This window comes from Amborella trichopoda, chromosome 11, assembly GCF_054954075.1.
Source record: "Amborella trichopoda isolate Santa Cruz 75 chromosome 11, AtrichopodaSantaCruz75HAP2 v2.0, whole genome shotgun sequence".
Lineage (NCBI taxonomy): Eukaryota > Viridiplantae > Streptophyta > Magnoliopsida > Amborellales > Amborellaceae > Amborella > Amborella trichopoda.
The window spans coordinates 12,459,957-12,532,045 of NC_142346.1; the positions used below are offsets into that span (position 1 = coordinate 12,459,957).

Consider the following 72,089-nt stretch of genomic DNA (forward strand, 5'->3'; position numbering starts at 1 on the left):
TTCCTCTGAGTTGCTGTCTGCGGACACATGTTAAGACTTATAATATGCCCTTTCTCAACTAGAGTATTGCATACGAAACCGCTCAAGAATCCTTTGGATATATGTTTCTTATGACATAGTAAGAAACCTTTGAGAGAGATTTCGATGTATCTTAACACCGAGTATGTAACTCGCCTCACCCATGTCCTTCATCTCAAATTTAGAGGACAATCACTCCTTTGTGAAAACAACTTACTCTAGGTCATTCCCAGTTAATAGAATATCGTCAACATACAAAGACAATATCTAGATGCTTTTCTTATACTTCTTAATGTATACACAATGGTCTTCTTGAAGCATTTTAAAACCATAAGTTATTATTGACCTATGAAATTTGATATACCATTGTCTTGATGACTATTTGAGACCGTATATAGACTTCTTGAGCTTGTACACTTTGCGCTCAAGGCCAAAGGCTATAAAACCTTTATGTTTGCTTCATATAGATATCTTCCATCAAGTCACCATTTAGAAAAACAATCTTTACATCCATTTGGAAGAGTTTCAGGTATATATGTGTGACGATTGTTAGGATTAAGTGAATCGATGTCATTCTCACAACCGGAGAGAATGTTTCATCGTAGTACACTCCCTCAACTTGGGTGAACCATTTCGCTACTAAACGGGCTTTATACTTATCTATAGTTCCATCTGCCTTCCTCTTGATTTTCAAGACCCACTTGTTTCCAATTGATCTTCTATTAGGCGACAGATCCACAAGTTCCCAGACTTGATTCTGCTCTATAGAACTAAACTCATCTTTCATAGCAGACATCCACTAGTCCACGTTGAATAGGTGTTTCTAGCATGGTTGGTGACTCAATATGGGTCATATGCTCATTCTCAACCAATGGCTCACTCCCACTATCATTGACAATCATGGGAAGATTCCCAGTATTACCCTCAAGTGAAAGAATTATCTCAATGTCTGTATGAGATTCAGGTCCTTCATAGAGCTCTTCAGACATACGAGACCACTTTCTGTTAGGGAATTTCGTCTCTACAAAATCTACATCGCGAGATTCTATTACTTTCATCCCACCAATTCTTGACAGAACACATATCCCTTCGAGTGCTCATAATATCTGATAAAAATGCATTCGAGAGACCGCCTGTCTAGTTTCCCTATCAATTGAGAAGGGATGTGAACATGTGCAGCTGACCCCCAAGGATGTAAATGAGAAAGATCTGATTTTCTACCTATCCATAACTCATAAGGGGTATTAGGAACGGATTTTGATGGCACTCTGTTTAAGACATATATCGCAGTGATGAGTTCATCTCCTAAAAATGATATTGGGAGGTTGGCATGAGTCATCATAGACCTCATCATGTCCAACAGAGTACGATTCCTTCTTTCTGCAGCACTATCTTAATGCGGATTGTAGGACATCGTCTCTTGTCTTCGGATTCCCTTATTCTCACAAAGCTTCTTAAATTGATCAGATAAGTATTCTCGCCCTCGATCAGTACGAAGAACCTTAATTTTTCTAATCAACTGACTTTCAACCTCTAGCCTAAAGTGTGATAAAATAACGGAAACCGTCACGGGCCATCTCATTAAATGGACCACAAATGTCAGAATGTATTATGTTTAGAAGATCGATTGCTCTTTTTGCTTTAGAAAATGACTTTTTAGTTGATTTTTCAGCTATACATGATTCACAGATAGGTAGCTCTATTTTGGATAAATGCAACAATCCTTCTTTGGCTAACCAGATCATCATATCTTTTCCTATATGAGCAAGCTTAACATGCCACATTATGGAGTTGTATGTAATATAAGGGGTGAAAAAGGATGACGATGTCATATAAGTAGAAGAAAGGGAAAAATTAATATTATTATTATCGAAAATAAATAAGTCATTAAATATCTGGCCATAACAGTGAAAACCATATGGAAATGTAAAAGTAATATAATTAAGCATGAAACTGATTAAGCAACCATCTCTAATTAGATATAGAACTGAAATCAAACTTTTTCTCATTCCGAGAGCATAGAGGACATCATGGAGAAGAAGGGTCCATCCACTTTGGAATCGGAGTTGATAAGTTCTAACCCCTAGTACATCCTCTAATACGTAATGCCCTATGAAGATATTCTGATTTCCAACAGGCAAAGTTTGGAGCTCAACGAACCACCCTTCTTGATCCCTTGCTATATGCCTTGTCACTCCTGAATCCACAATCCACCTAGTAAATTGTGAATAAGCAACAAGCACATGAGTGCAAACATTTTCAGAGCTAGGGAAATCAGTTTGTGTCTTTCTAGGTTCAGGACATTTGCGTGCATAGTGGCCAATCTTCTTACAATTGTAGCAAGTCATATCAGATTTGTCCCTTGTGTGCCTTCCGCGTCTATGAATGGTCTTTTTCTTTTCCTCAGCCTCTTGCTTAAGTTGCTCCTTCTTTTGAGGTGCCACATTTCTAAACTTACCTCGAGGTTTACGACCTCGAGGCCTGCTGGATTGGGCAATTAGAGCGGTTCCAACTCCAAAAAATGAGCGAAACTCATCCTCTATCTCAAGGTGATGAGAAAGTTGAGAAAAAGTTGTTACACCTTCATTATGCAGCATCAATGACTTTATGTTTTCCCAAGATTCTGGAAGAGACCTAAGCAATCCGAGCATCTATTGCTCATGGCTGAGTTTATTTCCAGCTGCCTCTAAGTCATGTATCATTTGAGACATTTTTTGCACATAGTCTGTCATCGTCAAAGTTAGAGGCATTTTGTATGTCTCAAAAGTCATAGATAAGGCTCGCAATCGAGCAGCAGAAGTGCCAGCATACTTTTGTTGAAGCGCATCCCACATTGCCTTTGCAGTGGTGAATCCCCCGAATTCACAAATGAGGTCATCAACCATAACACTTATCAAGGTAAAGCGAGTGTTACGGTCAGCATTGTCCCATGCCTCTTATTCACGGACAAGTTCTTCAGTGACACCTTGTTCAGGTTTTTGCTTAATGGTAGTTATGTGTTCAAGTGTACATTGCTCATTTAGAAGGTATTGCATTTTCCTATGCCATATAGGAAAATTGCTCCCATTCAACTTTTCACCTTTAATGAGATCCGCAATCACATTTTAGAGCCATTCTAAGTCAAAACAACAAAATTGCACTAATTAATATGGATGTCACATGGTTTGTTTGATACATGATGGCACTTAGATTATTATTTTTACGCTTGTTAATTGTCTAGCTACTTGAAAAAACTTGACCTTTAAAAGTCTTGGTATGAAAATTTCACATGGCTACATTGAACTCTTGCTTGTAATCAATATTTTCTTGGATCTAGTATCTCAAATACCTCACAATTTGTAAGCGATACACTTTTCTAGATGTACCACTAAAAAAAAATGCCCTTTTATGCGGCCTTGACATACCAAAAAAAAGAGTAAAGCCCACCATGCACGGCTTAACATATGAGGCCTATCAAGATTAGTTAGCCATGATCCTCATGGTCTAGGATGCCTCAACTTGCATAACCCATGCATAAAGCCAATACGACTATGAAGATGACATAATGCATATGCTTATGGTTTTAAGATAACCATTTTGTGCACTTTGCAACATCATAGGCCAACCACATCCAAGGCTTCACAATTAAGGCGGGAATGGTTATGCGAGCACAATCGGGAACCCAGCTTCATGATGACTCTGATACCAATGCTGGAAAAAATACAGTCCAACGACCCAAGCGGAAGCAAAATAAAATAATTGGAAATCGGGTATCATACTTGAGTGTTCGCACAATAATTTTGGTGAATAAATGTGGAGATGAATGATCAACTCACGTAGGCAAATTCGACAACTACTAGAGTTGCCGAGAGTTGTCGAAATCAATTCCACACCGTAAATCCCGAGCGAGGTAGAAACTCACGAACACTCCAACAGATATGATAGGAGCAGTCCAGACTCGACTCTCACACACAACTCTTTATCACTCAGGGCCGGATCTCTACTTAGATCTCAAATGAGAGGGGATTGTACTCTCTCTCACATTTTTCTATCTCTCAAGAGGAGCTCTTACACCTTTTTTATGTGTGTTGTGTTGTATATGGAGACCTCCACCCCTCCCCCTTTTATAATGAGATAAAGCGCCCTCTCATGAAGAGGTGTAACCTCATATAGAGGTGTAAGCCCCTCATGAAGAGGTGTAACCCCTGCATGAAGAGGTATAACCTTTCTCCACCCCCCTTCATGTTGTAAGTCAAATATGAAGGGAGTGTGGTTCACTTGAGTATTTCCTTACACTAAGGATGCACCCTCATGTCTATAGCTATAGATGAGACATGTGACAAGGTTGCTGCTAGAGTGGACAAAGAGAAAGCTTCCACAAAACAAGCCTCTCTTACCCTTGGTAGCCCTACGTCTTTAGGTACACCTACCCTTTGTGTGGATCCCATCCTCTCCGTGGCTTCCAACCCATATGTGACTATAAAGGCTCCAACTTGTGTAAAGCCGAAAGGACGACCACCTACCCATTTGAGAATCAAACCTCGGTATGAAGAGAGAACAAGCAAGAGAAAGTATGGTGGTTGTGGAGTCATAGGTCATGATAAGCGTAATTGTGCAAGGTACGCTCAATCATATTTCATAGTTGCGAGTTTAGGTTTTCAAAGCTAATTGAAGTATTATTTATTGTCTAGTTAATGCTTTGACGACTCAAGTTTAATGACTGTGAACGATTTGTGTTAGTTAGTTACTTAGCTCCAACTTGTGAAATATTGTTTAAAAAATAATCTTAATAATAGAATCTATTACACGAAAATTGCTTTCTCAGATGCTCCAAATATTATTGAGTTGTTTTCCTTTTATGTTTTGATACAGGAGCATCATTGTCGAGGGCCCAAGTAACTCCCCAAGGAGTATGGGTAACACTCAAAGCGCCATGGTTGAGGAGCAACAATGATTGGCTTTTAATTTGATATCTAATTGATTTTAATTACACACTTTTTTGGATCTCTACTGACATATTTTTTTTGGTAGTTTTGATGTTGGTTACCTTACAAGGTATGGCGTTTGTGGAAGAAGAAAGTGTGTATTTGAGAGTGATAATTTTCTATGGATTACTGTAGAAACAGAGGTATTAAATTTGAGCCCTTATGATATGCATGGAAAAGTGTGGAAGATGACGTTTTGTGGAAACATAGCCTTTCTTCAAAATAGGATATTGATAATGTTCATAGTAATTTGTCATTATTTATGCTAAGAAGATGTGAAGTATTGGACCTACTACTGCATAATTTGATATATTGGACCTACTGATACGTAATTGACAATGCAACCTTCAACTTCCCTATTGCATTTCTTAATCAAGAACGCTTGAATATTTTGTCCAAACTTTTTCTTAATCAGAGGCAAGTTTATCCAACCATTAACCTTTTCTTATATATATAAATGAGCATATTAGTGGGTCTAATGTACTGGGTTGATGTGTCTACTCAGTTTTAATCTATTTTGTCTTGTTCATTTTTTTTTACAAATGAGCATATTTTAGGTCCCAACTTATATAACAAATTTGTTGGGATGTGGGATGTACAGTAGTCGATCCTCCCACACACACACACACTCTCTCTCATCACGATTGATACCAAATGCTCCCACTCTTTCATCACGATAGATACCAAATGTGCCCTCTCTATCCTAAGTTATGTAACCAAAAAAACGAAACGAATGAAAGAAGTGAAACATTAAACATATAAGAATAATAAAGTTCACAAAACAAAAGATGCACTCTTATTCAACCCCTTGGGGATTATAAATCAAAATTTTACCCTATAGACAACCAAATGAAAATAACATGAGCTACAGAGCCTTGAATGATTAAACATATACTTAAGAATACAAATGAATATCCTAACGTGACATCGATCGATTAACTTTTACCACAAACTACTTAAGGAGACACTTCATGCTAGATTTGTGCTTGTCACTTGCATATTGAGATCTTTCCCAAATCATGGTCAAGTAAGGCAAAGACGTGCTTGCTTTGGTTAGAGTAGCCATCGATGCTAATGGGTGGTAGTGATTGGCTAAGTTGGCAGGTAGCAATAAGCCTTCCACCACCGTCTGAAAAATTTTGAAAAATCCTCAAGGCTCATGCCACCATACATATTTAGGCTATTTGTTAGGCTCAAAAGGTAATGCTGATGAGGGGCCTGAGATTAGTGGCTTTAGCTTCGGATTCTTATCCTCTGGAATGAATCTCCACAAAGGCCTGATAAACACAACATAAAGGATCAAAATAAAATGACTTAGTTTTTTTGATTTCGTAAAATTAAAAGTGTCTCTAGTTCATATTGTCAACAAAATGTTTTGCACATCCATGTGAATAAATGAATTACCAACATATTGTTGATAAATATATAACAACTTGAAATTAAGAACAAAAATTTGCTTTTGTAATAATTATTTGAATGGCTTCCAAAAGGAAAGAAACACATTGCTAGAATTAAAATGAGTGAGTATCTAAATAACTAGTTACAGGCACACCAAGAAACATATAGTTGTTTAAAGCTTGTAAACACAAAGAAGAAGTACAAAATATTGGAAATACTTCACAATACCAACCACAACAACTTAACAAATGCATATAACTTGATTGTGAATAGTTGCATTATTTATATGAAAAGACCAAAATGTAGCAAACCCATCTTAATTAATGAATTATTTGAAATTTATAGCAAATGTCTTCTTGAATAAGAATTACTTGAATTACTATTAAAATAAAATAAATAGAATTACTTGAACAAGAATTTGGGAATAAATAAGCATTTAAATAACCATTTACATGCCCATTAGGAATCACATTTGAATTCCTTGATATCAAAATTGGAAAAAGCATTATCACTTACCAGCCTCGCCCAAATTCCCATTCCCATTGTGTTCAAATATATTACAAAATGTAGCAAGAAAAGAAAGATAAACCAAATAGTTTTTACCCCATCATGAATACTCATAGCTAGCAATACAATCTCTTTCAAAGTCACTAACAAACCAACCCTTCACAGTAAGTGAAATAAATTGTTCCCCATTTCATTTGGATCAAATTTACTTCAACATTTATCATGTAACAATAACTAGTCATTTTTCACTTCAATAAGAAAAGAATAAGAAGGAAAATCAAAATAAAAAGGTCATATATCACCTTCTTCTATAAAGATATATTGCTCTAAAGGGTCCTTTTCTTAATATGGGGGATGTATAGCCATACATCCCTTTGCTCAACCAAGTCAAAGAAGTGAAAAAAGTCATACGGTGGAAAAAACCCTCGGCAAGGGTGAAAATTTGTCATTTTCCCCCCTAAGAAAGGGGGAAAAAGGGTTTAAGGGCATATTTTAAACCCATAAAACCAAATATGTAACTTTTAGAGAGAGAAACTCTCCCAAAACATCTCTTTTGTGATTTATCGACTTCTAGTAGTTGATTTTGTGGACTTTTGGCTACCCATAGATGATGTTTGCACCGATATTGATTTGATTTTGATTTTTTAAAAGTATTATCATATTTGAATAAGGGTTTTGTTTTAATTTTGCTATAATGTATTATATTGTGAATCATTTGTTTTTTCTTTTACTTTTTTTATTCGTTTACAATATATTTACATGTTTGTTGTTGAGAGATTGAATTTTTTTGTGATTTATTGAATTTTTCCTCATTTGGACAATGAAATCGGGCTTTTGTGAATAGTCATAAACTTTGGATGAAATTAATATTTTGTGAATATTTGATATCCAAAACCAAATCTTATGGATATTAATCAATAAATAATAATTATAATATAACTTTCATCTTAATTAATAATCCACCCATAGGCGGGCGCCCCGCCGCCTAGGCCACCCCGCCGCCTAGGCCACTGAAACGCCTAGGTGGGCGCCTAGACCTTTTTGTACATTGGTGCGCCCAACCAGCACCTTATGAATTTGCAAATCAATTTGACATGAGTTTGGGTTGCTAACAATCCCCTTTAGTTTTACTTTTTATTTTTCTATTTTTTTTTCCTTAATATGAAAACTGTTTTATGTGTTTTGTGTCTTTTTATTGTGCATCCCTAATATTGATGTGTGTTGTATACTATTACATTGTGTATTCACGATTCTTGAGTTGGAGATTTGAATGACTAAAAATATAGAAAATTGAAACTTGCATAAACTTGAAAGTTGAACTTCAAACAGCATAACAATTAGTCATACAACACAATGTTTTAAAAAGCTTTGGGTGGCACCTAGGCGGTCGGGGTCCAGGCCGCCTAGAATCGGGACGGCTTAGTAGAATATTTTATTTTGGGGTTTTCTATCTCTAAAATAACCTTTAATAGGTTTTAGATTTCAAATGAACCTAAAACCCATCATTTTGACCATTTAGTATTAAAAAAATGATCCAAAAATACCCTCAACGAGTCGCATCTTCCTTTAGACGGCCGCCTAGGCGGGTTCAACGGGCGTCTAGGCGGGTTCAACGGGCGTCTAGGTGAGTTCCCGGGCACCTAGGGGGGAGCCCAGGGATATCCGCATAGTTTGGGCGGCATGCTGGGCAGTCCGCTTTTTAAAACCATGATACAACATTAAGCATATGGACTATAGGTTATGGACTAAACATAAAACAAACACAGGTTTCATAAGACCTTTGAGTTCACTCCTAGTCCCAACAGGATTGAACAAACTAGAAAAAATATAAAATTTCAGATTACCAACTGAGATTCATTGTTCAGGTCCACTGCCTAATCAGAGCATCACCACCATCTCTATAATCACTATCTCCTGGATTTGATGCTAAGCCATCATTTGTAAGAGTCATCTGCTTCATCTACGTAGTGCTTTTCCTCTTTTGTCTTCTCCAAGTTCTCCTCCTGCTATATTGTCGTTGATTTCTTTGGGCATTTAGTAGCCTGCATAAAACTCAATGAGCTATAGCTTCATGTACTTGGCTCCAGCTCAAAGTCTCTATAGGGAACACCTGATCGGCTGATCCTATCCAGCATTGACCAGCCACTTATCCATGTCTCTCACAGCACTGGGGTCGATAATCGATATGAAAGCACTTCTGTTAGCGTTCCTTCTTTGATTATACCAAACATATACTTCAACAACTATTTGAGTCTCTAATGCAGTAGGTTTCTATTCTTTTCAATTTTGCAAGATTTCTAAAGGACCCAAAACAATATCAATATTGAAAAAGAATTTCAAGTCTTGTTTTCAGCGGAGTTTTCTCACGCTAAACAACCCCAGAGACGCCAACCACAAGAGGGTTTTTGGTTGGGCCAACCCGCCTCTGCAAGGTCGGGTGCCTGGGGCCATGGCCTACCTCAAGGTGCCTAGGTGGGTTGACTTTTAAACACTGGTCTTGGTAATGGTAGTTGAACATTCAGTGTCAGTTTGTGGGACTTTTGGTCAAACAGGTTTTAGGTTTATGGTTGGTTAAATAGCGTTGAAGCCATGGTTCAGGGCACCCTATGCCTGCTAAAGGGGGGGGGGGTTTAGTTTATTAAATTGCTGGATGTGTTGGGGAATGATGTTAATGCAAAATGCATCTCAGTTGAACATAAGAGGGGGCATTTTTAAGTGGGGAAGAGAAGGAAATTATTAATAAGGTTAAAGGGATGCTGATTGAGAGATAATGGATGGATGGTGCTAAATGGATGGGGTGGCTGGCATTTTAAAAATCTTTCTGCTTTGTGAGGCCTTCCTATTAGACGTTTTCTTGAAAATGGCTTTATTAGAAGTTCTTCAGAATACCCTGCGAGTTTGGGTCCTGAAAGAGCTTGTCAGGGCAAGGTGTATTTGGGATAGGCATCTATCCTTACCACTGGTGCGGCTGCTATGGATGGAGAAAAGGGTGAATCTGAAACCAGAAGAAAGCATGGGAGCATTGCATAGATTAGAGACCTTGAATTCTAAATAGGATGTGGAAGGAACCTATAAAAGGGGAGCAACATTCTGATTATGCGGTTTTTAGTATAGTGGGAGAAGGGGTAGAAACTTGAAATGGAGGGAGTGTAGGTATGCTCGTTGATTAAGGAGATGCCATATTGTTGGGCTTGGTTTTATTGTCTTGAGAGGATTCAAGCTCTCATTGGCTAGAATATAATGAATATATTGTTGACATTTATGGTGCTTCTCTTTCTGCCATAGTCAACTCGGAGGAGCTTAGGCAGTTTTGGTGGTTTTATTGATATAGGGCCCTTCTTAAGCTTAATTCCAGAAATGTAAAGGATTGGCAGTTCTTTTGTCCTCTGCCCCACACCCCCCACCCCTCCTCCCTCTCTCTCTTTCTCATAGCTTTGGTTTCTTCTTCCAAAGGTTCTGAGTTCTGACTCTTGGCCGTTTGGCTCCCACACAATGGGAACTACACTGACAAGGGAGGGGCATTTGGTCAAAGCTGAGATGTTGGTCTAGCTGAATCATTTCGTGGGAGCTCTCTAGTTGTTTCTTTTTTATATATGTAGCTTTAACATGGGTGAGACACGTCAGCTTCCTTGTAAGTTCTGGTTTTATCAGTTTAGGCTGCCGTGTTTAACCAACAGAAGGGGCACATTATAGATGGCAGAAGGGGCATGCTATAGATGGGGGCTCGTGTGGGGTTGTTTGCTGATGGAGAAATTTGGCTTCCTCATTCAATGGAAGATAAGGGCTTTGAAAAAATTACTGATATGGATTTGCTAATCTCCCATCTAGAGCAGATTGGGATGGTTACCAGGCTGATTCCCTCCTGGAATCCCGAATATGTGCAGAGCCTCCCTAATTTATGATTTATGAGGGATGTTTGTATCAAAAGTTATTCTTTTGATGATTTCGATGGTAGAAACTTTGATCTATATCTCTAGCTGTTTTTTCTATCCTTCCTTTGTGCTTCCTCTCCCCCCCCCCTCTCCTGATACAGTGGGTGGATGATTCAGAACCTGATTCCAGGTTTTAGGGCATTGGGAAAATGAATGGTAAAGAACCTAAATTTTTGGTTTTTACCACAAACTAGGAACTTCCAAAGAGGAAAGGCAACCTAAGATCAGAAAAACATAGGGCAACATATCATTGGCCCTTGATGTAAGTCCACCAGTGATTGCAAAAATGTTAGTGGCTCATTCTATGCTGGCATCTTGTTGTAGGTCATTGTCTTCAGAAATACCTATGGAATTTCTCCTATAGCATGAGCTGCAACATGCATATAATGAAACATGCTACCATAAGATTGAGGTTCATTTCATGCCCTTCCATTATACATGTGATTTTTGCCATGGTATCGTAGTTATGGTTGGTTATATTATGGTAGTTATGGTTGGTTATACTTTCCTTTTTTATTTTTTTATTTTTTGCCAACCGTCCCACCAGCTCTATATCCTCTCTCTCTGTAAAAGATTCTGATGGGAGCTGGTGATGGTGGCTAAACTGACCGGTTTTGACCTATAATAGGCCCTTGCCTTCTTTTTTCTTGGTGGAGAGACAGAGATCAACCATTGGCATCCACTAATCTATTAAACAATGTACCTTGATCCATATTGTGGTATGTTTATAAGTAGCTCTCGTGCTTACATCCTACATATTGTTTTCTATCCGATAATTCCTCACATCAGGCGAAGGTTCTCAACTCTCTCTCCTCACAGGGCTTGGCCCTTCTCTTTGTCATGCCCATGAAATTGCATTTGGACATAAAAAGTGCCCCCTTCTCATTGTTGCTAAGTCGACTGTCTCCTGACTTTCTTGCTGTTTAAAGAGCCAGCACCAACACATCAAAAATGGCCATTTTCATACTGTATCATGGGAGCAAATGTTTCTCTCATCTCCGATTCCTGGCAGCTCACCTCAAAAAACTTATAGGAAAGAAGAAAACCAACAGGACTGGCTATGGTTCCCATGGTAATCAAAAGGAACAATGTGAAGAAGAGAGAGAAGAGGAAGAAGAATTCTTTGAGATAGACTTGAATGTCTTTCCTATGAGGGTTTGGGAGCCCAATGATTCCTGGATTTGTCCAAGCGATGAGTCAAGAGATTATATACCTGCACTTTTGGCCAACTGCTTGATCACTGCAAAAGATTTGACAAGTGCAGTTCCAGTGAGAGAGAGTGAACCACAGTTTTTGTGATGAGTTTTCTCACTTGGTTGTTGAGAGATGGAATTTCCTAGATGATGAGCAGGGTTCATTTCCTAGAAGAGATGAGAGAAATTCATGTCCTTTTAATTTCCCTAAGATTTTGTCCACTAGTGGTTGTCGTCTCCGTAAGGTTTTCTCGACTAGCTCCTTCCAGAGCTGGGCGAAATAGATGGTCTAAACTTTTAGTTGTTGTGTTGCAACATGTCAATGGAGTGTCAAATGTCATTGCTGAGTTTTTCATAAGCTTGAGCTCCAGAGCTTCCATTTGAGAGAGAGAGAGAGAGGAGAGAGAGAGAGAGAGAGAGAGAGAGAGAGAGAGAGAGAGAGAGATTGATTGGAAACTGAGGATCGAGTTTAGCAGTGGCTGACTTGGTATCCAGTCTCATGAAAATAGTGAGTATTAAGCCTTTTTATGGTAGTTAAAATTTGAGAGCTCTTCATCTTTTAATTACATTTTTGAAAGTGCATTCTCTCTCTCTATATGTAGAAATCAAATTTTTCGCAAACAGTTTGTACCGTTTTTCAAGCCATTGTCTTTCCTCTATGAACTTTCTTTATCTTGACCGAAGGACATTGCTAGAGCTCTAGATCTCTATAGATAGATTTCAAATTTTTCGTTGACAGTTTTTTAAACCGTTTCTCTCCTTCGTGAACTTTCTTTATCTAAACTAGAGGAAAATGCTAGTGCTCTAGATCTCGCTAGTCGAATGCATTTGAATTGGAAAACTATTAGATCTTCCATTTCTATTGTGTCTTGAGAACTAATTTTCCTGGAGAGCCTTTATATGCATCGGTTCGTATATGTCGGAATTGAAATTGTCTCGAGAAAGTGATGGCATGTGCCCATAAATAAAAGCGTGTCCATAATTGTTTGACATATTGATTCGTAAATATTTACAGCCAAATCTGGGAAGATCTTAGATGAAATCCTATCTAATTTATGTTTTCAACTGAATTGCTTAAGACTAGGTAGAAAAGAGTGTGGCCGATCTAATTGCAATATATGGGAAGATAGGTATGTAGAAATAGAACTTCTCATACACTGTCGATTAAAGCATTAAGAAACTCGGAAAAATAGAAAAGAACATAAAAAGAAAGAAAATGAACTGAAAATTAAAGGGGAAAATATGAAAAATTACTTTGAAATCAGTCACCCAAGCCTGGCGCCTCGAGTTGATGGCCCGAATAGATTAGCAGTTGGAAGCATCTTTATCCTCAACCTTAAAGATTTGCTTGAATTTCAGCAATACCTTGGGCATATTTCTTCCTAGAGTTTTGATTGCTAAGGGCATATCCATACTAAAGCGTTTTACTTTAGGATTGCTTAAGGCATGTCTTCCTAAGGCTTATTGTATAGTTTCATGGCTGGTTGAATTGCAGGGAATTAGGCATGATGCCCTACGATTTCTAAGGTTTGAACGTCTAAGGCTTGGGGATGATCCAAATTCTAAGGCTCTTAGGGTTTCTCTAGCCAAATGTTTTTAAGTTATGAGGTTATAGGTTATGTTCTAAAGGATACTAGGGGAGGGTTAATATAGGCTTTAATTTGGTTCCAACTGTACTAGGATAAGGAATTACATGATTTATCTCTAGGTTTGACTTTTGACTACAAATTGGGAACTCTAGGGCTACGAGGACTCCTAAAACTCTTTGGAAATATACCCCCCTTGAAAACAAACCAGATTAGAATATTTATCAGCATAACCCGACCAACACAAGAATTGGAACTATCCAGAACTATTATGAGTCCAAAGGGGATAACCACACGAGGAGCATTGATAAGCCCCTGGAGGTCAACAATGAGCCTCACATTGTTGAGCCTTCTCATGCTGACTTTTCTACGACTGGTATTGACGCAATGTTGAATCCAACAGTGGTGGTCCAATTCAAATCTGATGTCTTCAAGTGTCCGAATTAGAGTTTTTTGGATCTTTAGAGTCTCTCTTGCTATTCCTGGTAAGTTTGGATTAATCAGGTCACTCTTGATATATTTTGGCAGATTTGGTAGTTTGGGTAAATATAACTAGATTTAGGTAGATTTACATAGATTCTAAGGGTTCTATAGGGACTATGGCGAGTGAACAAGGGTTCACTAGGCTACTACGGCCCCTAAGGTTTATTAAACTATTTTTGGGGTATTTTCCGAAGGTTGTAGAAATTTAGAAACTTAGCCAATTTTAAAATAATAATTAAGCTGAAAGAATGGAGTCCTCATTGACTTCCATCAGGGTTATGGACTAGGACTTTGCTAGAGTTGACGCCTCGCTGTTCATCTTATAACTTCGGGGAATATGAATCAAATGTCATCCAAACCTCTCAAAATTTGGATGATCGGGTTCTTAAACCATCTTTAACTGCCTCACCAAGTTTTAGCTTATTCTTAACTGATTTGATGAGATCTTGAATTGACTTCCCGTCTAACATAAAGGCATGTTTGGTACGTGTTCAAGTAAAAGTATTTTCATATAAAAAAACTCTTTCATTTGATTAGATGTGAGTTTTTTCACCCCAATTGCTCCCAACATATTTTTTGCACCAATTGATAGCCAATTGTTTTGAAAAAACTCTCGGATCTAATCACACGAGGGAGTTTTTCATGTGACAAAATACTTTCACAGAAGTATTTTCACATGTAACATTGTTCTTAGTATAACTAGATCACAATGTGTTTCAATGTACCCTAAAATGATACCCAACCCATATGAAACTAAAGACAATTATCTTCTAAGAAATTTCTAAATGATCCGATTAGTTTCTCATCAAATTGAGTTGCGTTTATAGGGTTTTAAGTTGATTGCCGGTCGCATTGATAGAGTCTTCATAGACCGCTTCGAATTTAGATGTTCCTTCAAATGGAATCCAAATACTATGAAGTTTGGATAATTATCTTTCAACGAATTTTCAAATCAATTCACCAAGTTTTAGATAAAACTGAGTTGAAAATGGGTTATGGCAAAACATATTAACAGTCAGGATATCTCTTATTAGGAGCAGCCTAGAGGATGGAGGAAGAGGAAGCGAGAGGGATGGTGGTGTGTCTTCTACATCGTCTTTCCCTTTGTTTTCTATGGATCCTTCGTTGGTGGGAGGTTTGATATCTCTGACTAAGCTATGTGTGGTAGGTTCCTTCTCCGCCCCATCGAATGCTTTTGGTCTGAGTGATTGGGCTAAACGGGGTTGAGATTTGACATATGCTCTGAATGTGAAAGTTTTAGGATGTAATAAGGTCGCTTTTATGCTATGGTCGAAGGATGACGTTGCTAAAGCTTTAGTAGAGTAAGAGGTAAACTTATATCCTTAGATTTGTGGAAGCTTACTGTTCATGAGTCTTTCATGCAATGAGATATTTTTTTAATAAGGATGTAGGGTATCCCTTTTCATGCTTGGAATTTAAAAATTATCCAGAAAGTGGCAAGACTAAGTCGAGATTATTGTGATGTTGATTAGGACTCCCTCATAGGGACAAATTGCAGATTTGTTAGAGTGAAAATTTGGAGATTGCAGGGCAACGAGATTCCCAAAAAAATTCGATTGCAGGTAGATAAGGAGTCTTTTGGGCTTTCCACTATGGTGGAAGGAGAGATTATGAATAATTCAGATTGAGTTCTAGCAGACAAAGGAAAAGGTCTCTTGATCATGGAAATGGAAGATGTTTGGCAAAAGGTTTCATTTGTCCATGGCGCTAGTGGAGATGCATTTCCCGATAGGAGTCACCGAAAACAAGAATACCGAAAGAATTAGAGAAACAATTTGCCATCAAAATTTCAGAATTTTAAAAATTCAATAATGGAGGATCTCTATTGGTAGGTTTTTGAATTCATCGTTGGTCTTGCCAAATGTAGTAGAATCTGATTCGTTAGGGCGACAAGGACTTCCATTGAAAGATACTTTGGCTGACCATTTGATTGGAAATCATATCTATTGTAGGAAAGTTCTTATTCCCCTTATGTGTCGTCTGATGTAGTAGAGGGGCAGCTTAAAGTTGATACACCACCGAGCCTACCAAATCTTATTGATAATAAATTTTTTGACATCTTTGAGAGGACATTTGGAATGATAGTTCTACAGGAGGATAATGATGTTTTCCCCTTGGAAAAGGAAACTGAGGCATACATGGCGTTCTTCCCCTCTTTCCAAGATTTTTTTAATATCTTTTCCACCAAGGACGGTAGAAAGGGGTGGATAGTTGAGCTTATCTCCATAATCATCTAGTTTGTCTCTCTCAAGAAAGGTGGTGGTTGCCATTGTCGGCATTTTGAGCAAGCTTTGAGGTTTTTGTTGGCTTTCACCCTTTAACTAAAGATGTACCCATTGTCTTTACGTCTTGTTGCTTTGAAGGGTCAAGCTAGCAAAAACAGGGTTCGTTTTGACCCTCTAAATGTTCTTGTTGCTTTGAAGGGTCAAGCTAGCAGAAACATGGTTCGTTTTGACCCTCTAAATGTTGATCCATTGGTAATTGTGGTCGTCGAGCATGCTTAGGAGAATCATTTTCAGGTAATGCAAAACACACCTCGAAGAAGATGAATTTTTTGATCTTGAGCTGGCCCTTATTGAGGCTAAAGGCACCTTGCCTTTGGATGCCATTCCTCAGCCTGTGCTGTCTATAATGCCTCCTATTGCTGAAGATGTAGCTGAAGGATGAAAGCTACAGAAGAAGCTGAAAAAGCAAGGGTCAATAATATGATGGGGCCATGGGCATAGATTACAATGTGCCTTTGGCTGTGATTTTTGACGAGATTAAAGCAAGAAAGAAAGAAAGGGTACTTTTTGATGAAACTAATTTAGTAAAAGGCCTAGTTGAAGGCAACATTGTGAACCACGTATTGCTAAAATCTGACCATGATGCATCTTTCTTGGCTCTAGTTCCCTTCTCATTCCTCAGCAGTTCCCTAAATTCCATGAGAACCTCCTGACCTACACAATTTGTACAGAAAATAAGTCAAACATGCAAAAATGCTTCAAAAGCAATACATAAAGACTGCAGGTTGAGTCCCAATGCACATTACAAGCTCGGGGAAAAAAAAATTGAGTAAAATGTTCATGAGGAAATGGAGACAGCTAAAAATGGCAACAGCACAGATCAATAGTTCACTCACATCTTTGTATATGGACTTCAGCGAGCATCCCAAGTGGCAGATCTGGTGAATCATGTCCCATCTCCATCATACAATACCTGAAACGCAAACTCTAATATATGAGAGGGAGGGAGGGAGGAGGGGAGGGAGGAGGGACCTACTGGTAAATCTTTCGACTACACAAAACCTTCATAAGATTAGCAACAAGAGGGTCGAGTTGGCAGTGGGTGACTGCAACTCCAAGCTGCCTAGGATCCAATCCCCCATACCTCACATCTACTCCATCATCCTGCACAAAATCACTTAATTTTTCCACAATGCAAAACGCTAGAAGTATGAAGCTTGAATAATGCACTAATCTCAAATAAAAAAGTGAAAAAACTATTGGACCCTTGGTTTAGAACATGTGAGGCATGCATGATGCACATGGAAATAGCTAGCACAGCCATGTCACAAATAAATCAGGCTTGTGCAAAAGTAGGAATGTGCATTACATTGAGCCTGAACTTGAATCAAGTCCCAGCACATGCTATGACACCTTTTATGAACATTTCTTTATACCAATACTATTGTGCAATTCTTCGGATTATATTCTCCCTTTCCAACAAAAGGATCATAACATCCATAAAAATCACTTCTCCTTCTCCGCTTACCATATCAATGGGATAGACTTTCTTGGGCTTCTTCTGGAACTTCTCTCTTTCCCATGGCTCAAACTCATTACCTGTGATCTTCTCAAAGAGCTGTACAAACTCCTATATTTCTTCTTCCACATTCTTCTTTTCTTCTGTTTTCTCAAGTTATACTATCATCCTCAATTCTGCACCTCTTGAAATAAAGATATATGCTGTCTTCTGGCACCTCATCAGTTGCATTATGCATTAACTGCCAAATCCAAACCAATTTCCACCAATCACCAATTATCAGATAAAAGTCCAATGTACCAACAAAATAAAGTTTACCAAATCCAAACCAATTTCCACCAATCACCAATTATCAGATTAAAGTCCAATGTAGCAACAAAATAAAATTCCCAATTATGATTTTTCTCTCAAGCCGTAAGAAATAAAGTTCCCAATTATGATTCTTCTCTCAAGCCAAAAGGAAGAGACATTAACTGGCAGAAATGAGTCGGGTAAAACCAGTTTGAGGTGTGTTTTTTTTTGGTGGTAGATACTGACTCATTTATTTCTCTTGCTTCATCACATTCAGCAAATGCACATTTGTACAAGATTCCATCTCTCTCTAAGATCACTCCACCTTGTTCTCGCAACTTAAGCGTCCTTATAGACACACCTCTTACCTAGAGCTTGACCTGAAATCAATACAAAAACAAATGAGCAACTAGAAGTAGAAAATTGTAGTACGGGTGTCCACATTCTTTTAAATTAAAGAGAAAGTAGAGCAATTGGCTGTTTTGGAGAAAAATGAGAGCAATTGGCTATGTCTCTACTCATATTCACAACATGCATAGGCCATACACCAGCCTAGCCAAACAAATCTGTTATATACGAGGGCCGGAGGGAGGGAGGGAGGGAGGGAGAGTGAGAGAGAGACCTCAGCTGAAATGGTCTCAAGGGCCTCGTCACTTATATCTTGTTTGTCCAAAGCTATACTACACCCATCAGGTGAAAGGTCAGACAAAACATCGTATGCATCCAGAAGTTGGGCAGACTGTTTCCCAATGCTGTCCTTCAGCCACCCCTCGCTCACCACTGGGATGTTCTTCTCCTGCCACATAAAACTCATTTTTGGGACTCATTAAATTGCGCACGTGTGCCGCTAAGATCAAGTGTGGTGTTAAGATCAAATGTTCCCCTAAATGAGCAAAAGTTCCAAAAAACAGAACGTCTGAATCATGCAAAACCCGACATTTCCCTCCCAAGGTCACGTTCAACTCGAACTTCCATTGGCTGAGAATGAATTTCAAACTTCAACCATCTGAAGGTACATTAATCGCCAAAGAGTTGCTACAAGAGAGGAAGTGAGTATACACCATCCATTAGTGACTTGCTATAGTGCATGGCTAAGTTTGGTTTCAAATCCCATGCTGAGCGCATATACTAAATAGGGCTAAGTTTGATTTCAAATCCCTGAATGCATATATTAAATATACATAGAGAAAATGAAGAAAGTAGAGAAAGGAAGTTATTACACTACATCCATTAATCTGGCAGGGCTGAGTTTGGTTTCAAATCCCATGCTGAGCACATATATTAAATATACATAGAGAAAATGAAGAAAGTAGAGAAAGGAAGTTATTATACTACATCCATTAATCTGGCAGGGCTGAGTTTGGTTTCAAATCCCATGCTGAACACATACTAAATAGACAGAAAATGAAGAAAGTAGAACCATACATGGCGTCAGCCACTTTGGATGCTCCCCCACGCTCACGTTCAGCTGGGGACACAATTAGGCAGGTAATACCCAAAAACATTAAGGCAAAAGAACAAAAATCCCTGTCAGCTATATAATTTCCATAGAATAAAATCAAAATTACGAGTGATATACAATTTTACTACGTACTCAATTGAAAGACTTCCCACAAATTAAAACCCTTCTTGCATCTAACATTCAAGTGCAAGGCCTTACCTGCTACAGAGTTGGCTACCTTTCCCCCATGATCCTCAATTTTTTGTCGCCAATATTCCTATTAAAAGAAAAAGGAAAGTTACTAATACTTAGAACTGATATCACCACTGAGGTCAGGATATTCAACATCTCAGAAAATGAAGAGCCGATAAGCATCATAACGGAAAATCAACAGCCTATATGCTGAGATCCATGTGGGTTCCTCGTTTGGATCCAAAAGTTTATTTGCATCCAGTTCATTAAACATAGTCCAGTTCACTAAACATATAAAACATGAAGAAAAGATAGTTCCATGATACAACCTAACTGTACAACTTAGCATGCATTGAGAATGGGTTATAGGCAGAGGTGACCGGGGTGGCGGGTGCTACATGACTGGAGTTCTAATTTGGCAAGCTCCCAAACTTGAAATTCACAAGAAACAAATGAAAAAATCTAAAAACAGAGAAAACACAAACGACTTTTGCACCATGGCATGGATTATTATATCCATCATCAAAACCTGAATAAATACATGGAGAGAGTAAATAACGGCTCATTCGGATTCTCCAATAGTCAACCAACCCAACTGTCCAATCCAACTCAAGATAAGACTCGTAAACCAGCTTAAAGTACTCACATGAGTGCAAGAAAGCCGACCGGACAAAGAGAACATCATCCCTACTAACGGCCTAACCAATGACATCAACTCTCGATGTGGTCTTCTGCCAAGGTCTTGCTTCCTGGACCACTGTAAAAGCCACAAGAACCTTCAGTTACTTGCACTCAATCTCTATTGACATTTGTCAAACAACACTCCTTTCAAGAACTTCCACTTGCTAAAATTCAATTAACAGACATAAAATGCAATCGCTCTCGATGTTACAATGTCAAGAAAATTATGGACTAGCTACCATTCCCCAAAAATATAGAGGCGCCTTAAAATTGGTACCCAAATTCTCTAACACGGATCTTCTTTGAAACCTTAAAAATTTCTCTTAATTCACCAAGCTCCCATTGACAATACTATACAAACTGTAGCTATACAACTAATATGAGACTCACTTCTGCAATCTTGTTGTTCTTTAATTCATCAGGGAATTTAAGAGGGTAGTCCCTTCTACGTTCCTCCGTTGTATTGAAATTGCACGTTGTCCACACCGAGTAGGTGCCCATGCATTTGTAATTGATCCCTGTACACTCCATGAAGTTGCCGCACACTGGGCACCTTTGTACAGGCCCATAAAATATCAGATCATGGCTGTTCAACCCAAAAATTGATAAAGAATCAGAACAGCAACAGGTAAATACGGGGCTGTGGGCAGTTCCATCAACATAAAATACATAATCCCATGAAACAAGAGGAAATATCTCAAATGCTAGAGCAAAACGCATAAGCAACACAAGCATTAGAAGAGAAAAACCCGCAGTGAGGTCAGTTGGAGAAGTCGTTTATTTATTTACTTTTAGATGAGAGAGTCAACATCTTGCATGCCAGAATATCCGGTATGCAACAGCTCTGTAACATGCTGGACCACAATAATCTGATGCTGGAGCACGCTAAGTGAATATTACATCACTATACTCTCAAGGGCAATTAAAAAACATGCATTTGCCTATGAAAACAGGTAAGACAGCCCACGGGATGACACATGCATGCACCATATACATAAGTGAGAAGCAATCATACACATGTAGTTCAAGAAGACAAAGGTACTTATACCCACATTTAACGATAAGATTGTCTACAAAGAGATCGTTTATCTTTGGGTGCAGTTGGCATATGGGTGCATCGTTTATCTTTGGGTGCAGTTGGCATATGGATGCATCCATAGGTGTAGAGATAAGGTGCACCTTCAAATTTTATCATGGTATATAATTTTGAGGTAAAATGTTCTAAAGATCATCTCAAAATCTATTTTTATATCTAATTATAAAATTTTAAATATTAAAAATAGACGGTGTAGATAAACCCCAAATAGTTGAGATAAAGCCTCAGAAAGATGGTGATGATGATACACAAGGGCACTTGTAATCTCCATCTTTCATAACAGTATGAGCCGTCCGTCCATTGTGACTCGCTCATCTCGATCACTATTGTCCAATGCAGGTTGTCACGATGAGTTTGTCATGAAGTATATAACATTATATGTAACAAACGTACCATCTTGGAACAACCGCATATGGGAACCCGAACAATCCTGGTCGTTGCTTTCTAGTATCATACGCATCTCCTCTATTCTTAGGTTCTCTTTGGCGGCCTTACAACACTGGTCGAACTCTCGTCCCACGTCAGCCAATGACTTCCCGTTAACAACGCCGTCACATGCTTGTTTTGATAAATGTAAAATATCGTTATTATGGATGTTATGACGGCAAGGTGAAGGGAATTCATAACGGGAGATTAACGGAACGTTATGCTAGGATCGTATCACAACAGGCCCGTTATAATGAAGTCATGCCTGATGCCTTGGATTGTTTTTGTCTTTGTGGGGCCGCTTGGTCGGGGTCCAATTTATACTTTTTCGTTCCCATTTTGCCCTCATCTTCAGGGCACGTGACCTCCTTTCTGGAACCTGGATCCACAGTCCAATGCTCAAGTTTCGGCCTTCACGAAATATTGACGGAGCATTGAATAGTTCGGTAACGCAAAGATTTCAGAACATTTTCAAGAGTCCGAAAAAAATTTGTTATTCCACTCGGAAAGCTGATGAAATTTCAATTTTGAAATGCCGAATAAGGGCGGAATGCCAGAAAAAAATAGTACGATCATGAAATAAATGCCCAAAATTTTTCTTTGAAAGAGAACTCATCACCCCATATTATCCAAAGTTCCAAACTTTCGACTTCCACAAGGCTGGAGCCTTAGCGGAACGACAAGATTTTCGCACTGCTTCTGTCGAGGCCAAAAATCCAAAGACTTCATCCTCGGCCGAAGCAAAACGAACTTGATAATATTGTTCCAAACCTCTCAACCGAAAATTACCTCTTAGTTTAACACGCACACTGCAAAAATGTTGAAAAAGGAAAAGGGACCTCGAATGTTTTTCAGGAATGAGCTCTCTATAGAAAATAAAGAAAGCCTTGAATCTTTTTCAGGAAATCTGCAGACGATCTCACTCTCACTCTCACACACAGAATATAGTTCTTAAAAAAAATGCATAAAAGAGAGAAGGCACAATTGACCTTCATCTTGAACACCCTTGGCTCCTCCCAAACAGAGAAAGAAAAAAGAAAACCAGAGCTAAAGTAGGGACACCTCCACGTATTTATAGGTGGTTTCTCTTGGAACAGACATTCCATATCTCCAACCTGCAAACATGCGTATCGTGGCTAGCTTGCAGAGAGGCACGTTTCTTGGACACGCGATATAAAGACAGGCCCAACAGGGTACAACATGTGTTTAGTAAGAGGATTTCTTGCGTGCAGTATCCAAAGGTATATTTTGGTTTGTTGTTTTTTTTGCTGGGTAGTGGTCCTAGCGGTCCATGACACTTGGGAGACAGGGTCTTGAAAAATCGACGGCTGGGAGACCATACGCCTCCAACGAAGAGAGAGAAAGCTCGAGGTTATTTTGAGGGACCCGATATAAATGCGGCCAATCCCACATATGTAGAAATGCGGACATCCTATAAAATCTATTTTATAGATGGATTTTAAGACTTAATTTTTTCGGATATGTAATCTCTAACATGGAGATGATGAATATGAATAAATAAATAAATTTTAAAAATTATAAATAATAATTATAGTAATAAAACATTTGGACCGTTAGTTTCGATTGTTTTAAGAAAGATTAGTTTCCATTTTTTTTTAGAAGGAATACCTACCTACTTTAAGATTGATGTTTTACATTTTCTGGACTATATATCTAGAAATGTGGTCCAGCCCGCATGAAACAATTTTCCTATTTTGAGATAAAATGTCTCAAAGTGGGGGAGAATTCTATAGAAGTTGAGCAATGGAGAGTGAATGTTAGAGAGACTAAAAAGAGATTAATAAAAGGAAAATATATGTACGGACCAGAAATAAAGCCGTTATAATGTGATATCTCAAAATTGGGCCAAACTTATAAAGAAGGAAGGAATCCCATATTTTTTTGACAAGTTTGCCATCTGACCGCTTGTTAACCCTTTCCCGTTAACTCCCCTAAGATCATGTTAAGTTGTTGGTGTTCTTTTATAATTCTATCCTCGGTCTTGATGTTTCAAACATCGAACCGCCTTAATTATACCTGACACTGTTTTCTCTTCGCTCATTTTTTTTCTCGATCTCTCTCTTTCACTCTTTCTCCAAATACACCCTCACCTACTCTCGGCCCTCTGCTCTCCCTTTCAACCTCTCACTCTCACTTTTTACATCCTCCTTCCTCCCTCTCTCTCTCTCTATCTCTCTCTCTCTCTCTCTGGGCTTTGTTTGGGAGAAAACAGTAGGCTACTCAAAGAAGGGATAGATTCTAAATTTGAAAGATCCTGGGCAATCTCAAGTTGGTGCGGCAAATCTAATCTCCAATCAAACACAGTAATCTAAAAATTGGATGTCTTTGTCTCATTTCCATTTTTTATATTTTTTTAAGTTTCTTAAAGCTATAATTTGTCTAGTAATATGTGATTTTACAGCTAAAAAACTTTGAAATTTGGGTGACTTTGTTTGTCTACATTTATTTTACAGTTATATGCTACTTTACGATTAAAAATAATTATGGGTTGCATTTTGTTTGGGTCATTTTGGAGAGGTGAATTTGAGGAAACATGTGAGGAAATGTACCAAGGTCTGAGATGGATGCAATGTTATCATCTTCGTATAAAACAAGTTGCTTAAGAATATTGGGAAAAGAAAAAAAATGAAAAGCTTGACAATTTTGATATTGTATATATTCTATCTGTACAATATTGTATATTCTATCTGTCAATCTACACTATTTTTGAAGCTTTAAACTTTATAAATAAAGAAGAAAATATATTTTAAAGCTATCACAAAGAATTCCAGTGTTGAAACTGCATTTCTTGACAGTAGTTGAAGGTAGGCTCTAATTTGATTATTTAGAGCCTAGGCTCTATACAAACCGCACCCTTTAGAAAAAGATTTTTGGATGGAAATATGAGATTGATGAATAAAATTTCTTTGCATCGCAATTTGGGTGTTCAAAACATTAGAACGCCTTACTTATACCGTCGACCTGATTTCTCTCTTTGCTCAATTTTATTCTCTCTCTCTCTCTCTCTCTCTCTCGCTCTCAACAGCCTCCCCTGCTCTCTACTTTTTTTCTCTCTCTGTTCTCCACTGTCACTCTATCTTCTTTCTCACTTTTTATCTCTCTGCTGGTATCTGCTTTTTGTTCACTCAATCTTACCCTCTACTGGTATCTGCTTTTCTACTAGGGTTCATATTTGGACATCGCAAAGACATTGAAGTTGGGAGAAACATATTTATGAGGTACATAAAATGAATTTAAATTTCATGTGTCGATTTCTATATGTGTTTGGTTAATCTTTTTGTTTAACACAAAATTGCTACATTTATCATTAGTAGAGTGTATTACGTATAAGTAACTACAATTTCATGTTTTTCATTCCAATCCTTATATCTAGATGCCTATTCTATGTTTTATGAGTCGATTGAATCAATATCTCTATATTTTATGTGCATTATGACAATTAGGAGATGCTAAAATTTTCTATATTTAATTTTGTTCTGGTATTTGGATGCTGATTTTATAGGTTTATTTACATTTAAGTGCTCTATGTATGGAATCGTTGAAAATTGCAATATTGATAAGTGGCTCATTGGATTTATTTGCTTCATCATTTTGGCTTCAGGGTGTCTTTGAGTACGGCTATCTCCCATTAACTCTACAAGGTCGTCATTTGAGTTATCACAATGGCCACAAGTGGAGTGAGGTTGTTATATTTTTACGGTAGGTAGTTCGAGAGAAGGCTAAATGATGGATGAATGTATTACAAGGGTGGGAATGTGAAAGCTACTTTGTATAATGGGAGTGACTCATTGGAGCAATTAAAGATCCATGTGACATCTATTGCATGTTGCGACCCTAGCAATTTGACAATTATGCATCTTGGAAATGATATTTTAATAGAAGTAAATGAAGATGCAGATGTGACATGTATGTTGTTGGTGGCTTCCAATGTTCATGTATGTATTGTGAAACATTTGAAGCAACACATAGGGAATGTCAACCGAAAATAGCGGGAATAGCTCCATCATGTGGTCCATCAACAAGGATTAGGTAATGCTCATGACATATATGTGGTTGGACCTGATTTTTCTTTGGGCGGACGGCAGGAAAAAATCCTCTCTCAAACAACCGTGGAGTCGCACGTGTTGCACATGTGCTCTCTTATGTGCAGACATGAATCAACAAAGAGAGAGATTTTACGACATGGGTGCGGATAGACGATTACCTCGTCATTTTGGGGTTCGGGACACACCTGGGCAGCTTGCCCTCTTGGAACAATTACGAAGCCTTCCAACTGTCTACCATCGCGGTTTAGACATGGACTCTCCTCAGGCTTTTCAACTCGTTGCTTCGTTCTCTCATACTGAAAACTACAATATGAACTTGGTTGTACTCTTCTATAGTGGTTCGCTCGAATGATGGCTGGTTGATGAAAAGAAGGGATAAGGGAGAAAGATGATAAAGATTCCCCTCTCCCTGTGAACGCTATACGCTCGGGTGATCAGAGCAATCGAAAGATTAGAATTCTCTTGACTTATCAACTCAGGAAGACTTCTCCTGAGTGACCGAGGGAGAGAGCGTATGCGTCTCTCACAACTCAACTTGACTGTACAAAGAGGAAGTTAGAACGATGATCTGACGGTTGGAATCCTTAGGTTGACTCTGAAAGGTATTAGGTCGAGCATATGTCGATTAGCAGGGTGCTATATGGTACCGCAGGCTTGCTCCGTCTACGCTAGAGATGTGAGGGGGAATAGATGAGGCCATTCGTTCTCCGCTAGCATGGGTTACTGTGCAAGGCAAGTAACAAGTGAAGGGAAAGAAGAAGGAAAGAAGAGGGAGAGAGGGAATGGAGCTGCTGACTAGCAAGGGCTAGGGGTAGTTTCTCTCTCATAAAAGTTTTCTCTCTCTTTGGCACTAGATCCCAGAGTTAGGAGCAAAAGACAAGTAGAAACGAGCTTAATGCCTTTATTTCGTTAATGAATGATCCATCCTTTTTACAATTGACCTAAGCTTGTTTATATAGAAGACCCACCGAATAGGGCTGGATGCTCAAAACTAAGCTTAAAAAAAATTAAAAGAAATTACAATAAAATCTTGAATTTAAGAATAAACCCAAAATGCCCCTTAAACCTTTCTTGCTAATAATGAAACCATCCCTCTTTGAGGGGGGCCTTTTGCCATTGTCAGATCTTGGATACTTTTTTAGATGCTTGTGATGGCATTTGAGATGATCAATCATCGTAGTCTTGATGCTTGTTTGATTCTAAAGAGTTTGATATCTTTTGATCGTCTTGAGGTGGACTTTTTCCTGAGTGATAGAAATTCGGCTAGATCGTGAACTTTTGGCCATCGCTGCAATGCAATCTATAGTGTTTCAAGTCTTCCATTTTGATCGCAAATTAAAGAGGAGACTTCCACAATCGTTTTGCTCCAATTTTTATCCATTTTCGTCCTTGCTTAAGGTACTTTCTGATTTCAAGAGATCGCCGGATAAAGGGATTTTGGTGACCGTGCGATCTTGTTTTCTTCATCCTTGGAATTTGTGATTTATCAGACCTAAGATTGAATGCAACATTTATACTAGTTTGTACGCCTTCGTGATACGATCTCGTCAGACCTGTCTTTACGATGATCCGATGTACAGATCTCGAGTTTATTTCTTCATGAATTTCGAGATGTCATTTCTTCAAAAAGCTCTGATTTCCATGAGTTCAGGTTCATCTTATCTCTAGAAACTTTGATTTTGGGTCATGGCACGGCATGTGCCATATGTCAAAATGAGCGGGTCGTCTAGACCTATCTCGTGTCCAAATTTGAGTTTGCTCCGACTTCAATCGAACTAAGTGTGGGCATTTGCACGTCATCCCGCGATGTGAAGATCACGGCCTCCATGATTGGGGATTGGTTTTGGTGAGGCCCCACCGCAATAGCGTTCGACTTTATCCTTTAGAGGTATTTTGGGCCCAAAATGTTCTCGAGAGGTCTGATTGAGCCCAAAATTGGTCCATAAGGGTTTTTGACGTTCTGGATGCAATGGCAGTGGTTTGGTACTATTTTGAAGCCCCTAGCTTAGGGCTGTAGTTGTAAGGTCACTTTGTGGCATGATGGTACTTTTTCCAAGGTTGCCTAGTGTTACACTTATTCTATAGTGTTCCCTTGGTCTGGTGGTGTCTTGAGCACTAGCAAAACTAGGTTGTCACCAGCAGAACAAGGTTGCCTAGTGTTACGCTTATTCTACACTTATTGTTTGCATCAAGGATGTAGGTAAGTCAAAAATGATGCACAACAACTTGCCCCGACGGATGTTACGCTTCGAGAGAAGCGAGAAATGCAACATACAAAATGTGATTTTGTGTCGAAATTCATCTTTACAAATCCTTCCTAAGACGTCTCATCGAAATATTTTTGTTCTCGATCACCGGCGTCAGCACAATCCTTGAGGGGAGACCATGCTAAGCTTCTTTCTGAGGGGCGACCGAAGTGGACTCTTAGTCGATTGGAGATTTTGCTTAAGGCTTCCTTCCCAATGCTTCTGAAATCCTTTTCTTTTCTGGGAGAGCTAGCTGAAAGGCAACTCGTAAAGGGCTTACCACTCCATGTCGACGATGCCTCTTAATGGACCAGCTAGTGGGTTCCTTGGTTGGCTTTGCCCCAATCTTGCTGGTGGGGATATTTTGGCCCTGGGACCAGAATTTTGATTTTGGTACTGGGGCCGGGATTTGGATTTGGCACTGGGGTTGGAATTTGGATTTGGCATTGGGGCCGGAGTTTTGGATTTGGCCCTGGGGCTGGAATTTGGATTTTGGCACTGGGGCTGAGGATTTTTTATTTTGGCACTGGGGCTAGAAATTTTGATTTGGCACTGGGGCCAGAATTTTGTTTTGATTTGGCACTGGGGACGAAAATTTTGATTTTGGTGTTGGGGCCAAAATTTTTTTATTTTGGCACTAAGGTTGGGATTTGGATTTTGGCGCTAGGGCTGGCGATTTTTTATTTTGGCGTTGGGGCCGGATATTTTTCATTTTGGCACTGGGGCGGGAGATTTTTATTTTGGAACTGGGGTCAGAGATTTTTTATTTTGGCACTGGGGCCAGGATTTGGATTTTGGCATTAAGGCCGGAACTTTTGATTTTGGCACTGGGGCCAACTTGAATTTTTACTCAGTGCCTTTTGTTATGTTTCTTGCTTGAAGTTGGCTGAGGTCTTCTTTTTCTTTGGTCAACAGTTGCATCAACCTACTTATTTTAATCCAAGGCCCCTTTCAGATTTTCACTTGAACTTGGTACAAATGATGCCACGAGAGTGGTTTTTGCCAATTCCTTTTTGAGGCATTTTTACTTGTGAATTCTAGGTCACGTCCGCCCTATTTTTTCCATTCTTACTTTGGAGGGATCCTGCTTGGACGGGCCTAGCTAGAGTAGTGAACATCGTGGGTGAGGTGTCAGGGGATAAAAGTGCCTTTGTGTGCGACGAGCGTACGAGTGCGAGCAGCGCTTTCTTTATGATTCGCTGATTGTCGACGTGGGACATTGTCAGGGGGAATGCATCCCTGCGGAGGCAAGACATTGCCTGGGAAGATGGGTCATTTTAATGACGAACCCATTTGATTTTTAGGAAACGACACCAAGAGGCAGAATATTTTATTGTAATTTGTCGAAAGTGACACCTGAGAGGTGAGGCGGCAGAAGATTTGATCGATGATCCTTCAAAAATGATGCCTGGTAGGCAAGGTGGCGGAGGAATTAATTGGTAGTAGATCGAGGCGCTATTGTAGTGACACTTGTCCATGTGGTCAGACGAAGCGCTACTTGGGATGCAAAGTGCTTTTATGACGGGCTTGTGGCCTTTTATAAAAAGGGGCTTAGGCCGAGAGAGCGTGACGGAAACTCCTTCTATTCGAGAAGCTTATTTATTTTCTTGTTTCTTTCTTTTGTGAAGGGGGAGAAAAGATCTCTCATTTCTTGAAGCTTTTCTTCTGGGAGGCCAGGCCTTCTGCTGAGGCTGGCTTTTGGGTCTCAGGTCTTGGAGTGCGTCTGAGTGCTACACTCCTGGGTGAGGATGTTTGACCCTACAAAAGTGTTGGTGGACGTACGCTGGATGGTGGGTTTGTGTCTTCAGATCCCTACTGTTTGCTCGAGATTACGAGAACAAGGTTCGAGGCTGTGTGTTTCTGACAGATTGTGAGGGTCTTCGCTGGCCCATCATCTTCTTCATGATGATTGACCAGATTTATGATCTGGTCAGCTTGGATGTTCAGTGCTTGGGTGATTTGTTGTTATGTCGAGCAGGAGATTTGTTGCACTTTCTTTCGCACGTCGCTACTCTCGTAATTACCTCCTAGTTCTTTGCCTTCACTCAAGGGTCGAAAGAAGCAAGAGAGTATTTTCATTCTTTTGGGACTCTATTTTTAGAAAAGAATGACCATTCGTCTTAGAAGACACTACCTCTTTAGAAGGCGGTGGTGGATTTGGAGACCATGTCTCTGGGCGAGAGACTTATTTCAGAACGGGTTCATATACACACATTTTTTTTGGGAGTTATAGATTTATTGTAACCACAACTTTGTAATCGCTTCTTTGTTCATGAAATAAAAATAGTTCCTTTTAGCTTGAACCTTCCTCTCTGTGGCTTGTACTCCTTGTCTTTTCATGGTTTGCTTTGCTCTTCTTTTCCTTATGTTCTTTTTGGTTCTTATCCCTCTTTGATGACAGGGACAAGAAATGGACTAGGAGACTTGTTTTGCCTCAAGGGGGTATGCCACCGGTCTGGCTTAAATGGTTCAAATGCCCTTTCAGGTTTCATTCGAGCCCTTTAGGGTGTGTGTCGTTTCTGGTTTTTGCAAGGACCCTTGATTGATGATGATGTTTTTTTTTTTGGGCACTTGACCACCGAGGGTCTCATGGGTGCAGATAGCGCAAGGAAGATAGCTCGCTTGACTACCTGGTGTAGTGGTGCACTAGTGTGTGCTGAATCCTTGGGGGGAGATCCATTGTTTTGAGTGGGTCAAGAGGGAGTATTGCATACCTGAGATGAGTGGTGCTATTTGCTGGAAGCAGGCACCATTTGAGCAAGCAAAGACTTGCGTGTGGGGTGATGGAACCACGTGCTTCTTTTCGCATCAAGTGATGGTGCAGTTTTTTTCGTTTTTTGTTTTTTTTTTTGTGCTTAGCTGTGTCAGGATTTGCGTGATGTTTCTCTTGCACTCAATTAATTAAACAAATGAGGTAGTTATTCTGGATCTCATCTTCTCGTGGCCATGTTGATTCTTTATTTGAGTGGTACTGCTATGAACACGAACCAGGGAGATTCCTTTATTGCGAAAAAATGGCACTGTCCTGTCTAGAATTTCAATCTGTTGTTCAATATAAGTCAGGTCTTCCTTGACTGTTAATGACTCATACTTCAAAAAATGGGATGGGTCTGGCTGATATTTCCTCAATAAAGACACATGAAACACATCATGGATATTTTCTAACTCAGGTGGTAGGACAAGCCGATAAGCCATACTTCCTACTCAGAATCTCAAATGGTCCAATAAAACGTGGGCTCAACTTTCCTTTCGTACTGAACCTCATAATACCCTTGGTCGGCGATACCTTCAGGAAAACCCGATCACCTACCTCAAATTCAAGGCTTCTTCTTCGGTTGTCGGCGTAACTCTTTTGCCGACTCTGAGCAGTTTTGAGCGTCTCCCGAATTAAAGCAATTTTTTTCTGAGGTCAGTTGAAAAGTTTCGGGACCTGACAGCCTTCTTTCACGGACCAAATCCCAACAGATAGGTGATCAATACTTCCTTCCATACAGGGCTTCAAAAGGGGCCATCTGAATACTAGCTTGGAAAATGTTATTATAAGAAAATTCTATCAGAGGCAGATGATCCTCCCAGCTCCCCTTAAAATCAATAACACAGGCTCTTAACATATCTTCTAGGGTTTGAATAGTTCTCTCTGATTGCCCATCCGTTTGGGGGTGAAAAGCTGTACTAAAAGTGAGTCTTGTCCTAATGCCGACTGCAAACTGTCCCAAAACATTGAAGTAAATCTAGTGTCCCTATCGGACACTATACTGACAAGCATTCCATGTAATCTTATAATTTCTTTAATGTATAGTTGGGCCAATTTGTTCAAAGTATAAGTTGAGCGGATCGGTAAGAAATGAGCTGCTTTCATTAGTCGGTCCATAATGACCCAAATACTATCATGTCCAGTACCTGTCTTGGGTAATATGGAGACAAAATCTATGGTAATGTGCTTCCACTTTATACTCTGGCACGGGCAGGGGTTGCAACAGTCCGGCGGGTTTTTGATGTTCAGTCTTCACTTGTTGATATGTTAAGCACTTGGAAACAAACTGTGCTACTTCCTTTTTCATATCATTCCACCAAAAAATTTTCTTCAAATTCTGATACATTTTAGTACTTCTCGGGTGCACAGTATAATGGGAGTGGTGTGCTTCTTCTAGAATTACTCGCTTGACATCCTCAATATTCGGGACATAAACCCAATCTTTAAATCTTAACAGACCGTCCCCACTAATAGAGAAATCTTCTTTTCTTCCCAGCTTTATTTCTTCAAGGGTCTTCATAAGTTGGGGATCCTCTTTCTACCTTCACAAATCTGTCGAAAGAGCAGGGGCTCTGCCCTCATACTAGCAGTTATTCCTTCATCAACACTAAGGGGCAGAGTTGGGTGCCACTCCACCGCATCTTCTATCAGTTTCATCTCTCGAGTCATTAGGTATGCTACTGACGCTAAGGCTTACGACTTAAAGCATCGGCCACGACATTAGTCTTGCCTAGTTGATAATAAATGGTAAAATCATAGTCATTCAGTAGATCTATCCATCTTCTTTATCTCATATTTAACTCTTTATGAGAGAATAGATACTTGAGGCTCTTATGATCTGTAAATATCTTAAATTGGGCCCCATATGTGTAATGTCTCCAGATCTTCAAGGAAAATACTACGGTCGCAAGTTCCACGTCATGGGTTGGGTAATTTTGCTCATACAGTTTCAACTGTCTGAAGGCATAGGCTATAAGCTTCCCTTGCTACATCAATACACATCTAAGCCCGTTATGGGAAGCGTCAGTATAGACCACAAGGTCTTCGTTCCCTTCAGGTAAGGTTAATATTGGGGCCATGGTCAGTCTCTTCTTAGCTCTTGAAAGCTTGTCTCACGATTATCTGACCATTTAAACTTTACCTCTTTCTGAGTTAAGCGAGTCAGGGGAAGTGCTATCTTCGAGAACCCTTCAACAAAGCGTCTGTAATAACTTGCTAGTCCCAGAAAACTACAGACCTCGGACACATTTATCAGCCTTTCCCACTTCAGAACAGCTTCAATTTTACAAGGGTCAACTTCGACCCCATCCTTAAAAATAACATGTCCAAGGAAGGTCACACTGGAAAGCCAAAACTCGCTTTTCCCCAGCTTTGCATATAACTTTTCCGTCTTTAGGATCTGTAGGTCCATCCTTAAGTGTTGTTCATGCCTTTCCAGATTCTTTGAATATATCAGAATGTCGTCTATAAAAACCACCATAAAATCATCTAAAAAGGGCCTAAACACCCTATTCATCAAATCCATAAAGGCGGTCGGGGCACTAGTTAACCCACACGGGATTACCAATAACTCATAATGTCCATATCGGGTTCTGCATGTGATCTTAGGAACATCTTCTTCTTTGACCCGCAGTTGATGATAACCCAACTGAAGGTCAATTTTAGAAAACACTTGAGCCCCTTGAAACTGATAAAAAAGGTCGTCAATTATAGGCAAGGGGTACTTATTATTTATTGTGACCTGGTTCAACTGTCTATAATTTATACAAAGCCTTAAGGACGCATCTTTCTTTTTTATAAATAAAACTAGTGCACCCCATGGTGACACACTAGGTCCAATGAATCCCCTTTCCAATAACTCTGGCAGTTTCTCCTTCAGTTCTTTCATTCGGCTGAGGCCATCCTATAAGGGGCTTTAGAAATGGGTGCAATGCCAGGAACCACCCCTATTTCAAATTCTATCTCCTTGACTGGAGGCAGATTGGTTAACTATTCAGGAAAAACTTCTAGATACTCCCTTACTAATGATATCTCATCTAACTTTGATTAGGCATCTCGATTCTCTATTATGTAAGCCAGATACCCAACACATTCTTTGGCCAAAGGTCGGGAAGCCCAAAGCGCTGAGATAAGGTGCATAGGAGAAACATCCTTAATGCCAAGAAAATTCAATTCAGGCTGATTAGGGCGTCTAAAAGTTACAGTTTTGTCGTAACAATTTACTATCGCATAATGAGCAGACAACCACCAGTCCATACCAAAAATCACATCAAAGTCTCATATGTCTAATAGTATCAAGTCTATAGGTAGAACACACCCTTCAAACAAAACCTCACAGTGTTTATAAACAAGATCAGTCTCTATAGATTCCCCCATAGGTGTGCCTACAGTCAATGTCCAGTCAAGAAGTGCACGTCTAACATTTATGTGGCATGGAAGTGAGGTGCAACAAAAGAGTGTGTGGATCCAGAGTCAATCAACACTTTAGCTTCCATGTTACAGACAAAAAACGTACCTCGAATCACAAAGGTGGACGCCTTGGCTTCTTATTTCGAAAGGGCAAACACCCGACCCTGAGTCTTTGGTCGGCCTTTGGTCTCTTCACCGGACAGTCCTTGCTTATGTGGCTAGGCCTGCCACACCTGAAACATGTTCTTGTCTTCCTTTAGCACTCGGCTGCCAAGTGATTGTCCTTTCCGCAATAAGGACATGTTGAGCACTGCTTCACTCTTACCTTGCTCGAAAAGGTTTTCTGGATCTTCTTGCTTCCTTGATTATTATTTCCCCTAAAACTTCTCTTTGGCCGAGTCCTTCTTCCAAAACTTCTAAATTGAGCCGGTCCCATCCTTCCCTCTTTCTTGAACAGGGACCCTTCGTCTTCCCTTTCTATCTTCTTGGACAGATCCACGAGAGGGGAGAAGGTCTTTAAATTGATCGATATTATCCCCTCCTTATTTCTGACCTGAGGCCTCTTTCAAACTTACTAGCCTTTCCGTGCCTCAATGTTAATGATGTGCGGCCCATATCTTGACAAGTCAGCGAACGTGGCTGCATACTGTTCTACGGATAGTCCCCTTTAGTGCTGCTCAATAAACTCCACTTCCTTTCTTTCTCGTACAGAGTCCGGGAAGTACTTCTCATTAAAGGCTTCTAAGAAATTTTCCTAGATCACTTCTGTCCCTGACCTTTCCCAAGATTTCTTTACTGAGCCCCACCAGTGCTCAGTGTCTCCTTCTAACATGAAGGCCCCTAACTTAGCCTTCTGCTCGTCACTGCAAGGCAACACTTCAAATATCTTCTCCACCTGCCTTATCCATCGTTCTACTTTTTCAACTCCCCCATGCCCCGGGAATGTCAGTGGCGCTAGCCTCCTGAACCTTTCTATTAGTCCACGGTCAGTTTGCTCCGGGGAAAGGGTAACCGATGTCGACATACTATCTTTCTTCATTTGAGTCATGGCCTCCAATGTTCTGAACAATTCTCCAAGGGCTTCGGTATTCTTGTTATTGGAGCTCTCATTATTAGCACGAGTCCTTGGCATCTTTGTCCTACAACAGGGGCACTTCAGTCACTAGTCTACTCAAAACTATTCTAGAGACACCTTTACAACATTATAGGCTAAGAATCCTAGCTTGGCTCCTCATAACTGTTATAACCATGCCCCCTGACCCCTACCCTTTCCAAATGGAAGGTGACAGAGTGCGAGATCGCGACGGAAGGTCGCGTACGTCACTCAGGTGGGAGTGGCATCAACACGTGTTATAATTGGGGAATGAAAACAAACCATCAAATAAAAATAAACACATAATCACATGGCTATATACAGAGAAAAATAGAAACCATTTATACAAGTCCAGCCCTAAAAAATTATTTTAGAAAGTTCAAGGTGCTACTGGCCCAACTACAAAATACAATCCATCAAAATACATTGTGGCACAGCCACTAGACATATACAATCAAAAGATTCCTGGACAGAACTTGAGCTTCAAAGCTCTGCTCCCACCGTCCAGTAGTCCACCCGTGAGTTATCGACTCTCACTCTACAAAGGAGGGAAAAAGAGGGGTATGATCTAAAGCCCTGTAAGTAGGTCACTATTCTTGTATTCTTGACTATTAGCATATATGTCATAACATTGTCAATGGATTGTCAAAGACCGTACTGGAATAAAAAAGTAGAGTCATGCATCAGAATATGCACACTAATAGTATAACATGAGTATTGTTTAGAAGTTGAAGTATTTACTATTTCTTGTAATGACAGTTACATTAATACTTATCTCAGTCACAGTCAAATAGTCATACATGGTACTTAATTCAAACTGACAGAAACAGAATCAGAATCAGAATCAAAATCAGAAATCGAATCATAAACAGAATCAGGAACAAAATTATTTATTCCCGAAGTAGAAGTCACATCGATCAGGCTAAGCCAATCCTGCAACTTGAAACTTCCACCCTCATTCGCGAGGGAGGACAATGACAAATGGAGGTCCCATTTTGTAGTGTCCTCACTCACATACTTGGTCCCCAGTGCGCTTTGGGGTTTTGATAGGCTGAGGGCTTGTAAGACACGACCCTCTCCTTGCACCTTTAGGTGATAGGGCGTTGCACTACCATTGGAGGATTCAATGAGTAGTGCCCATAACAATTTGGGGGGTGAGACCCACCATGTTATTTACAGTTATCTCCCAACTCCAATCCTATCATTGGAGTCGGGGCAGAATCAGAACTTGCCGGCAAAACCGAATATCCACTACCAATGGAGGACTCATTGTGTAGTGGTAAGAAGTCACATATATAACAGTTCATATAACAGAAACAAAATATCCATTACCAATGGAGGACCCATCGCGTAGTGGCTAGAAGTTACATATAACAGAAACAAAATATCTACTATCAATGGAGGACCCATTGCATAGTAGCCAGAAGTCATATATGACAGAGTTCCATGTATATACATGCATAACATTCATTCATTCATATTATACTCTTTTCAAAAGGTTAGGAGCATTTAACATTTGTGAGGTCATAAGCATACTATTTAAAGCACCTTGCAAAAGGTATTAAGTTGTGTTTAGAAAGAGGCATCGATGCATGATATGACAACTTAAAATGTATTGTTGTCATTATCAATCATGGGCATATACAAAATGAGGCATGGCGCCCAAAATATGAAGGGAAATTCAATTAAATTCTGAATCCAATTTGCTAACTAAACAGTACTTGATCAATTGAGGGTTGAGTATATCGTTCTAAACCTTGCTGAATTCATCCAATAGTGACATACGTTCACAATTCGAAACATAACTTGCAAAATTTCAAAACAATTTAAACATGCAACTTTTAGTAGGAATTCAGAGCTTTCAAATGGCTATAGTTTCGGAGCATATGGACCCCATTTGGCCAGCCAAAACTCATGGCCATAGAGACAAAAATTCTGAGTTTTTATAAGGTCTGTCAACAGTGACATACTGGAGCATTCTTGAGTATAGCTGCTAATCTATATAGAATTTGGGCACGGTTAAAACATGAAAATCATAGAAGACCCATGCGTCTATCAAATGGTAGCCTTTTTGTGTCATTTGAACTTCAATAGTTCAGGTAATGCATTAGTACAATAGGAGTAATATTTCTGGAAATTATCACAATCTGCTAACAATGACATACATGCATAAAATAAAACATATCTTCCAAACTAACAAGAATTTCAACTGGACATAAGCATCAAACTCAAAGTAGACTCAGAGATATTTCAAATGGTGGTGATTTGAGGCCAATGGATATTATTTTCTTAGTCAAAATATCATTACAAGAACATGTAAAATCCTTGGAAAATCACAATCCAGCCATGAAATCCCTTCCAAATCATCTCCGAACTCTTAATCTATGCAGGTAACAACATGAAACCAATTCTAGCTTGAACTAGAATCACAAGAGTATCATCCCATAGAAATTTAGGGCTATCAAAAAAGATTTATCATGAAAAAGAAGGTAAGTTTTCTGGAAATTGCAATCACCATTTTTGCATATGCTTATGCTCAACTAGGTTCAAACCATACTTTATTCATGTTCCATGCTTATGGGTCTTCAAGGTAGTGATCCACTTACCTCTTTTTGTGCCCCCAAAGGTGATCCCAAATCTCCTTCCACAGTCCCCCTTCACCAAGCTTCTCAAGCTCCTCAACAATGGCACAAAAGCTAACTTTGGGCTCAAAAAACGTGAAGTGCAGAGAGAGAGAGAGAGAGAGCGAGAGAGTGTGGTTTTGCACTCCAAAGGTGGGAAGGTGGCTTTCTATGTTCGCCAAGTGGCCTTTGCATGGAAGGAAGGTTGACATTTGGCGCACAAGGCAGCATGCACCCGCCTTCTTCCTCTATCGCCGCGCACCTTCTTCCCCTATCACCGCGCACTCTCTTCCTTCCCTCCTTATCACCGCGTGCCTTCTTCCTATATCGCCGCGTGTTCACTTCCTTCGCTCCTTATTGCCGCGCGCCTTCTTCCTCTATCGTCGTGCGCCTTTTCCCCCTATCACTGCACACTCTCTTCCTTCTCTCCTTATTGTTGCGTACCTTCTTCCTCTATCACCGCGCGGTAGTGACTTCATCATGCTCAAGAAATTTGGATCGTTACATATACATTGCTTAATTTTCATGCCTAAATCAAAACTATGGAAACATGAGTGTTAAACCTACTTACATGTGCCCAAAAGTGTCCCAAATTCCCCCACACAGGTTCGTTCTAAGCTCCTCAATAGTGGCTCCAAGGGTTAAAATTCTAAGTGTTGAGAGTAGGTTCTCAAGGGTGAGAGAGTGAACAAAAGTTTGGGGAGGAGAGAAGGGGCTTAAGTAGCTCAAGAGTGGGAGGTGGCAGCCCGAAATTGCCAAGTGGAACTCATAGTGGCATGCAATTGGGTAGGTGGCATGCAAGGCAGCATCCAGCAGGCAAATGGCACCTCAGTGGTACGCATGGGCTTGGCAGTGTTGCTCATGGTGGCAGCGCTCGACGGCACTCACTGCCGTGCGCTCTCAGTTTTCTCTCTTCACACTACCAAGCGCGCTCTCTTCACACTGCCGAGTGCACCTCTCTTCACATTGCCAGGCGCGACATCAATCCTAGAAAATCCGAGTCCTTATAGAGTGATACTTTTGTTAAGGATTATGAAAATTTTACTGTGTCAAGGATATTATTGGTGATTTGAAGAAGAAATTTGACACACTTAATGAGGCACAAAGAATCATTAGAATAAAAAACCTCATGGGTTGTAAAATGGATGATCACACCAATGTGGGTGATCATATAAGGGAATTCAAGAATTGTATCAAGGAAAGTGAGAAATCTAGTCATTCTTAAGACCGGGTTACTCAAAACACACTTTTTGGTTACTTTTATATCACAAATAGAATGGGAGGTCGTTGTGATCGTTTTTCAATGAAAACCCCTATATTTGGTGCTCATTTAATCACTTTTGTAATTTTGCTGGTGGCCAGAAAATGGCATTCAAATGACCAAAAAATGTGCCTAAGTGCGAGCTTGAATCGGGTGCCTTCCCAACCTTAATCTCATGAAAATATTACCTCAAATCAAAGACCTCCGAGTCATGGTTACAACATACCCATATTTGAGGTTATTTGATGTCGGGGCTTCGAGATATGACCATTCGAATGGATGGATGTTCTTCTTTTAAAATTCTACACTCTATGAGTTTTTGAATCCAACTTCTCTCTAAAATTTCTCTCATTTCAGGTATTGTCTCGGGCCATATCTTATATCTAATTAAACCTACCACAAACTGAAATTTGGGCTTAACTAGACTCAAGTGGAGAGAGTTATGACCTCCACAAGTCAATCCCAAAGTCAAATGGCAGAGTTTTCAGAAATGGAAATTGGTTCTTTGAGGCAGCATAGGAAGAGTGTGAAACCCATCCATTTTGGGTAAGTTGGCCCTCGAACTGTCCCAAAGAGCCCAAATGAGCTAAATATTGGTATTCGTGGGTTTTAGGGTCTTCAAGATCCAATGGCAGTTGTCTGACACTCATCTAAGACATTGAAAATATAGCTATAGTTATGAGGTAGCTTTCAACATGATAGAGAGTGGTGTTGCCAAATGTAAATTGCATCCTGATCTGCTTTATCTTGATCATATTGGGAAAAAACTAGCTGGGTAATCTTAAAAAACCAAATTCCACCCTTTCATGCTTTTTGAGGCCAAGGGGACGCCTTTTCAAAATTGCTCAACAATCAAGCTTATTGGTGCAGGCTTCCGTAGTCCACAGGTGTGACAACTATCTATGGGCTTAGGTTGTAACCACTTCCACAAATTATTCAACCTGGGGAGTTAGTGCATCAAAAATACATACAAACAATTACATACATTAAACTTGTTGAAAGGATGAAACTTGTCATTCAAGTTACTCCTAAAGGAAGACTTTACAACCTTTTAGAATGATGTGCAAGGTGAAGATGCTGCAACACACATTTAAGAAGAGGCGAAGACTCCAAAACCCACAACCAATTGTGTAAAACCACAGGTCATCATCATAGAAAGATGGGGATGACTACACGCACTATATTGCAACTACCAGACACAATTGAGAGCCGCCAATTGAAGCGTTCGACAACTATAAAACGCTTGATCAAAGACATTAAGAAACAAGGTGAGAGATATGCTGAAGAAATACAGTCATTGAGAGACAATCGCCACATTTAAATATTTATGAGTGTTTACCATTGTAAGTATATGAACGAATTCATACAAGTAATTGTAACAACAAGACTCACTTGCTAAGTCTTCTAAATTTCTCTGATCCATGAATTCATATATGTGTTATACATCATTTTTGACGTACTTGTATGCTCGACGTGAATAAGGAGAGAGCCAGTAGTAACCTGGTCTGTCAGTGCCCAAGATGCCGCCAGAATACAAGAACAATGTAGCAATAAGCCTAATATTGGGTGACCTCTGAAGAAGTATTGGAATGGCCTCAAATTGCATGAGAGGGTCGTTTTGGATAACCTAAGGACACCCACAAAGTTTTGTCACCTTCTGACAATTTTTGAGATGATCAAGCAATGTTATGAAATTCACTTTGCTTTGGTCGAAGAGGCCGAAGCCTTCATTTTTTAAGCATAAACAGAAGTGAAGGGAAGCGTGGTGCTGCCTCTTTGGTCATATTCGGGTTGCTTTGGGCCAGATTCGGGTCTCTTCGAGTTTGCTTCGGCCGAAGCTTCAGACTGTTTCAGTCAAAAAAGAAATATCTATATAAAAGTATTTTTTGTTAATTTTATTTAATTTTTAATTTTTAATTTTATCATTATTTTCACACACACACGCACACACTCACACACACACACACACACACACACACACACACATATATATATATATATCTAATTTATTTATATTAAATTAAAAAACATTCCAAAGTCTTCCCTTGAATCGGCCAAAGCATCGAATTGCTTCATTTTTCTTACCAAACAGAAGAAGACTTCGAAGGGAATCTGACCAACATTGTGATCAGGACGAAACTCGGTTTGTAAATCCAGTTCTTATTATGATAAAAATAGACCCTATAATTTTATATCTATTTTTTGGGTCTCAAAACAGTAGTATACCACTGCCATTGGATCTGGAATGTTGAAAAACCCTCAAGTACCAAATTTTGGCTCAATCGGACCATCGGGGACCATATTAGGCGTAACTTACCAAGAAAAGGTGGGTTTTATACTATTGCGGTGCAGCCTTAGTGAAGCAGTTCAAGTTTATGGAAACTATGTTTTTTCATTTCAGGATGAATTTCAAATGCTCATAATATTCTCATTTTGGGTCCAATTAAGCTCAAATTCGGACACGAGCTAGATCTCGACGATGTGCTCCTTTTTACATATGGTACACATCATGGGGTAGCGCAAAATGAGGGAATTCTTAGAGAGAAGATGGGCTCAAAACATGAAAATTCAGATTTTAAAAAGTGGAACATCTCATTCTTTGAGAGGTCATAGCTCAAGATCCCGATATCGGATCGTTGCAAGTATAGGTCTGTTGCGATCATGCTTCAAAGAGCTTTAGTTTGATATTATTTTCGTACAAGATTGGACACTGGATGACACCAAATTTTGAGGCAGAATTTTCTAGTAGCTGAAATCTCATTTTCCGACGAATTCCCAAAATTGGAACGTGGTCAAATGGAGACCAAAATAGACGATATTTATCAAAAAATGATTGTGATAGTACCCTCTTTAGTTTGTAAAAAAAATGAAGACTTAGAACATCATGAATTCTGCCGAATCGGTGGTCAAAGAATCACAAGTTTATGGAACCTGGCCAGAATTTGGGTTCTTTATTAAAAATCCGTTTCAAGACGATGAAAGGGTCTTAAAATGTGAGTAATATTTCAAGCATTGATTCTATGATGTTTGATCATTTGAATTGACACCATAAACCTCTGAAAAAGTTTATGAGGCCTAGCAATGACAAGAGGTCCCTCATGGAGGGATGGTTTTATCATTTATTGCAAAGTGCTTTGGGGTATTTTGGTGATTAATTCTAAAAAAGGGATTAATATTTTAATTCATTAAATGTTTATTTTTTGACAAATCTAATTGTTTTTTAGTAATCCACCCTTGTTTTGGGGTTGCTCTATATAATGACCTTATGTCATTTGTAATCAATCTCTTGAAGACTCTTGAAAACTCTTGAGAGTTTTGGAAATTAATGAGAAGAGCTTGAGAGCTTAGCTTGTTCTTTTCCTTTGATTCCAAATTCAAGGCTAACATTTCCTAGAGAGAGACAATACCCCTAGGAACCCCTCACTCCCTAGAACCCCAAAATTTCAACTTCCTTAGGATTCCCAACTCCCAACCCTAGCTCCAATACACTCTAGCTTCCATACACCTTAGAACGCCTAGCTTCCAACCCTACTCCATACACCTTACATCCTACCCAAGAATTCCTACACCCAATCATATTCCATATACCATAATACCCATAACACTTAATTATCATATACCTTACCTTATCCCATACATCCTAGATCCCATACACCATACCTCAACCCAATGCACCTAAGCCATACACCTAAACCCTAGACCCTAGCCTTGACTCACTGGAACCAAGAGCTCTCACTCTCAAGAACATGCAAAGGGACCAATGAAGGCACACCTAGGTTCAAGCTCATTCTATGTCCACTCTCTTTCCTCTCCTTTTTCTCTCTCGTCTTTTTCTCTTTCTCTCTTCTCTTTCTTTCTCTCTTCTCTCTTTCTCTCTCTTCCACTCGGACCCAGGGTGGGTTCGAGCCTTTTCCCTCTCTCTCTTTCTCTTTCCTTCCTCTCTCTCTCCCTTGTCTCAAAAGCACAGACCTGCACCTAGGGTGGGCCCAGCTCATCCCTCTCTTCTTTCCTTCTTCTTTGACCCTTTCTCTCGTCCAGAGTCTTGGACCCGCACCATAGGAAGATCCAGCTCTCTCGCTCCCTTCTCTTCTCTCTCTCTCTCACCTCGTCCAAAGCCCGGACTTGCACCTAAGGCGGGTCCGGTCATTTCTCCCCTCCCTCTCGTCTCTCTCTCACTTTCTCACCTCGTCTAGACCCACACCATAGGCGGGTCCAATGCTTTTTTTCATCTCTCTTGTTCCTCTCTCACTTCCCTACCTCATCTAAAGCCTGCACCCGCACCTAAGGTGGGTCCAGCCCTTTCTCACTTCTCTCTCATCTCTCTCTCAACTTCACATCTCACTTGAAGCCCGGACCTGCACCATAGGCAAGTTCATCTTCTTTTAATCCCTTTTAACTCTTCTCTTTCTCTCTCATTTTAATACTTCTCTCTCTCTCTCTCTAATTCACATCCTCATCTCTCATTTACTCATTTCATTTTATGCTTATTTCATCATTTATTTGTTTCTCTCTTTACTCATTGCTTCTTTTATCCTCGAGCACTTGATTTGGGGTCTTCTTGAGATAGTGCCCTAGGGTTCTAACTCTTGGACTGATACTTTAACTATCAGCTCGTATAATGTAATTGAGTCATAAGAGGCACTGATTCTCTTGAGCTCGATCACTCAAGTTGGGGTCATCCTGAGATAGCTTTTCCTTTTGCTCTAACCCTTATACTGCTCTAACCACTGGGTCATACAGTGTTTAAGTTGTGAAAGATTTTCATCTCTTTTGCACTCACTCTTTTCTCTTCTCTCCCTGGATCACTTTTAAGGGGCACTTTGGGTTAGTGACATAGTTACAAGCTTAGTCATGTAACTCCACTTTTCAAATCCTTCGGGTACCAAGGCTTCGAGCCTGGTGTTTTTCCTTATCGCTTTAAAATCTTCTCATCGTTGGAAATACCTATCCGCACATGGCACGTGAGGCTCACACGTGCAAGCTAGGTCAAGCAGTTGTCCGAGAGGGGCTTCATCGAGCCCAAGTTCCTGAAGGAGCCCGAGTGAGGTAAATCCAAGCCCGATGACCTGGCGACTCCACTGGGGATACGCCACCCTATAGTTGGTTCGGTCCACTATCAAACTAACAGCTCATCTCACTCTTTCTTAAAAACTAATATGAAATCCAACTCTCATATGAGTTGGGGATTTCATCATCCCCACATTCATGAATGTACTTATTGGAAGTAAGGTTCGACCACCTACTACTCCCATTTATCTTTCGCAAGGTCTTTCAGACCTTAGCACCCGGGCTCAAGCCCAGGACAATTTGGGAAAGGGTACTCAAACCCCTTGCTTCCTCTTTACCGGCATCCATGGCAAGTCCATTAATGTCAACTGCATGAGTGGTTTTAAAACCATCGCTCTTCATGCCAACACTACTACTAGTGGACTCTCTCCACCAGTCTTAAGCTCAATAGCGATTTTAAGATCACTCCCTCTTCTCTCGCAACTAGTTCTTCTAAGACCATTGCTTCGGTGGGTAACCTGAGGGTCACCCCATCTCTATTCCACATGGGCACTACTCATCTGAGTATGATGTGCTACACACTTCATGTTAACAGTTCAACTGGCTCCAAAGCCATCCGGCACACTATTAATCATGTAACTACGAATGGTTCAACTATTGCAGTGACAAATGGGGGCAAGCAAAAGCTACCCCTGACCACCTCACCTGCTTCGGGTCTCTTGAGACCCAGACCCATTAAAAGTGGTTCTCAAGCCGCTCGTGCATTGCATAATACTCTCTCAGTTTGGGGCAACTCAAATATTGCACCTCAAAGAGCACACGATCCACGACTCAGTCGTAGGTCCCAAACAAATATGCATATGCCTGCAGACCAAAGTGGTTCTAAGACCACTACAACTGCAAAGGTCGGCATTCTAACTGCCAAACCTTTCGCTTCACTAACGGTTGGTTCCCAAGCTACCTCCAACACTTTTGTGGATCTTGCACACACATGCAAGTCCAATGCTATTTCTGGCTTCAAGGGGAAGGGCCAGCAATACATGCTCTCTTCTACCCCAAAACCCATGACAACATTGTACTCAAAAAAAGTTTCCTTCAAGAGCACTCTTGTCAATTCTTTGTACTTCACATGTACGAGCTGGCCCTCGACGCTGAATTCAGGGCAAAATTACATCCCCGAAACCAATGGAGCAGTCCCTCGCTTCTTCAGAGAAAACTAAACTTCCAAGGATGACCCCGGGCTTCCTACTCCCGAGGCACCATTCTTTACCTAAATTGATTGACTTTGCTCTAGTCTCCTTGAGATAGGCCAATCAAGTAGGATGCCATGCCCAAATCCAATTCTGGGAGAGGATTTACTGGAGAATCAAGCAGCAGAAAGGCATGAAAATGTTGTTCATAAGAAAGAAATCAGAGTCTTCAACTTCATAAGACTTATTGAAGAAAGACCTATACGAACTGCAGTGGAGCCTACAATGAATGGCACTGTTCAATGCTCGGTTGAGGAAGTGCGGGAAGAGGAATCCGATTAGACTGAACCATGGCCCCAAGGCTGTCTTGAACCACAATAAAAGGAAATATAGCCCCAAGGCCGTCACGAGCCTATTTGGATCGAGCCATGGCCCTAAGGCCATCTCGTGCCATATTTTCCCGAGTTACGAGCCTAAGGCCATCAAGAGCTAGTAATCACCCGATCATAAAGGCAGTGTCAAATCCAATCGGGGCAGTTTGAACCTCTATTGCCTGGATTTTCAGATCGGGACACGAATCGAACCAGGACTACTCCTACCCTTGAGTCACTCAGCTCTGAATAATGAGCTGATGTGATAATAGTTAGTCAAGATGATGATGGTCCCGAAGAACCGATGGCGCGGGTTAATGAAACCCCGAACCATATCTTGGACAGGTTTAAAGAGCTAAAAATTGCTCAATCAATCGGGGTATCTTTGCATCATGGAGAAAATCCCCCCTTAGAACCGTGGTTGGAGGAAGAAGAACGAAGACCTCCACCTCCTCCCTTAGCTCAGACTTCACGACCTCCCATTCCCCCAGTCTTTCCTGATGGTCAACCCAATGTAGCCTCTCAAGCTATTTCCCAGTAGTTACCCAGAAAGACATTCAAACATGATCAATCAAAGTATTCAGGGCTTACAAGTCTCAAAAGCCCATGAAAATTCTCATTACAAGAAGCCTTACCCACCCTTCATTGATCACGTTCCTTTTCCCCCAGGTTACCAAAAAGGAAGGTTGCATATATTTGATGGCACCGGCTCACGCCAACAACATGTGGCACACTTCATGTCAGCATGTCAAAAGTTAGCTTTTGATCCTAGACTGCTTCTTTGACAGTTTGTGGAAACACTAGCTAGGCCAGCCTTTAAATGGTGTACGCGTTTGCCTCCGAATTCTGTCCACTCTTGGGAAGAGATGGAACAACTTTTCTATAAGCGCTTTTATGAAGTTGAGTGAGAGGTTCAAGCTATAGAACTTCTTGCTATGACTCAAGGAATGAATGAACCAGTAAACGAATACATCCAGAGATGAAGAGATCACGCTGTATAGGAACATGAAGAAGGATCAATGCGTGAGATCCAGGATCGATGCGTGAGAAGGATCATTGCGTGACCTCATGCATGAGATCGATGTTGTTCAAACATGTATTAGGAACATGAAGAAGGAAATCTCCCTTCATACTGAACCTTCTAATCCTACCACTTTCTCAGACATGATTTCAAAGGCAGTAAATGTTGAAAGCTTACTTAAGCATCATGGTGGGACTCAAGCCCAGACCTCGGGGGGAGGTCAAGGTCGGACCTTCACTAATAACAGATCTAATCCTCGTACTGGCCAGAAAAGAGATACAATCAGTGCAGCGGTTGCCGCCACACCTATTCTTCCCAAACCTCCTATTACCAATACACCTCTCAAGACATTGGATACTTCACAGGGAGTAGCACAATTAAGGGTTCAAGGGGAACCCCAACCATAGCAACAACAACCTTAGACTTATAACAAGGTGTCCCCACCACCAAACCTGTACCAACCTAATTACTATGAATAAAGGTTGAACAAGAAGTACAACTTTAACAAAGCTTGGGTACCAGTCCTATTGAAAATTTTATTAGAACAAGGTATGATAGTTCTTCCTAAGCCAAAGAGACCAAACTAGGTGGGACTTACTAATAACAAGAATTATTATGCCTATCATCGGATGCTGAGTCATCCTATGCAAGACTGCTTCCATCTTAAAGATCACATCGAAGCTCTAATTCTGAAAGAAAAAAGTCATTTAGACAGTCTCAAAAAATCTTTCGAGACTGCAGAAGCTTCGCATGTGGTCACCATGGAAGAAGAACGAGTGCAGACCTTGCAACTAGAAGAAGTACCATCTAACCTTCTTCCAGACCTCTTCGCGATGATGTCACTGCAAGGGTTGATTACCCTGCTCTCATCAAGACAATCCATGCATTTGATTGGAGGAACTAAAATCTTTGGTGGCCATTCCACCAAGTATGGGGCATATCTTCAGTGTTCGAGTTTCAATACATTAATACATGAGTCCTTAGCTGAAGGACGAATCATTATGAATATACCAGTCCGAACTCGTGAACCATCTAATCCAGTAACCAGTAAAAGTTCCACCAGGGCATATTCTACTTCTGACAATGAAAAGGAAGAAGTGAAAAGTTCTATCAGATGGGTATAAAAAAATGGGTGAAACAATTGAGGCGTCACACATGATTACAGTTCAAGAGGGACAAACTCAGAGTGTCTTCATGAATAAAGTGTCCCTTGACATCTTTGCCATCATCATTGATATGCTCGTACAACAATAAATGATTCAGCCTTGCTTGCCTAAGAAGCCAAAGTACTTGAAGGAGGAGTGTAAGGATTTGTGGTGTCAGTATCACCAGATGAAGGGACATGACATATTTCACTGCTGGGGATTTCGTGCCATCTTAGATGAGTTCATAAGTTATGGTTAAGTGTTCATCGATAACAACATCACCATGAAGAATTCGTTAAGAAGTTGAAGCCCTGATCCATAATATGCTTGCAGAGGTTCATGCTCCTGATCATGTAACCTCAAAGTTTCTTATTCTCCAAACCCCAATCAAGGTACTTGAGCCCTGTCAGAAGCATCATGGCCATGGTAAGATGAAAAGCCTCAGGAGAGAGGCAATTTGGTAAGCTAATGTGGTACCTAGGCCACAAACTCACAAGACCGCACCTGTTAAGAAAAAGAAGAAGAAGAAGTGGCTTTCGAAAGTTCAACACCGAAAAAAAAACTTCCCCAATTATCAGTTGAAAAGGCATTCCTTCCCCCTCTTCCCACCTTGTATGATTTCATCCCAAGGCAAGTCCTTTTTGCTAAGGTTGGTTAATATATAACCATGAATATACTTCAAAACCCATCCAATATGGGTGAGGACATTAAAAGCATCACAGAACATTATAACAAAGGTGAAGACTTTAAAAGCACCCCTCAACGGTCCATGCAGAGTAAAGACCTTAAAATCCCCTGCAATAATCCAACAAGGGTTACGATAATAAAAGATCATTGATCACATCCAAGGAGAGTGAAGACGTTAAAAGCCTCGTTGAGTTCAATTCAGGTGTTGATCCCAAAAGCTACCTAGTTCGGTCTAATTTAAGTGATGACCCTAAAAGATCTGTCCCTTCTTCTATCCCTGATTCTTCAAACCCTTCTTCTCTTTCAATGCCACTCATTGAACTCACTTTGGAGTGCCAAGATTTTTGAGGCTCTTAATGAAGAGTTCAAACTCTGCAATACCAGTAAACGACATAACATGCAGTTAAGAAAGATGGTAGCTCAAAAGGCTGGATTCATGAATGTTGGATATGCTACGGCCTTTGCCGCTAAAAAAAACAAGCCATGTCCTACTCCAAAAGAAGTGTTCAATTGACTTCTAAACCTGAAGCTTAAAAAGGAGTCTCAATGTCCTATAGAGTCTAACTTGGGGGAGTTATGGAAGAACTCGAAGGGAGAAAGTTATTCAAATTGTGGAGCATGCCCCATGTTGGTTTTTCATGAGGGAAGAACGGTAGCTGCAGTTGACTAGATGAGGTTGAGGTTGAGGTGAGGAAAGAGATTTAAACTAATTCAAAGACCAGCTTCACCTAGACTCTTGAAATAACCCAGACCACCACTGGTTTCATATCCTAGTTCATCTATTCTCACTCATGAACCACCCCTCTTCTAAAATACCCAGGACCACCATTAGTCCCTTACCCAAATTTTCACCTTATTTCCTTAGAAATCCTGAACCATTACAGCCTTCATCTTGCCCGATATTACCGACCCTACCCTGGCTGCGTAACCCAGTGCCTTCTCTGCCTCCTCCTACCATTACAACCGACCCTTCCTTAGCTGTTGTAGCAAACCCTTCCCCTTCAAAAGCCACTCCATTATCACTCGTTCCTCCAAAACTAGTCGTGAACCAAGGAGTCGTCTTTCCTAAAGTGGATAAAGTCAAATATGATGTGATTGGACACTTGAGGAAACTTCATGCTCTTTTGAGTTTATATGATGCTCTCATACTATCAAATGACTTTCGTATGGTCTTGGTGCAAACTCTTCCTCAGCCTGAAGTGTATGAGACCGAGATTGAGTGGATTGAGGTAGATCCTACAATCATTAACAGTTGCATGGTTATCACTTTCTCTGAGGACGACCTGCGGTTGGATGAGATGTTTCATAACCTGGCTCTTTTGGCAACTGGTGAACTGCATGCTTGTCCGATCAATCAGATCATGTTAGATGGGGGGCCTGAAGTGAAACTTATGCCTAAGAGAATACTTATTCCGATCGGGATAGGTGTTTAACAGCTTGAGCCAACAAGCTTAACAGTTCAAGGATTCAATCAGTCGGGGGAGAAACCGGCTGCTGTTATCCATCTCAAGCTCAAAATTGGAGATTTGAATGCTTCCACACTATTTCACGTGATTGAGACAGACACTTCCTATAACATCTCCTTGGCTACATGACCATGGTTGCCGAGATGAAAGGCAACACATGGCCTATGCTGATAAAAGGCTGTTTTCTATTGTAGAGTCGTACTATGCTGATGCGAAGTACTATTTCATGGATCCTGTGTGATCTCAAGAGCTAATGTTGCTTATGAAAACCATTACGAGCCTTAACATGAGAGTGGCTACTAAAACCTCTCATGAACATGTTAAAGATATCGCAGGATCACTTAAATCGTATGTTTCAACAATGAAAGAGATGTGGAAAAGTGATTTCCTTGACCCCTATTGAGGGAAATTTACCAAATAAAACAATAGAAGTGATGCCTCGGAGTCATGAAGAGCAAGCTTCATCCTCTACTGCACCTTCTCTAGAACCCATTCCAATGGTTGCACAAATTGAGTAAGTAAAGAAGAAGGAAACCATTGACTACCCCTCTAATACCTACAAGCACTTATGCTCATGGTGACATAAAAGTGTTACATATCCCCATTCCATTTTTAGAAGCTGAGGTTGCTCATCAAGCCGAGACAAACCAGATAGCTGACCAAAAGGTATTGCACATACCAAAGGTTTCACACACCAAATCAGACCAAAGTATTACAAATACTAGAGGTTTTACGCATCGAGGAGAATGATGCTCACCTCATACCTCATACCCCTCTTTAGCATGACCATTTTAAGGTCCTGCAAATTCCCAAGGTCTTGCATATCCCAGTCCCCAAAAGGGAGGAGGATAATGATTACCTCACCTCTTCAGCTCCTTACCAGCAAGGTTGCCCTAAATTCTTGCAAATCCCTGGTGTCTTGTATATCCCAATCCCCAAAAGGGAGGAGGATAGTGCTTACCTCACAAACCAAGCCAACTACATGCATGACTCTCAAAAGGTCTTGCGCTTCGCAACCCATGTTATGGAGACTCAGGTTACTCATCAAAACATTACATGTAGTCCTCCTTTCACCTCCAATGACTTCGTCGACATGCCCGAACAGTAATATGAAGTTCGAAGACAAGCTACTATTGCATAATTGATGGAGCAAGTTCAGGATTTGCTCAATCAAGTTGAGACTATAAGGAAGGGGAAAGCTAAGGTGAAGGAAGTAGTGCACCAAAACCCTTTTTTTGTCCCTCTAATAGGTTTCACTCCAGCAACCCGACCTATTGATACTCAGAAAAACTCTCAGAGTCCCTCTTCTATAGATGCCTTAGTACTGCCAAAATGGGATTTGTATAGTCCCAGCTCATCAGATTATGAAAAAGATGGACTATGAACCGACACAAAATCAGAGGTTAAATGAAGGTAATGGGATGTCAACACCCTTTGCAGTAATTGACACGACAACGTCTCAGGATACTCAAAAGCAGGGCCTTGGCTACCTAGGGAATGCTGGTTTATCTCCATGGCCATTCTTCACTGTAAATCTCTCACGTGATGGTATCTCAAGGACCGTCACTGTCTCCCCTTGAATCCATCCCTGAAGAAGTTATTCCCTTAGAATCTCAAGAAGAAGTGGAAGTTGCACAAACTTCTTATGAGCTGGAGAATTTAGGAGAGAAGGAGATAAAAGAAGAATTATTGCTACCCATCGAGCAAAACGTTGAAATGCTTGAAGTGGATGAACAAACTTCTAACTCGTTACCCTTTGATGAGGAGGAAATAGAAGAGGCACTAGAAGTTTTGGAAGATGGTGGATAAGTCACAGCCGATGATTTGGAAGAAGTGAACTTGGGTGATGAAGCTGACCCTAGACCCACTTTCATCTCAGCTATTATGTCCCTTGAAGAGAAGAAGGAGTACACTACATTCTTGTGCATCAATCCTTCAAACCTGGCATTATCAAGAGATGCCCAGTCTTGACCCCCAGGTCGCAGTTCATTGGTTGGGGATTGACCCATCCTTCAAACCCGTTAAGAAGAAATCAAGGAGGTTTTGAGCTGACTTGGAAATCCAGATTGAAGCAGAGGTAAACAAGCTTATGACATCAAATTTCATCAGAGAAATACCCAAGGTGGCTGACCAATGTCGTACCAGTCAAGAAGAAGAATGGTCAAATCAGGGTCTGTATTGACTTACGTGATTTGAATGTGGCTTGTCCTAAAGATGACTTCCCACTTCCCTTCACTAAATTATTGATCTACTTAACAGCTAATTGCTAGGCCTTCTCCTTCATGGATGGTTATTCGGGTATAATCACATAAGGATGGCACCAAAAGATGAAGAGTTTGCCGCCATCCTGACTCCCAAAGGGGTTTTCTATTATACGGTGATGTCCTTCGGTCTAAAAAATGCTGGAGCAACCTATCAAAGGGCTATGACCACTGTTTTCAAAGATATATTTCATGAAGAAGTGGAATTCTATGTAGATGATCTTGTTGTAAAGTCTAATGAGAGAAGCAATCATATCCAAAATCTTAATAAAGTCTTCGAAAGGCTTTATCTTCATCAACTCAAGATGAATCCCTTGAACTGTGCCTTTGGTGCGCAATCAGGGAAGTTCTTGGGGTTTGTTGTCAAGTATCGAGGCTTAGAGATCGAACCTGTCAAGATTAAGGCTATTCAAGAGATGTCATCTCCGAGGAATCTGCAAGAACTAAGATCTCTTCAGGGAAAGCTTGCATGTGTATGGAGATTCATCTCAAACATTTTACAACGGTGCAAGCCCTTCTCCCTCATGTTAAAGAAAGACATGCCTGTCGAGTGGTTCAAAGCATGTCAAATAACTTTTGAAGACATCAAGAATTATTTGTTGAAACCCCATGTTCTCTTCGCACCAATCCCAGAAAGGGCCTCATCTTTTATGTGACTGCATTATATGAGTCACTCGGTGCATTGCTTGCCCAAAACAATGATGAAGAAAAGGAGACGACTCTATACTATCTAAGCTGAAGAATGCAAGGAGCTGATGAGAATTATTCTCCCATAGAAAAGATGTTTTAATCTCTGATATTTGCAGTTCAAAAGCTCAAACACTATTTACTTGTACACTCGGTTTAGCTCATCTCTCGAGTGAACCGTATTAAGTTTCTCTTGTACATCCCTGTTTGTCGGGTCGACTTGCAAATGATCACTACTACTCATGGAGTTTGACAATACATATGTGCAACAAAAAACTATTAAAGGTCAAGCCCTTGTAGATTTCTTAGTCGCGCACACTCTCCTAGTTGATTCTCCCTTATCTGATGACTTACCAGATGAAGAAATATTTCATGTTGAAACTTCATGTGTTTGGAAGATGCACTTTGATAAGGCCTTATAGTCTAAAAGTGGTGGTGCCGGAGTAGTTTTATCCACCCCTCACGATGGTTTCGTCCCACTATCATTCTCTCTCCTAGAGATATAGTTGCATAATGAAGCAGAATATCAAGCGCTTATCACTAACTTGGAGATTTCTTCCCACATGATCTTGAAATAATTGGTCATTTATGGAGACTCGGAGTTGGTCATCATGCAGCTCAAAGGGGTATATGACGTAAGAACCTCAAGCCTTATTTCAATACCGCCAAGACACTGATGGTCAAATTTGAAGAAGTTTCTCTTTAGCATGTAGCGAGAAGGCTTAATGCACAAGCCAAAGCACTCGCCAAGTTAGGAGCAACTATTTAGATCCCATTAAAGGAGCCGACATTGGTATGGGTGAATGAAGGAGATATGTTGACTTTGTTAAAAATCTTGACAATGATGATAATGTAGCTGTTTGAGGAGTTCCCTCCTAATCCATTTGGGGCACTAATTGCAGCTAGAAAGGCCATGCAAGCTTCAAGAAGTTCTTAGAAACCTACTAAAACTGAAGAGAAAGAAGAAGAAGAAGAAGAAGAGTTTCAAGTTCTCGTGTGTGCAGAAGTGGAGCCAGTAACAGACTGGCGAACCCCTATAAAGGAATATTTGCAGCACAATCGGCTTCCTGACCCATTGAACGCAACAAGATCCGAAGGTTAACCACATGATATGTGTGTCGTGACGGTATCTTGTTCCGAATCTCTTACAATGACATGATGCTTAGGTGCATTGATTAGAAAGATGTTAACCATGTACTCAAGGAAATACATGCTGGAGTTTGTGGGATGCATCAGTCTGGCCTTAAGTTGTACAATAGAATCATCAGGATAGGCTATTACTGACCAAGTATGAGCGCCGACTCACTTATTTTTGCAAGAAACTGTTCAGTATGTCACATTCATTCAAGCTTTATTCATCAAGATCCTGAGCCCCGTCATCTGATAATTGCGGCATGGCCTTTTGCTTAGTAGGGTATGGATATCGTGGGTCTTATCGATCCACAATCTTCTTTGGGGCATGTCTTTATTCTTGCTGCCACATACTGCTTCTCAAAATGGGCTGAAGCCATTCCCCTCAAGAAAGTCCCAGGGCATACAGTGGCTAATTTTTTGCATCACAATATCATCTATAGATTTGGTGTGCCTGACCGAATCACATCAGACAATGGTCCTCAATTTCGAAGACATCATATAGATTGTTGGGTCAATCAATTTGGGTTTAAATGGTAGTATTCAACCATGTACCATCCAAGAGCTAATGGCCTGACCGAAGCCTTTAACAAAACCCTTTGTTAAATTGAATATGGGATGAAGATGTTTTTCTTTTGGAAATTTAGTTACCCCCACTCAGAATAGCTCTCCATTATGGGATGATGGATAAGGAGAAGGTTGTTATCCGTTGTCAAGAGTTTGATGCACTTGATAAAAAGAGACTGCAAGCACAACAAAGTCTTGAGATTCACAGAAACCGTATGCAACGGGCCTTTGAAAAATCAATTCGGATACGGTCATTTGATAGAGGAGAATTGGTTCTGGTAGTAAGGAGACCAATCATTACTCATGGTTAAATAAGGGGAAGTTTGAACCAAAATGAGAGGGGCCATTCGCAGTGAAGAAAGCTTTTCCTAAGTGAGCGTATGTATTGTTTAATGATGAAGTTGAGGAAGCTATGCCCCCAATTAATGGGAGATACTTGAAAAAATATTACTCATAACCATCGGTCCAAGCTGCACAATTTTAAATTGTGTGGCATCAGTCCAAGCAACACGACCTTAAACTGTGTGGCATCGGTCCAAGCTGCACAACCGTAAACTACGTGGCATCGGTCCGGGCCGCATGACACTAAACTACGTGGCGCCGGTCTAAGCTATACGACCCTAAACTATAGCACACGTTCTAGTGGAATGACGTTAAATTACACCACATATGGTCTTGAAGGCACGACCTTAAAAGTGCCTCCATTAGGTCTTAGTGGATGACCTTAAAAACACATCAACTTTATGGTCTCGAAGGCACGATCCTAAAATTTCCTCCATTAGGTCTTGATGGATGACCTTAAAATACACCAAATCGACGGGCGCGAAGGTGTGACCTTAAATACGCCTCCCTATGGTCAGGGTGGCATGGCCTTAAAATTGCCTCTTAAAAAAAACGGACATGACGAAAACCCGCAAGGGCATCATGGGTAAAAGAGTCAAAGAAAAAAAAAAAAAAAAGAGAGAAAAAATGACTGGTGGAATAGTATCACCAACTATTGAACAAAATATGTCAAAATAAAGAAAAGAAATAAATAGGCATGATGAAAAGCAAGGGCATCGTGAGTAACAATGTAAAATGACAGATATGGCGTAAAGTCCATGAATAAAAGTGCCACAAAAAAAAAATTTATGTGGGGTTTTTGTGAAATCCAGAAATGGCACATACCCCAAGGACTTGAATGACAACCCGAGAGGGCGTTCAAGCCACACATGGTGGAGACCAGACATGCTTCCTTGTGAAGTAGGCCTCCAGATTCATCTTGTACTCCCTTCTAGAGAAGAAAAGGGTTGGTCACGAAAGGGATAAGAAAAGGGAGGGTACAAACCATAAAGCAAGAGGAATAAACAAGTCAAAAATGAAAGAAAAAGAGAATTCATTACATAGCAAAAAAATGGTTACAAGTTGCAGGATTGCTACCTCAAGATACAGTCAGGAACACTTATTACAGAAGTAAAGAGTCATCAGTTGAGGCAATGAAAGACATAAGCGGCTAGCAAAATGGAGACCATAAATTGCAGTTTGTGGCCTCTAGATACAAGAGCAAGAAGAAATAAACGAACAAGATTGTATGGTCGTAACATCACGCCTTACATAAGCTAGAAAAGAAGAAAAGTCTTGTCGACAAAAGGGATAAAGCTATGATTGTTTGCCTTGAAGAAAAAATGTTAAGGAATCATGCATTCAAAAGACTAAGTCTGAAATAGTCCCGCTGCACCTTCTTTATCTTGTATTTTAGAATTGCTCCCCTAAGATAACTTATTGTTTGACCAAAGGAGGATGAACATGTTGGAATTACAGTGCATTTTCTATTTCTTTGGGAGCCAAGGCGAGCAAGCCTTTGATCTCTTGGAAATAACGTTCAAGAGTGGCCATATCACTCTCATTTTCAAGGAGTGCAATTTGTCTGGAGATCGAAGGCCCTTTCTAAGGAGAAGACTGCAAATCCGAATGAGCTGACTGTCACAGGAGCAAGTCGGTCCTAAGTTTATCCAAAAATGCCTCGACGAGGTCCAGCATGGGTAGAGACGTCAAAATGAGTCTTAACAAGGGACTGATAGATAGATTCTTCTCAATAGAAACCAGGTCGTCTATTTCCAAGACATATCTGACCCATTGAATTATTTCTTCCATCTTTCCCTTGAATAAACCAGCATCAGGAACGTGGAAGTCTGTGAGATACTTCATCAACTTCTTCATGAAGAATGGGAACATGGCCAGCTCTGAGAAGGAGGCATAGCCAAAGCGTTGACAGGTAGCTCTGAGAAGATCATGCCCTATCTCCATGGTGCAGATATCAAAACTATGATGATTAAGTCTCTTGACTTGATCAGGGAAAGGCAACCTTACTTGTTCCATGATGAGTCCTCCACGGGTACGCCAGTCAAGGGGGCTGATAACTTGCCCTAAGTTAGAGCTAATCTTCGGGATTGAACCTTCTCATGGTTCCTCTTGCATCGTGGGGGCTATAATTCCTTCTGCTCCTCTCTGAATAGCTAGAAGAACCACCTCTTCAGAGTCATCAGGGATGATAATGGCATCTTCAGGAAATTTGATTGTTCATCTGGTTCCTCTTGTTCCAAAGGTTAAAGCCTTACTCGATATTTGAGTATTCATTCCACGAGGGGATGTGACTATACAAGAAGCATAAGAGAAAGAAGTGAGCGATGAGAAAAATGACAGTTCAACACGATAAGGGTTTCCAAGTGAAAGAAAAAAAGAAAACACCAAAAATTTTGCAAAATTTCGGCAGTATTTACCCTATGTGTAGAAATTAATAGAGAAGATATTTGGCTAGTCCAAAGCATCCAAGAGATTCTAAGAAATCACAAATCCGTGGGTCAAATGCCCATCGTGAAAAGTGACCCTTAAGAGCTCCCTTTTCTACTATAGAAATACCCAAGAATGCATAACTATGCATGAAAATGCGTAGAAACGCATGACTACGGATGAAAGTGTATAACTATGCATGGAAGTGCTCAAAAGATACATTACCATGCATAACTATTCTTAACTACATAAGAAGATGTGTGAAAATGCATGAAAGTACTTAGAAGTGCTTAGTGGAGTTTAAGAAAAAATGCATAGTTATGCAATGGAGGTGCTGAAAATGTCAGATCGTGATGCAAAAATGCGCTTGAAATACAAAGGGGTGTGCAAGGATGCTAGAAAGATGCTTTGGATGCTAAGGCATGTATAAAAGAATATGAGAATGTGAAGAGTTACACGAGAATGCGAAAGGTCGTCTAAAGAAAATGTTTGAAGGTGATCATCGTGTTCACAAAAATGTTCGTGACACTCAGAACGCCCGAAATAAGACATTTGGGGGTGTGCAAGAAATATTTGAGGTATTCAAGGAATATTTGGGGTGTGCAAAGAAATATTTTTGGAGTGCTCAAGAAATATTCGGGATATTCAAGAAATATTCGGTGCTCAAAGGAAAAATTTGCAATATTCTAGACATTTGTGACGCACAAGATATTCAAGAAAAAATATTTGTGGTGCAAAGAAAAATTCATGATGCTCAGACATATTCGTGATGCTATGTTTGTGATGCTCAAGAGTCATTCGTGAAGCTCAAAGTATGCTCAAGATGCTAAATGAAAATGAAAGATGTGCTAAGCATGTTTAAAGAAGGCTTTAAAGTGCTCAAGGATGATCAAATTATCAAAACTATGCTTAGAGAGGACTACTCATGTATAAACTCAAAATATGGAGCATACAAAGAAGAAGCAAAAAGTGATAAAGAAGTATCAAATTTATAAAGACAAGAAGAGGGGAAAAAAATGGTAAGCTTGGGGGTTAGAAGAGCCAGCCATGGTCTCACAAGTCCTCTTCAAAGGTCACTTTCTCACTCTAGAGAGAAGTCTCTCTTACTTTCTCTCTAAAATCAGAAAATGAGGAAGAATGAAGGAAATGGAGCCCCGCTTGCCCTTATATAGCCCTTGCATGATACATTTCCCTCACACACCCCACAACAGCCAACAGCTGTATTCCATGCAAGTCCACAAAGAAGGACAATGGAATTTCAAAGAAGATGGACGGCTTAAGGGTCAAAGAAAAAGGCGTAATGACCGCCCCTGCCCTTGACTACTCCTTTTGGTTTAAAAATCCCCCAAGGGAAAAAAAGGGATAATTTTTACAAATGGTGTCCGAATGAAGTGAACCCGGGCTTATTGCGAAGCTCGACCCTGGCCCAGTTCAAAAATATCCATTACTGGGCCTGCGGCCTGGGCTGCTGAGCCCATGAAGGCCCAGGCAGAACCCCTCTTCCTCTCCTCTGCCAAATGCTCAGACCAGTGCCTAGGCGCACGTCCGTCTCCTCTCTCCCTCCTATTTTTTCTCTCTCTTCTTGCTTTCCCCCTCTTATCGAAGTTCCGGGCCACGCCTAGGTCAAGCACATCATCATTCACTCCCTGCCCCCACATGATAAATCTTCTGAGAACGTTCCCAGGCACGTGCCCGTCATCCTTTAATATTTTCTGTCTTTTGCTACTCTCTTCTCATTGAAGTCCTGGGTCTGTGCCTACGGCAGACCCATCGCCTCATCATATTTACATATCTCTCGTCTCTCTTTTGATAGATATGGACTCCCAACCAAAGGGTAGGTCCATTATCCTCTCTTGATCAAAATTTCACTCATCTCTTGTTTGTCACCACTCACACGAGCCCATGGTTGAACCATGAGCTCAGTACACAATTGTGCACATTTGACATAAGGTGATCAAAGGGGCTACGCTCCCTGTTTTATCTACACACCGTAATCCCCTCTTTGGGTAACCCTGATCTATGTGAAGCCCAGAACCTTGAGCTCAATAGCCCCTTTTTCAAACCCTCTAGGTTCAAAGCGTGAGCATATTAACCCAATAAAACCCTGGGTTTAGTCTAATAATTTTTTATGGATCCATGCTACCCATTTAAGACCCACTGCCATAATCACTTTCAAACCCATCAAATTCAGGTATCCTTAATATGATGCACTTCACCCATGTCATCATCATTGTTAAGGATATTTTCTATCCTCAAATATGCCTAATCCCTAGTAGAGACACATCCTTAAAGTGCCTTATCCCCAATGGAGCTATGCTGAGCATTTTGCAAGGATATCGTTGAATAAGAGATACACCTTGGCATGAAGCTTCAAAATTGCAGTCAACCCTATTGTTTGGTTGATGCATGGCTCACAAAAATCATGATTTCCACTATAGGTCTTGATGACTCATAAAAACCATGGGAGTCCCAATTTCCCCCATCAACTTGACTTATCATCCCCGTGAGTTACGTAAACATCATCTCTTTACCCAAGAAATTACCCTTTCCATTGAAATTCCATTTGCCAACTTATACATTAACAGAAACCATCCTAGAAACCCCTTTACCTGGGCTTCACTTAAGAACTCCATTATCCATGATTATCTCCATGGAGCTATACCAAATCATACCCCACTCATTCGAGCCTTCATAGGACGCCATGAGTAATTCCATGCTAGAAGAGTCACAAGGACCTTCAGTAGTCCATTATCCCCAGTGCATCACTACTCCCAATGGTCCATCACCCCAATGGTCTATCACTTCAGTGGTCCATGATCCCCAGTAATGGGTCATCAACCAAACCTATTGTTTGGTTGATGCATGGCTCACAAAAATCATGATTTCCACTATAGATCTTGATGACTCATAAAAACCATGGGAGTCCAATTTCCCCCATCAACTTGACTTATCATCCCCGTGAGTTAGGTAAACATCATATCTTTACCCAAGAAATTACCCTTTCCATTGAAATACCATTTGCCAACTTAAACATTAACAGAAACCATCCTAGAAACCCCTTTACCTGGGCTTCACTTAAGAACTCCATTATCCATGATTATCTCCATGGAGCTATACCAAATCATACCCCACTCATTCGAGCCTTCATAGGACGCCATGAGTAATACCATGCTAGAAGAGTCACAAGGACCCTCAGTAGTCCATTATCCCCAGTGGATCACTACTCCCAATGGTCCATCACCCCAATGGTCTATCACTTCAGTGGTCCATGATCCCCAATAATGGGTCATCATCCTCAGTGGTGCAGATACACTATGACTAGTGTATGAGATGTGTTATATCTTTATCACCTAAGGGAGCCTTTCATTTCCCAAGGAGGTAACCATTTCTCTAACCTAGAGATACATATTATCACCGGGAAGTTTGTTTATGCACCAGTTATCCTATGGCAGACCTAAACCTTTATGTTCTAGCAAGTGTGAGTCATTCATCACCTTGCAAAAACCTAAAAATATCTCCATTAGTTCACCTCCTAATGAAAGCCTGACCCATGGCCATTAAAAAGCCCTCGACTGAGCTCTAGAATGATCGGGGTTTCAAGCCCCAAAAAGACCGACTTACTAAGGCACCAGTTGTCGACAGGTTTAGACTTTAGGGACGACAACCAAAACGCCCTTGATTAAGCCCGGTATATTGGGTGTAAGTCCCTAAAGAGACACACCATGTGCCATTAGCCTAAGTCTATGTGAAGCAGTTAATATGTCCTATTAAGGGCTCTTCTCGATTGTCTATCTAAAGTAAAATAGGAAAATTTAAGGCTTAGTGTAAAATGAGAAGGAAGCCCTTAAGCAAGGTTTCCCCCGCTAGCCTTTCAAAGAAAATTCTAACAGATTGGGAAGGAAGTCTCCAAGCAAGACTCTCGACTACCAGGCATATATGGATACTGATAATACTGGGTCCCAAGCCCTTAAACAAGGTCCCAAGTTGCTGAGACTAAAAATACCACTGAATTGGGATCAAGCTCCAAAGGCACCACCAGTTGGCTCATTTGGAAGTATTGTTGAGTTGGGAAGGAAGCCCTTAAGCAAGGCCTGGTCCGCATGCTCCCCCAGAAAAGGGATTCTAGTAGTATTGGGTTTATCAAGCCCTTAAAAGGCCCTCAATCGTTAGAATCCACTTCGGTCATCCCCCAAGGAAGAAGCTTGGCATGGTCTCCCCCTCAAGGTTCGTGTGGACACTGATGATCGAGAAGAAAAATATTATTGAGAGAGCCATAGTAAGGATTTGAAAGATGAACTTTGGTGAGGTTTTGTTCCGAATGTTACCCTTCTCGCTTCTCTCAAAGAGTAGCATTAGATGGGGCAAGTTGTTATACATCATTTTTTACATACTTGTATCAACGAGGTAAATAAGGAGATAGCTGGTCGTAACCAGGTCCTATAGGTACCCAAGATTCCACTAGACCAAGGGAACACTTCAGCAATAATCGTAATATTAGGTGACCTCTGAAGAAGTATCAGAATGGCCTCAAATTTCATGAGAAGGTAGTTTGGATACCCTAAAGATACCCAAAAAGATTCGTCGCATTCTAACAAGTTTTGAGATGATCAGGATGAAGTTCGGTATGCAAATCCAGTTCCTATCATGCTGAAAATAGACCCTATAACTATAGCCCTATTTTCTGGGTCTCAAACCAGTATTAGACCACCACCATTGGATTCTAAATGTAGAAAAAATCCTAGATACCAAATTTCGGCTCGCTCAAACCCTCTGAGACAATTATGGGCCGAACTTATAAAAAAAAGGTGGGTTTTACACGATTGCAGTGCAGCCTCGGTGAGCAAATTTCCATTTATGGAAACATTGTTTTCTCATTTTGAGATGAATTTCAAATCGTCATAACTTGCTTATTTTAGATCCAATTAAGCTCAAATTCGGACATGAGCTAGATCCCCACGATACGCTCGTTTTGACATATGGCACACATCATGTCATAGCCTAAAATGAGACAATTATCGGAGAGAAGATGGGCTCAAAACATGAAAATTCAGATTTTAAAAAGAGGAACATCCCATTCTTTGAGAGGGTGTAGCTCAAGATCCCGATGTCGGATCATTACAAGTATGGATCGGTTCCAACCGTACCTCGAAGAGCTTCAGTTTGATATGATTTTTGTACAATATTGAAAGACAGATGATACTGAATTTTGAAGTCGGAAAAGGCATACTTTCCGGTTGTCAAAATCCCATTTTTCGACGACTTCCCAAAATTGGAACGCGGTCAAACGGAGACCAAAATGGACGAAATTTATCACAAAATGATCGTGATAGTACCCTCTTCAATTTGTGACCAAAATGAAGTCTTGAAACTGTATGAATCGTGCTGAATCGGTGGTCTAAGAATCAAAAGTTTATGGAACTTGGTCGGATTTTTGGTTCTTCCTTAAAAATATGTTTCAAGAGGATCAAAAGGGTTTCAAAATGTGCGTAGTAGTTCAAGTATTGATTTTTCAACATTTATTGATCGAATTTCCATCGTAAATGTCCGAAAAAGCTCCCAAGGCTTAGTAATGGCATGAGGCCTCTCATGGAGGGATGGTTTTATCATTTGTTGAAAAGTACTTAGGGGTATTTTGGTTATTAATTCCAAAAACGGGATTAATATTTTAATTCATTAATTTTGTACTTTTTGACAATTCTAGCTATTTTTTGGCAATCCACCCTTGTTTTGGGGTTGCTATATATAATAAACTTAAGTCATTTGTAATCAATCTCTTGGAGACTCTTGAAAACTCTTGGGACTTTGGCAATTAATGAGAAGTTATTGAGAGCTTAGGCATGTTCTTCTGCTTTGATTCCACATTCAAGACTCAATATGAGAGGAGAGAGAAACATTTCTTAGAGAGAGAAAATACCTCTAGGAACCCTTCACTCCCTAAAACCCCAAAATTCCAACTTCCTTATGATTCCCAACTCCTAACCCTAAATCTCATACACTCTAGCTTCCATACATCTTAGAACTCCTAACTTCCAACCCTACCCATAGTCCCTACATCCTACCTTAGAATTCCTACACCTAATCCTACTTCATACACCATAGTACTTCATACACATAGTTCTCCATAACCCTTCGTTATCATATACCTTACCTTATCCCATACATCCTAGTTTCCATACACCATACCTCAACCCAACCCACCTAAGCCATACACCTAAATCCTAGACCCTGGCCTTGACATACAAGAACCAAGACCTCTCTCTCTCAAGTACATGCAAAGGGACCAATGAATGTGCACCTAGGCTCAAGCCCATTCTAGGTCCACTCTCTCTCTCTTATTTTTCTCTTTCTCTCTCTCATTCTCTCATTCTCTCTCCTTTCTCTATTATCTCTCTCTCTTACTCTCTCTCTCTCTTTTCCACTCAGAGCTAGGGCGGTCTTTCCCCTCTCTCTCTTTCTCTTTCCTTCCACTTTCACTCTCTCTCTCGTCTTAAAAAGCATTGACCTATAACTAGGGTGGGTGCAAGCTCATACCTCTCTTCTTTCCTTCCTCTCTCACCCTCTCTCGCATCCCGAGTCCCGGACCCACACCATAGGTGGTTCCAACGCTCTCTTCCTTCTCTTCTATTCTCTTTCACATCATCCAAAGCCTGAACTCACACCTAAGGCCGGTCCAATCCTTTCTCTCCTCTCTCTCATCTCTCTCTCTCACTCTCCCAACTCATCTAGAGTCCCAGACCTGCACCATAGGTGGGTCTAGTCCTTTCTTTCCACTATCTTGTCCCTCTCGCAGTCCCCCACCTCGTTTAAAGCCTGAACCTACACTTGTAAGGGCCACATTTTTCTCCCAAGCCAGTATCGCCACGCGAGAAGAGATATGTAATGTCGAGCGAGAAGGTGTAAGGATTTTCACCGCACGCGAAAGGCATATGGAGTGTTACTGTCTGAGGCATTGCCGTGCGTGTCTAAGGAACAACACCGGGTGGAGCAGCACCGATTGGATAAGAAGAGAGTAACACCGGTTGGAGTAGTGCCGAGTAGAGCAGCGGTGGGTGGAGCAGCAGCGCTGGTTGGAGCAGCGCCTGCGAGATAAGAAGAGAGTAGCACCGGTTGGAGCAGTGCCGATTGGATAAGAAGAGAGTAGCGCACCGGTTGGAGCAGCACCGGTTGGAAGAGAAGAGAGCAGCCCCAGTTGGATGTTTGATACTGCAGTGCCTGGAGTGTCTTAGTCAAATGTACAGCCTTTGTACATGTCATAGCTGCCCCGTACATGTCAGAGCAATGAGTGATTGCGTCAGCCACAGTGTTTTTCAACCACGCTCTCCTTTCAAGCCTTGGGCAACACGAGTCTCTCCCATTTTTCTCAACTTTTCCCTCTCTCTTGAAGTTCCCTGTTGCCCCTTTCAAGACAGCCCACTAGTGAAGCCAAGGAAAACCCATGAAGGCCATGAGTGAGGATTTGTGATGTCGTGAGAAGTCAAAGTAAGTGGGTTTAGCTTTATGCATCCATGAGTGTTGTAAAAATGTTGAAATGGATTAGATGATATAAAGGAAAATGAGAAGAATGAATGGGTTAACATGAGGTTGAAGTTTCAATTTGTGCTTCTCAATGCCATGACTGTGTCTACCACATGTTTGATCTTTTTATTTATGAAAACTCATGAAATCACTCACTGTGAGACTCCTTGTCACGAATAAGGTTCCAAGACCAAAGTGTAGCTTGGCTAGTAAATATTAAGTATTCTTTAAAAGTATATTAACTTGAGAATGTGAATTTCCAAAACTGTGAATGTTTTTGCATCTATATATTCGATGACCAAATGGCATCCAAATAGGACCAAATCGGTCCCAAACGAAATACATGTGTGTATACTTCAAGTTTACTTTTTCTTTTCATGTATAATATTTTGCATGGATAAAAAGATATGGCCCTAAATGTCAAGGCATGATACTATTCACAGTCGCTGCTATTTCCAGCAACTATGTCCCTCTTTGGGCAATGCTTTCCACCTAGCTAATAGTGTCCAAAAACCTTGAAATTACCTCGATTGGAAAGGTTTATGAATGTACTTAACGTTTCTTGTTTTTAGATGTTTGAAACTCCCCATGGATTTTGAGCTATGAGCCAAAATGCGCGAACACATCACTGCACATTGCTGTAGGGAAATTTCTAGCAACTAAGGCACACATTGTACTAAGCTATTCACCCATCAAATGGCACCCAAATTTCTTCAAATCACTTTTTTTGTAAAGAAATATATATTAGCTCAAGGTTTCATGTTTGAGGCATCCTGAAACTCCCCCTACATAGGGAGCTACGCCCTCGCTAAGAGGGGCATGTCACTGTTACTTGTCACTGATCATTGTATGAGCATGCGACGCTAAGTTATCTTGATATATGATAAATGTGAACGAAATATGATAAATTCCATGAGAATGCCTTTAAGATACGTGAATGATGTCGTATAAATTGCTTTTTGTGAGAAAAAGGAGCCACGAGCGCGATAATGATGAAATGAATTAACAATGAATGTCAAATGCTACCGAGAAAGCTTATGTGTAAATGCCCTGTGATATCTTATGAAATGCATGTCTTTTGCTAAATGCTATGACGTCATGATGAAATATGATTCATCTGTTATGAGGCAATGAATGGCCACTGCATATATTGTTATTGACCAATACGTGGTGGGACACTCACCTGTAGTGGATACTGTTATGATGATGGGATGAATGACCACCGCTTATATTGTTATTGACCACTATGCAGAGGGATACTCACCGGTAGTGGATAATGTTATGATGATATGATGAATGGCCACTGTTTGTATTGATATTAGCCACTACGCGGTAGGACACTCACCTGTAGTGGATGCTGTTATGATATTGCCTGCTATGCGATGGGACACTCATCGGTAGTACGGAAAGAGATGCCGACATATCTCCTAACTTGCGTAATGATAGGAACGGGTTAAGGGAGAGGATAAAGGGGTCGCACCCTAGTTTTATGAAATGATATGAGATTGATGCCTTGCAAGGTAAGGGCCTATCAAAACCCCAATGCGTGTTGGGGATTGTGTGAGTGTGTTGACGATATTCCGAAGTGGATACCCCACTTGTCATTACCCTCCCTCTTGTGTGATGGTAGAGGTCTTAGGTAATGGGATTGGCTTAGCCTGATGGATAGGACCTCTACTGCTGGAGTAGGTGATTTAGGGAGTGCGTGGGTAATGATTGAATTTCTTTATAAGGAATGTTTAGCATTATAATGATTGAATGATTTATGATTTCACTAATTAAAGGCTCTGATCGCATTGATTTAGTGATGACTGCTGTTGAAATGAAATGTTCATATTCGCTGTCTTGACTTGATATGCATTTATGCTAAATTATGACTTTATATTGATAAACTGTACTGTTGTCACATTTGGATAGAACTACCACATATGCATAACACTAAACCTGCTTACTGGGCTATATAGCTCATCCCATTATTTCTCCTCTCCTTGTAGATTGATAACGGCAAGTACAGGGCTAGAAGTTCGTGTTTGGTGGCTGGAAGACAAAGCTAGCGTTCTTAAAGAAGGTGCTTAGACCTTGTTTATGTCTGGGCTGTTTGGTCCTGGTTTTGTTTTGTTCTTGGTGGATATGTGTAATATTGGGTCTAGATGCCCCGAACTGAATGTAATATTTTAGAAGATTTTTTATATTGTGAATTTTGGTGTACGGAGTTTTTCCTTACTCTTCTGCTAGTTAAGCTTGTCGCTTTAGCTCTCTTTCATGGTTTGCTCGATTTCTGAATATAAAGGCGTTGAGTCCACTCCTACTTAAGCGACAAATGTTACATTAAATCACGAACCTGCGCTCGATCGCCCATCACCACGTAAGGTACGGTGGTCGAGGTAGGGTCATGACAACACCTAAGGCGGGTCTAGCCCTTTCCCTCTTCTCTCTCGTCTCTCTTTCAAATTCACGTCTCACCTGAAGCTGGACCCGCACCATAGGGAGGTCCATCTTCTTTTAGTCCCTTTTAACTCTTATCTCTCTCACTTTATTACTTCTCTCTCTCTCTCTCTCTCTAATTTACATCCTCATCTCTTATTTACTCCTTCCATTTTATTTTTATTTCATCATTTCTTTGTTTCTCTCTTTACTCACTGCTTCTTTCATCCTTGAGCATTCGATTTGGGGTCTTCATGAGATAGTAACCTAGGGTCCTAACTCTTGGACTATTAATCTAACCATCAGCTCGTACAGTTTAGTTGAGTCATAAGAGACACTGATTCTCTTACGTCGATCACTCGGTTGGGGTCATCCTGAGCTAGCTTTTCTTATAGTCCTAACCCTTACACTGCTCTAACCACTAGGTTATATAGTATTAGAGTTGTGAAATATTTTCATCTCTTTTTCTCTCTCTACTTTCTCTTTTCTCCTTGGATCACTTTTAGGGGCCTCTTATGAGAGGTTATGCCGGGAGGCTGCCCAATTTTTGGGTCATCCCTTCACTTCTTTTATTTTATCTTCTTCTTCTTCTTCTCATCTCTAAACCAAGCCATTATCAACTTACTCTTATTCTTTTCTTTCTTCTCCTTTTTACCTATTCCTCTTACCATTCTACCCCCCAAAAACTAGAACCATTAACCTACATGTGCATTAGGAGGAGTTTTATCATAATCGGATCCATTAGCAGTCTTTTTGTGAGAGTCTAGGTGAGGTGTTGATTTCGGAGGGAGGAGGAATTCAAACTGCGCTGTTGGACAGCCGGAGAGCTTTCGTTATTGATATAAGAGAACAGCAGCTCGGGCCTATCCTACGAACTCAACCGTGGTGAGGTAGGTGTTCGAGTCCACCTCCTTATCGCTTTAAAATCCTTTCACCGTTGGAAATACCTATTTGCACATGGCACGTAAGGCATACGCATGCACGAGAGGTCAAGCGCTTGTCTGAGAGGGGGTTCATCAAGCCGGGGTCCTTGAGGAAGCCCGAGCGAGGTAAATCCAGGCCCGACCAATGTGATTGACTAAATAGAGGTATTTCATATCTTCATTATATGAGACAATGAATGTATTTAATAACGCGTCTATGGATACCTTGGAACTGTTCGATCCCCATGAATAAAGTAAATCTATGTTCACAAATATACCCTGATAAAGTGATTGTTGAAGTAATTTTGAGTTCTTTTGTATTCTTCTCACATTTCAATTTAAAATCATCCCAAGTAGGTTGGGAAACTAGGGCCAATGGTCTAGCCACACGGTCTACTCTATAAGTAGGTTGACTGGGATTCTTATGTAGGGCCTGGTCTGGATTAGGTGCTATGAGTTAAACACGATACCCTTGGTCAGCGAGGACCTGGACTAGGGCTTGGACTAAAGGATTTTCCTTAGGTTCACTAGAGCCCTGATTGATCGTTCCCATGACCGGTCAAACTTGGTTGTTGCTTATATTGGTGCTATGATGACTAGACCTAGACTTTTGGGACATATGGTTCCCCTTGGTTTTGAGAGTCATGTTTGCTAGAATAGTGAGACTCATCATTTGACAAGGAATGGACCTCATTGGAGGCGTTGGTTTCTATGCTACATTGGGTTTCTATTCCTAATTATTGTAGGACAACACATAGTCTAATACCCTGGCTGTTGAGGGCGGCTCTAGATATGCACACCTCTTGGATAGAGGTTCCACCATTATAGACCACCTGGTGATGATGTTTGTTGACAATGGACGTGTTTGTACTATAGACGGATGACTCTAAGTAGACATGGTCATAGGGACCTTAACATAAGCAATACATTGGAGTAGGTCTAGGCTAGAGTAGGTCCAAGGCACCCTAAAGTAAAGACCCCTCTTAGGGTGCACAGGTGGGTTAGACGTACAGCTAGATTAGTTAGTTGACTCTAAGTCAAGCTCTCTCTTGGGGAAAACTTGATGGTAAGACATAACAGCCTAGTGACATTTCAATAAGATCTACACACACACAGAAATCAAAATGGTTTTTTTCAAAATTTTCTCTATGTCACTATAGATAGTTCATAAGCTTAAGCTAAGAATGTCGCCATAAGCTAGTAAAACCTTTGAATTTTAGAAATCCAACAAGGCTGATATAGGTACCTACTTAAGACCTTGCTTACTGTTAACAGTAAAAGCGTCGGCTTACTATTGTGGGCTGCTCTTAAAGGCAAGGACTACAAAGGAGCACTCACCTAAAGGTTGACGTGCATCCCAACCGTCCTACCTATCTTAGGAGCTAGGTAACCCTCATAACTTGAATGCTGGCTTTGGGGGTTTTAGAAGACAAATTCATTTAATACTTCCAAAAACGTGAGTAATCAACCCTATGAGTGGGTGCAAATAAGTGTGTCAATCCGAAAATTTCACTCAAAGAAAGAAAATAATAGCTATGTAAATGACTTGAAACCCTAACGAAGCGTGCAAGCAAAAGAAGAAATAGAGGGATACAAGAATAATAGAAGACTGATATTGAAACAACAGAGAACACCTCAAGAAAATATTGAGGGCATGTACATGTGATGTCGCAACTTGCAACGTGAAAAGACATTGTTTCGCTCCCATAGATCCCGGCGTGGAACATAACAGACCCAAAGCGAGTCTAGTTAGCATTAGTGTGTTCTCCGGCTCTAAGAAAACTTTCGAGAATGTCCTTGATCACATGATCAAGGACCTTTCAGCAATGACTTAAAGCTCAACTGACCCCACGATGGGTGCCAAACTGTATATAGCTGGATTTGGGACCTATCGCACATGAGATTAGCAACAAATCCACTCTTGACTAGTTACTTGAAGTTAGGTAGATTGAGGTCCATTCGAATTCCGATCCAAAGGTGATTTGATCGCATCAAAATAAACAAGATAGAATAAAAGATTTCAGGAAATGAGAGTAAATGAAACATGATTTAATAAAATAGTAAAATGGGATTGAAAAGCAAAATAACATAACTTACAAGCTGGCCGGGGCCTTGTGGCCTGGCACCCAAAGTAGAGGCCTTGATCAGAACTTAAATTGATTGAAAAAACTTCCCTTGATGAAATAGATGTCTGAACGTGAGTTTTGAATGAACTAGCTTGATGATGAATCTATTATATCAAAGTTTTGGTGCTTCAAGTAATGCAAAGAAGTGGTTTTTCTTCTCTACAATGGTTGGCCATAGCTACGAGAAACTAAGGTTGCTAAGTCTCTGGTTCCTAGAGACTAGGGTTAGGGTCTGGTTGGAGAGAGAAAATTAGGGTTTTTTAGGAATGTTCTCTCTCTCTCTCTCTTTCTCTTTCTCTTTCTCTGGGAGGTCGAAAAATAAGAGTTTTTATATGCAAAGGTGATCTAGAATTGCATAAGATGGTTGCCCACAACCAATCAAGAGTCGACAGCTGTTTGGCAATATTGACATATTACCATTCCATTTCACTTCTAAACTTGTCATATTGGACCACATTTCATGAAGTTTGGCAGTATTGATACATTACCATTCTATTTTCCTTGTAAGGCTATCCTTTTTTATCCAGGGTCTTCTAATGTGGTCCCTAGGGCATGAAAGGCTTATCCAAGGCTCCTATTATGTATTTAAGGGGTCATTTCCTATCCTTCAAGATTTAGAATTTCAAAGAAAATGTCAATTCCAAAAATAGGACATCTACAAGTAGATCATAATATTATGGACCTAACCACTTTAATTTCAGAGGATACGTTGAAACTTTGAAATTTTATAAAGGCTCCAAAACATTTGGTCTAAAAACTCCACAGATGTTGGGACATATCACATACAAGTGGTTAAGCTTTCATGAAATTTAATGGCTACTATTGTAAGGCTAACCACTTTTATATGGGAGATCCATGAGGTATTGCCTTCCACGGTTGATAGAGCACCAAGTTAGAAACTAGTCCATCGAGTCCCATGTGACATCTTTTTATAAATTGGAAGAAATCTCAATTTTTGTAGGCAAGTGCTATTGAATATGTGCGGGACAACAAGTGGATATAGGTCTCGGCTACCTCTGAGAAGTTATCATTTCCAAATGAGCAAAAACTTTGGAAAAAAAGGTTATCACACCTCACATGTAATTTCTTGAACTATTTAGATTCCTCCCTAAATATTGTGAGGGGACCCACAATGAAAGAATGTCCTCATGACTTATGAATATGAAGACATATAAAATGATGTTGAAATTGTACAAAGTTTGGGTGAGAGACATATAAGGTATCATTATGCTTGTTTAAAGTTCTGCATCATTTTGATATGATTTCTTGAGTTCTCTCATGGACTAACCGTTATAGCCCCCCGTGACAAACAATGCTTATCAAGTAAATCCAACTTCTCCAATATTATGTTGGAAGGGATATAAGGGCATAAATC

At 40.4% G+C, this 72,089-nt stretch overlaps 1 protein-coding gene and 1 long non-coding RNA gene across 2 annotated transcripts; both read right to left on the minus strand.

The window, feature by feature from the left end:
• Positions 1–16,719: 16,719 nt before the first annotated feature.
• LOC18426949 (poly ADP-ribose polymerase 3) lies at positions 16,720–35,581 on the minus strand. The gene is given in 15 exon segments (XM_088850588.1): positions 16,720–17,041; positions 17,224–17,300; positions 17,364–17,491; positions 17,856–18,000; positions 18,002–18,065; positions 18,068–18,087; positions 18,384–18,517; positions 18,760–18,946; positions 19,563–19,638; positions 19,804–19,855; positions 20,417–20,527; positions 20,842–21,037; positions 21,941–21,959; positions 21,962–22,196; positions 35,246–35,581. Coding segments are annotated over 15 exon segments (1,992 nt in total). The 3' UTR covers positions 16,720–16,829.
• Positions 35,582–56,649: 21,068 nt separating this feature from the next.
• LOC148779751 (uncharacterized) lies at positions 56,650–71,016 on the minus strand. Its single transcript, XR_016045023.1, has 2 exons — positions 70,686–71,016; positions 56,650–57,590 (listed from the first exon to the last, which is right to left on the minus strand). It is a non-coding gene; the product is annotated as an uncharacterized LOC148779751 (long non-coding RNA).
• Between the last annotated feature and the right edge of the window lie 1,073 nt (positions 71,017–72,089).